General features: G+C 37.8%; 5 protein-coding genes across 6 annotated transcripts; 3 read left to right on the forward strand and 2 right to left on the reverse strand.

Annotated features, from left to right (window-relative positions):
* Positions 1–541: 541 nt before the first annotated feature.
* tmem38a (transmembrane protein 38A) lies at positions 542–9,486 on the reverse strand. The gene is made up of 6 exons (XM_053321837.1): positions 9,225–9,486; positions 4,836–4,992; positions 3,927–4,111; positions 2,858–2,945; positions 2,237–2,354; positions 542–1,187 (listed from the first exon to the last, which is right to left on the reverse strand). The coding sequence occupies exons 1-6, from the start codon at positions 9,346–9,348 to the stop codon at positions 984–986; spliced, it is 876 nt and encodes a 291-aa protein (XP_053177812.1). The 5' UTR covers positions 9,349–9,486; the 3' UTR covers positions 542–983.
* Positions 9,487–12,412: 2,926 nt separating this feature from the next.
* Positions 12,413–15,134, forward strand: smim7 (small integral membrane protein 7). The gene is made up of 5 exons (XM_053322095.1): positions 12,413–12,487; positions 12,693–12,734; positions 13,826–13,878; positions 13,964–14,054; positions 14,368–15,134. The coding sequence occupies exons 1-5, from the start codon at positions 12,462–12,464 to the stop codon at positions 14,381–14,383; spliced, it is 228 nt and encodes a 75-aa protein (XP_053178070.1). The 5' UTR covers positions 12,413–12,461; the 3' UTR covers positions 14,384–15,134.
* A 1,869-nt stretch (positions 15,135–17,003) lies between these two features.
* LOC128361670 (mediator of RNA polymerase II transcription subunit 26-like) lies at positions 17,004–23,943 on the forward strand. 2 transcript variants are annotated; one of them, XM_053322193.1, is made up of 3 exons: positions 17,004–17,318; positions 20,470–20,547; positions 20,626–23,943. In XM_053322193.1, exons 1-3 carry the CDS (start codon positions 17,247–17,249, stop codon positions 22,213–22,215), a joined length of 1,740 nt encoding a protein of 579 aa, XP_053178168.1. In that variant the 5' UTR covers positions 17,004–17,246; the 3' UTR covers positions 22,216–23,943. The 2 variants fall into 2 exon arrangements, with proteins under 2 accessions (XP_053178168.1, XP_053178169.1); XM_053322194.1 differs by having other exon boundaries at positions 20,473–20,547.
* Positions 23,944–24,902: 959 nt separating this feature from the next.
* slc35e1 (solute carrier family 35 member E1) lies at positions 24,903–33,952 on the forward strand. The gene is made up of 6 exons (XM_053322308.1): positions 24,903–25,255; positions 27,950–28,020; positions 31,080–31,217; positions 32,111–32,236; positions 32,351–32,596; positions 33,229–33,952. Exons 1-6 carry the CDS (start codon positions 24,928–24,930, stop codon positions 33,454–33,456), a joined length of 1,137 nt encoding a protein of 378 aa, XP_053178283.1. The 5' UTR covers positions 24,903–24,927; the 3' UTR covers positions 33,457–33,952.
* A 5,602-nt stretch (positions 33,953–39,554) lies between these two features.
* LOC128361384 (prostaglandin E2 receptor EP4 subtype-like) lies at positions 39,555–42,051 on the reverse strand. The gene is made up of 2 exons (XM_053321825.1): positions 41,174–42,051; positions 39,555–40,078 (listed from the first exon to the last, which is right to left on the reverse strand). Exons 1-2 carry the CDS (start codon positions 41,954–41,956, stop codon positions 39,752–39,754), a joined length of 1,110 nt encoding a protein of 369 aa, XP_053177800.1. The 5' UTR covers positions 41,957–42,051; the 3' UTR covers positions 39,555–39,751.
* Between the last annotated feature and the right edge of the window lie 28,571 nt (positions 42,052–70,622).

The raw sequence follows: 70,622 nt of genomic DNA on the forward strand, positions 1-70,622 counted from the left end.
AAAATGCTGCTCAGTGAGCTTTCTCATGACTATCATTATGTCATCTTATACTATTATAGTATCTTTTGAACACACGTTTTAAATCTCATACTGTTAGAGAGCACCAACCAGTTTTACAAACATAACCTGGAAACGCAGGCAACTGTCCTTTTACCTCTGTGATGTTCTCTGCTGCTGTGAGGAATGTTGAGGTCAAAGGTCGAGTGTAACAACCTCCTGCAAAGTTCATTAGTGATGCTTTATTGCCTGAGCTGCAAGAGTTTGTCAACTCACCAGGGAGCTTCCAACTTTCTCAGTATATGACCCCAAGTTGACCTCAGACCTATCCTGCCACCTCCCAGCAGCCTCAGCATTACATAACAGAGAGTTTATGAAGACATTCTCCTGACTGACCACTGATTCCTGGTTAAGTATCTATAAAGCTGTTTAGAGTAAAATTAAAGTCTTTCATGCATCAAAAATCTATAAGTTATGGAATACTCTTATACTGATCATCTTATGACTCATAATTAAAGGGAAATTAAAAACCACCGACACAAAATGTTTCTCTTGATTTTATTTAAAGACATGAATTTGTCCTTATCTCAATGTAAAAAGCAGAAATGTTCTTTCACATAGCGCTTCATTCACATTTGAATTTCGGGTTGAAATCGCTGCCACAACTACTGATGTGGAGCAGGAGGCCATCCTAGAACGACGTGGACCTCCTGAACGTGGATCACCACATAGTGTTGAGCACAGATGCAGGTAAATAAATAGCTTTCAAATGTCCAGGTTGGGTTGAAGAGTGAATCATTTGCCGTAATATTTACAGAGTCCCTGTGCTGTGTAAAACGCAGGAAGCACCATGTTGCTCTAATAGAAAGGGTCTCATTTGGTGAAACATCAAACTGCCCCTTTCCCTGGAAAAGGAATGGGAAGTGCCATCATGCGCAGGCCATGAGGGCAAGTCAGATGCAGTTTCAGTGGTTCAGCGCGGCGCCCTACTCGGCTTTCTTTGCCTTCCTTTTGCGAGTACCATCACTCAGCTCCTCCTTGGTTTTGAGTGGTGAGGATGGGGCGGCAGCAGGAGGATGGTGGTGGTGGTCGTCCTCAGAGCCCAGAGGGGAGCCGAACAGCAGATGGCAAATCCAGGACTCAATGAGAGCGAAAGGGGAGCCGTGAGAGTGTCGGGCAGTCATCCAAACCTGGGAGGACAGGAAGATGGTGACGGTTAAAAGAGATTAACCTGATTTTGTGATATTTAAAGGAGCAATAGACTTCAGTTTTTAACAGAAATCCTGTGATACAAACTGAATAGATGGATTTTGAAAAATGGTCGTTTACCAGACAGGGAGGGTCTAATGAAAGATTCTGTTGGATTATGGGAACTGTAGGATCAAACATTTCTAGAGCTCATATCATGAACAAAAAAAAAAATCTGTCTCTTCTGCATCAAGATATTTAGAATTTTTCTCTTCCAATTTATGAAAGTGCAATATTACAACGCTGTTGTCACTTATTAAAAGTACCCTGTGAAAATATCTTGAGAACAATTCCGACATGCTGAATATAATTCCTTCTTTATAAAATCTTTGCAAAAGTCAAATATTTGAATAATTGAAATCTGCATCATTTACATCACCCAGCTGTCTTATTTTGTACATTAGCTGTGGATCAGTGGAAGAACAAGAAACTTGGCAACACATTCTCATCTGCATACATGTGTGCTAGTGAAGCACATGATAAAGACAAAGAGCTGCTCATCCAAACATTGCTCCATAGTGCCAGAAGTGGTCAAAAAAGTCAACAAGTTGTGTTTAATTAAAGGAGCGCAAAAAATACACACAGCATGTCCCATGCACTAAAACAAACAAGAAACAGGGAGTGCTTGAAAACTTAAAACAACACAGTGTGAAAGTGGTGGTACGTGGTATAAAGATTCATCTCCAGCTGCAATGTTCAGAGTTAATTTACCAACCTTCATAAATCTTTTAGTGGGAGGAAGAATTTTGTTTTTTTACTTCATTGTACCAATATCAGACCAGTTATAAAAACCTCTACTTGTTTTTGTTCAAATATAACTCTGTATGTTTGAAACAAGAGGTGGAAATGCTGCTGTAGACACATAATAAATTTATAATGGAGGAATGCCACCTTCTTTTATTAAACAGAAGTTTATAAAACAGCATAAGTTTAAAATAAATCAGGACAGCAGAACTGCTACCGACACATCACAGAGCTGCACAGACCGTACCTTGCTTGTGGCCATGAAGAGGGTGAAGATGAGGATGAGGGTGCTCTTGGACACTGGCAGCCAGTGAGCCTCCTGCAGGGTGAAGAGGATGGCTCCGTACAGGCTGGCTTTGGTTGGGCTGCAGAGAAGAAAGACAAACTGTCAGTGAAATAGCTGCAGCAGAGATCACAATAACAATAAGATGGAGCAGAAGATAAAAGCACCTTAAAAACCTTCATTGACCAAAATGAACCTTTATGACATGAGGTTTGAGAAGCTGCAATTTTTATTCTCTTTTTATTTTCATTTCATTTTGATTCAATACTGAATCAAATTTTTTTGCTCTAGTAATAAGAAGTTTCATCTAACAGTGACATTGTTTAAGCAGCATGTATGACAGAGTGCCAAAATGCCTTTTTAGATATTACCACAAGGGGGCGCCATAATTACATTTTTTTTAGTACTGCACTGTCACTTTAACAAGACACTGTTTTGTGCATAACTTTATGTTTCTTTGAATCACAGATACCTTTAAGTCATAGTTTTGTGAGTGAAAGTTTTGGTTACACATAGTCTTGAGGAGGCAGTGATGAGTTTACGAGGAGGAAACACACACACACACACACACACACACACACTTACAATGACATGTTGAGGATCTCATTGGTCTCAGGCCTCCACACACCACGCAGCAGCTGCTCAAAATTGGAAATGAGAGCTACTCCAGACCCTGGGAAGATAAAAATAGACAGTGGAAAAAAATGAGGACAAAAAAGTCAGTTGTCTCGTGTCACTGCTCTTATCTGACTTTCTTCAACATGAATGCCTGCAGGACCTCGCTATTATATCACTGATGGTAGAGAGTACATAGCAGAGAGCAGGACAGCCCTTGCTTCGCATTTCTATAGCTCATTCTTCATAAACAAAATACTTAATTAGAAGTACGATTGTGCAGCTTAGATTAATTGATCTGCCTGAAATTTTTTCTCCTTCAAAAATTTAAACTTTAAACTTCACACTTTTAAAATAATTTGTTCGTGGAGAATTCATAGTAATTACTTTTATACTTTAAAAATTAAGTCAAACTAATTTTAACATACTTTATTTAAACTGCTGCCTATTTGGTAGTAGTAATTAGTCATTTTGAACACAGTGAATGGACAGATGAACCCCAATTTCCCTACATCTTTATAGACAGTGTATCATTTCTCTATGCTGTAACATGAATTGTATTAAGCCATTGGCCATTCAGCCTTGCATGTATGCACATGTGTAGCTCATTTATGTTTAAATCTGGCTGTTGCGCAGGTAACTGACGTTGTTGCTTGCTGTCACACATTGAATGCAGTTGTCAACCAACAGACTACAGATTGATCAAGTACCAGTAAAGACTTTGTTCAAGGAAAAGTGCTCATGTTTGTCACTTAACTTTAAAAAATAAAATAAAATCACAAGAAAATTTTATGTGTCCCCAAATTTACTTGTCCTAAAGTTGGTCACAAAGTCACAAAATCTGTCAACGCACATAAACCAACAACCTCCATGACTTTCCTTCAAGTTAGTTTATGTAGTTACAATAAATCTGTAATTTCTCATTCACTGATGAAGAAAAAGTAGATTTTTTTGCTAGCTGTCCCATCACAACACATTTACTGACTTCTAATAAAACAGTGAACTGATGCACACTTCTGTGAAATTATAACACACTAACCTTTGACGTATCCGATGATGACCATGATGAAGAAGCCGTGGTGGTAGGCGTGGTGGGCGTGGTGAACACCAGCGGCGATCTTACGGGCGCGGACGACCTCCTTCAGGGCGACCAACACCAGCTTGACGGGCAGGAAAGCCACACATTTATAGAAGAGGTTCAGCGGGCAGTAAAAGATGAGGTACCTGTGTTTGTGTTGACATAAAGAGAGAAAAAAAGAGAGTCAGATATTAGATAGAGGAAAGGGGGGAATAAAACCCATTTTTCTGCAGTTGGTCGTTCAGTGATGTTTATTCAGCTTTGATGGATAAAGTTTGTATCATGTATTAAAGGTTCAGTTCACTCAATTTACAAAAACAACCTATTTTCCCACTTATAATTAGTAGTATCAAGTCATGAAGGCTTTATTTGCCAATGTTTTGAGATTCCCGCTGCTGATATAGTACAAATGAGGTCAATCTCAATTATATATAGGCTAGAGAAAAATAGCTCCCAGATTATCCTGATTGGGTTGGGTCATTGTGTTTTTATTTTTTGGGGAATTTCATTTCCATATTAATATTTAAATTTGCAGCACAAAGATTGTGCACACTATCCTCATGGCTTGATAGCTCTGATATGAAGTGGAAAATGTTAGTGTGTGTGCTTTGAGTGAACTGACCCTTTAAACTTTTGTTCCTTTCCTGTGAAAGTTATTTTTAACCACTGAAAAAGACATTACATTAATTTGATTTGTTGATTTTTGATGCTTTTCTTTTTAAAGGAAATGACCAATATGTTCATCTAACACATAGAAATCTGATGGGAAAATATGACTCAAATAACCCAACAAATCCATAAGCCACGTGTGACCTAAAAGCACTATTTCTACCCATGTGAAGGGTAAAACTGTTCTGAGGACTTTCTCACCAGACAGCTGAGGCCAGCAGGATGTGGCTGTTGTGTTGGAAATAGTCGAGTGGGCTGCCTCCAAGCAAGATGTCTGCCACGATATAACTACCAAAGCAGTAGAGCATGGCACAGAGCCAGGAGGCCACAGGACTCCTGCGAGAGACCTCCACCGAGCCTGCAAAACAGAAAAAGAGCTGTTAGGAGCAGTCCGTCACACACATTGGAGTGTGAAAATAAAAATATCACAGCGATAAGGATTTGTTGAAGTGAACGTGTATAAGTTACTTTAGAACATGCGTGTGTGTGTGTGTGTGTGTGTGTGTGTGTGTGTGTGTGTGTGTGTGTTTATGCAGTCAGAGCCCTACTTATATATGGGTGTTTGTTTTTTTATTAAATATCAGATATCACATAGTCAGGGTTAGGAAAAAACCACAAGTTCAGTTTTTTTTTAAATGAATTAATAAATTGCTTTTTTTAGACAACACTGGAGCCCCCCAAGGTTGCGTGCTGACACACACATTGATGACCCATGCCATACGCCAGAGCAACCACATCATGTAAGTATGCTGACATCACATTGTGGGGCTTCATTATTTTTATATAGTCTATGTGTTATCCCCACGTGGTCCGAACATGCACAGAAAGTATTTATTCCAACCAGATAGAAACAATCGGATTAAGCATTTACATAATTATTAGGTGCTTATATTGTCCTATTGAACAGATTATCAAAGGTTTACACCTTTGAACACCATTCAAAATTTCCTCTGATCAGGCCTGTCTCTTCTGATTGAAGTGGATACTTGAGGCATTTCTATTCTGATTATTCTGATTAATAGTAGAATATTAGGGTCCATGTAAATGTAGCCACTGTCATTATGGAGAGTAAAAAAATAAAGGATCAAAACACAGCAGAATCAGAGATATCGTACCCACAACGCAACTCAATGTAGCTTTGAGCCGCTAGCCTCAACCAGAAATGAGGAGCCAGCTGTAGAGGTCTGATAACTTCACTTCTCTCCAACCCCTAACTTGTAGCCCTCGTTCCCAGCAAACGCTGATTCAATTATTTTAAACCTTTTTTTTTTTTTTTTTTTGCAAAAAGCTCTTTTACTTTCATCAAGTGTCTTATTATCAAATATAAAATTATTCCAAGCTCCTTAATGACGCTCATAAACTTGAATTCTTTGCTCTTATTTGGGAATCCCAAAGATTATATTCAAACTTTCTGTTAGTTCCTACAGCAGTGACGTTCATTATCAGTGGACGCCTTGTGTATCTATGTGCTGTATCTTTGTCCATGCCCAGTCAACAACTTCAGTGCACGCCCTGATAGCACGCCTCTTTATCATAACCTAATATTGACTCAGGACGTTTACAGTCATAGTAACACGGCAGTTTACTAACACAGCAAATGACTTTAAAGTATACATAACTGAGCAGAGATTAATAATAGTGATATAATAGATTGGTTCATACAGTATGCATGTACAGCTGATCTGTCACACACAAAACATTTATATTATATAATATGATATAATTACTCATTTAAATCAGCACCCCTGTTACCATAAATATTTCACTAGATAAGAGATAAATGGATAAAACTGATGCCAAATAAACTAAAAACAGATGACTGTTTGGGTGTTTTGTGTCCACAGCATGCAGATAATAACACTAGAAAGAAGTTTTCTGATTACTTACTTAAGTAAAAGCAACAATACCACACTACAAAAATACTCGATTACAAGAAAAAGTCCAGTATTTAAACTTTTATCTAAGTATAGTAGAAGTATTATCAGCAAAAAGCATCCAACATAACAAAGCTCATTATGCAGAATACCCACAATTAGTGTTGTATGATAATACTGGATAATTATTTTTGATGCATCAACATGTAAGCAGAACTTTAATGCAGCTGCTTATTGAGTTGGAGCCAAATTTAACTACCTTATGCTGTTTTATAAACTGCTTATAAGTTTTGTAACTATAACTGTGATGACAGCTGTGAAATAAATGTGGTGCAAGTACAATATTAGAGGTTTACAGTAGGATACTTATGTGAACTACAAGTACCTCCAAACTGTACTTAAGAACAGTACTTGAGTAAAACTGGAGTTGTATTCCAGTGCTGTTGTTTCATATATTACACACATAATAGGTGTCTTTATAAAACATGACCATAATCATGTACAACAACATGCACAAATCTGATTTTAAGACTGTATATTTGTTTCCATGTGGGCGAAGACTTGCCAACATTGTTACAGACACAGTAAGTCGAGATGTGAGCAGGGCGCGACTGTTTCGCCTCACAAATCTCCAACGACAGGTGGGTGAGGGTGTCATGGTGCGACTGGCGCTCAGTTTGAAGGCAATCTGATCCAGAGAAATGCCGCCCTATTAATACCCTCTGCTCAAGTGCTTCTCCTGCCTTGCATCTGTCAGGCCTGTCTTAACCTTTGACCCCCCCCCCAACACCACACTTGCCTTGTCTCTTCTACCCCACCCATGTTGACCCCTAAAACTCAGTCATGTGGTGAAACTCCGCTCTCAGACATGTGTAGTGAATGTTGAACATAAGATCTTGCAAATGTTGGCTGCACATTTACATTAAATTTGACTGTAAAATGTTCTCAGATGCGAAGCTGAAACACAATTGCAGTCATGAAGTCAGTTTTGGTGGCTGCATGCTACAGTACACCTGAGTCCTAATGAATCAAGACGAGCTTTCACTTCATGTTTTTGACTTTTTTTCATTTCATTTAACACAAAATACAACAAATGTGGTGAAATAAATGTCATCCTGAGAAAAGTGAGCACCAATAGTGTCACAACTGCTCTTTTCATAACTTTATGTGTTTATGTGCTACTTCATGTGCTGTGTGCTTTATGTGCTAAAATTAGCAAACTGCATCAGTTGTAACTGTTGTAAAAGAGATCAGGTTCATGGATTAGATAATTCAGAATAGAAAAGTCATTCACTTCTTACTCAGTTTAATATGCGACACCATGAGTTCCTCCACATTTTACATTATTTATATGTTTATACTTAAACTGTTTCTTTTCAGATGTTTTAATTTGTGTACTCTGCTTACTTTTACATTTATTTCAGTTTTTTATATGCATTTGTTGTGTTACACCACTTCAAAGGCTATAACACAAGATTCACAGTGTAACCAAAGCGTGTAATACACATTTGCTTTCTCTTAGAGTTTGTATTTTTTCTTCCAAGATTTATGAAGCCAAATGATTAAAGTAGGGGTGTAAAAGTTTATTCACCTGACAACTAGCTCCTATATTTTCCTTGCAGCAAGCAGGAGCATCGTTGTCGAGGAATACATGGTATCCGTTGAGTTTACTATCAAACTTTTGTACACACAGTGCGAAGGGTTTGACACATGGATTATGCTGTACAAGCTGTTTGGACGGGATTTGCTGGATGTAATAGGCTCATTTAAAGGTTTAAAGTTGCAGCTGTAAACTTTTCTAATTTGACATGTGGCTGAGATGCTTTTCCACTGCTCCTAGCATCTTCAGTGAAGTCTTAGCTGACATGAAAGCAAGCAAACTGACTGAATTTTCACCTCAGAGTGACCTTATCCTTTAAAAGTTTGGCAACTGAATTATGTTAGAGACCAAGCAATGCTCGACTTTTTCCTCTGCAGCTTATTTCAACTTTAGCAGTCAGTGTAAATAGCCTGGAAGTGCAGCAGAGGGGCTTCGGAGACCCACTGACATCTATTTCAGGATCTTCTATTTATTGCCTAAGTTGCTGGTATGCACAGGCCTTCTCTCATGTTTCATCCTCCTCGGGCTCAGTTGCTCAAAGGAGTTAAATCTTGGAAAATATCATGCATAGCCGGGTGGTTTAATCTACTTCAGTGATTTCCCCACTTTGAATGAGGTCAGGCTGCTGCAGTACAAGATTTTCCCTCACACCAAGCAAGCAGAGCTGTGGTGCTCCTGCTTTAGTTTATGTAACAGGTCATGCTTTACACGGATAGGGTAATATTCAGATAACAGCAACAGAAAGTCCTTGTAAGGATATCAGAACAATGTGCAGCTACAGAGCAGAAAATGCAGTAAAATTAACTTTATAATAGGCTTCTTAATGCACATTCAGTTACACATACACATATTATAGTTTTTCATTCATTACTTATAAATTCTTAATGGTATAAATGTTGAATTTCCTAAGTTGGAAATATGTTATTCTAGATATATGTTTACTATGTCTTGTTATAAATAGATACATACGCATTTACGCACAGATGAATGGTGCATGCACCTGCCAAATAGCGCATAGCTCATAGAAAAATACACTTGTGAAATAATGAAGGACATCCTCAATGTGGAAAAACAACGCGCACTTGAAGCCAAGAGAAAAGTGAGAAACACACTCACCTGGCTCATACTTGAGGTAGAGGATGGACACGATGTAATAAGCGAGATCAAACACAGGAAACAATCCCACTTTAGTGAAAGCTTGGGCAAAATCGCCCAAATTAAGAACTGCCAGCATTTCCATGTTGCCCGTCTCAACCCGAACCAGTGAATCTCTGTGTTGTGTTTTTTATTCCAACTGCGCACTCAGGATCGGAAGCCCCCCTCAAAACCCGGTCCGCCGGCTCTCCACCAAGCCCCCCGATATCGACAGTGAAAAGCCTGTGACACTCAAGCTCTCCTATTAATACCTCATCTCCATAGCCTCAGCATCATCATCATTACTATCATCATCATCATCATCTGCGCTCAGTGCCAGCTGCTTCGCTTTTTAAGCGACAGGAGGTTTGCGTGACAGCTGCTTGAGAATTACACCATGAGACAAAAGGTTGATTCTCCTGTCTTCACCATCGTCATTTAAGACGCAGTTGGAGGTTTGTCCACATCCCGGAGACACACTGAAGCCTGAGACAAGTGTCCACGCTTTAATGCGGACTAAGATTGATTCACCCCTCTCATAAAAACATCCTTCAACCCGAATCAGATCCTGCACCGAGTGTCAGCGGATCTCATCAGGAACAGCTCAGAAATATTTGGTGATATCATCAAAATGTTTGGACTGAAGGCGCAGAAATGATGAAGACAAATAAATAACAGCAACAACATTTTTAATACACATTTTATTAATTGAATTTCTTTATTTTTCAATTTCTTCCTTTTATGTCTAATGGCCAATAATAATAATCAGAGCAATACCCTCTGTCGCCACCAGAGGGCTCCAAAATTACAACCGGATGTTGTCAGATGAAAACCTTGTATCTCCAAAATTTCAACTTTTCAAGAACTATGAGGAATAAAGACATCTTTGTTTGAGAGTGATTATCATTATCATTCATTCATCTATTCCACCCTTTGAACCCGTTACGTTTACATTCAGGAAGGTGGTAGAGTGATATTAAAGCAAATGTAATTAGAATATTTTATACAAAGCCTATTTTCTCTTTTCTTTACCTACACTCTGCAGCCCCATTTGAATCATTTTCATAACTGAATCTATTTGTTGTCAAGTCATGCTGTTTTTCTCAATCATTTTCTTACTCTCCTCAATTTATTGGCTTTTTAAAACTGTTGTGAAAATGCAAAGACGTTGATTTAACTGATGTACAAACTAAACAACTAACTGACTGACTGAATATTTTTTGACATAATTATGGTTCGAAATGAGCTGATACACACCAACCAATACAAAAAAGCAGTCAGGCTTGACCAAGACTGTGTGTTTTTATCATACAGTCTATGGTTTTTATGTATTAATTTAGTTATCTTTGCCACGACAGGACTCCTCATGTGATTTGTTGATAGTGTCTCAACATATGAATGATTTATGGTACAATGTTATGTGTGGAAATATAATTGAAACTTGATACATTCACTGCTGGAATGTAAAGAGATGTTGCCTTAAGTGTATATATTTTTAATACATACATGTACTTATTATTTCATTTTTATGTATGTATGTATACTTATACTGTCAATGTTGTTGTTATTTAGAATCTGCTTATAGTTTTTGTAAATTAACTTTTTTTTGAGGAATGCGTGATCAACATTCCTACAAGAAAATGTGTTATTTTTTGTAAAAGAAAAAGTTTTAAAATATATCCATCTCCTTTGAGGGACCAGAACAGTGACTTTAGGTTTTGGCATTGAGAACAAAACATATATTAATTAAACAAAACTGACACTTGAAAAAAGTTGTATGGGCACTGAAATTTAAATAAATAAATAAGTAAATCAAGCTTTTAATAAAATGAATGTAAAAGCTTTTTCATTTTTGACCACACACTTAATATCTTATTGTATTCCCTTATGATAGGCCTATACAGTATTTGTTTAAATTCTGATGTTGTTTTTGATGACAATTGTCACTGTTTAAGTGTTTTTTCAGTGACAGTGGTTTTCAGTTTCAACTTTGTGTCACTTCCCCTCAACCGACCTTTAATCTAAGAATACATTTATTAGAAAACATCATAACAGTTTGCTCAATGAAGACTATAGATACATTATAAGATGATGAAGACTATGGATGTATTATAAGATGATGAAGACTATGGATGTATTATAAAAAGTTGAAGGTTATGGATGTGTTATAAAAGATGAAGACTATGAATGTGTTATAAAAGATGAAGACTATGGATGTGTTATAAAAGATGAAGACTATGAATGTGTTATAAAAGATGAAGACTATGGATGTGTTATACGAAGATGAAGATGGATGCATTATAAAAGATGAATACTATGGATGTGTTATCAAAGATGAAGATTATGGATGTGTTATAGGAAGATGAAGACTATGAATGTGTTATAAAAGATGAAGACTGTGAATGTGGTATAAGAAGATGAAGACAATGATTGTGTTATATGACGATGAAGACTATGGTTGTGTTATCAAAGATGAAGACTATGAATGTGTTATAGGAAGAAAAAGACTATGAATGTGTTATAAAAGATGAAGACTATGGATGTGTTATACGAAGATGAAGATGGATGCATTATAAAAGATGAATACTATGGATGTGTTATCAAAGATGAAGATTATGGATGTGTTATAGGAAGATGAAGACTATGAATGTGTTATAAAAGATGAAGACTGTGAATGTGGTATAAGAAGATGAAGACAATGATTGTGTTATATGACGATGAAGACTATGGTTGTGTTATCAAAGATGAAGACTATGAATGTGTTATAGGAAGAAAAAGACTATGAATGTGTTATAAAAGATGAAGACTAGGCATGTGTTATCAAAGATGAAGACTATGGTTGTGTTATAAAAGATGAAGACTATGTATGTATTATAAGATGATGAAGACTATGGATGTATTATAAAAAGTTGAAGGTTATGGATGTGTTATAAAAGATGAAGACTATGAATGTGTTATAAAAGATGAAGACTATGAATGTGTTATAAAAGATGAAGAATACGCATGTGTTATCAAAGATGAAGACTATGGTAGTGTTATAAAAGATGAAGACTATGGATGTGTTATAAAGATGAAGGTGAGCAGCCTGGCAAACTAAACTCGGGGCTCTAAAAACCTTCATCTGACGCGCCTCCGGTTGCTCGATTCCTATTGGTCACATTCCTGGTTGCGTTTGCGAACACGGAAGTTAGGCGTTTTCTGTGATGTGATGTGGACAAGATGATCGGAGATCTGTTGATATTCGGGTAATTTGTCTGATTTTATTGACATATTACACTCGTGGGCACATTTTTACTTTAACTGAGACGTTTTCTGTATGTGTTATTGAGCACTATGTCGTGGTTTTGACAGCGGACTATGAAGCTAACTAGCTCTATGCTAACGCCAGCTCACCAGGTAAATAACACATTAAAAGTTTCACCTGTCAACAACATGTTTGTGTCTCTTCAGGACCTTACTGGTGAATGCGGGAGCTGTGCTGAATTTCAAGCTGTGAGTATTCACGTTCATCGTATACAGTTTCAGTTTTAGTTGACATTGTCAGAAAGGCGATAATTCTACTTTATGTTTATTATTGAGGTCGTAGTGGGTGATGGTGATGTACGAGGGTGCATTACATTGAATGGTGTTCTTAATATTTTGACCACTCCATTAACATATATGAGGGGGCCTAGTAAAAGTAAAATTAATGGAAGAGCTGTTGTATTGGACTGAATTACATTACACATATGTACTTAATGAAGTGGCCAGTGACTGTACATGTATTTCAGCAATACATTACACTGGCGTGTGAGCACACTTTAAAATCTAAGACAGACAAGACAAATATACATTATATAATATTAAATGAACACAATACCGCCATCATTTTATGAATTGATAATCAACTAGCAAAATTATTATCATAATCCAGAACAGCCCTTAATCAATCAATCAATCAATCAATCAATCAAACTTAATTTTCTTTACATATAGCACCTTTAAAATAAATATAATGCAATTCAGAGTGCTTTACAAGTGACTAAAACATGCTATAGGATGTTAAAAATGGATTTAGAGACTAATGAACTCTTAAAAATTGTTTAAAGTTTAAGACATGTATTTAAATAAGACAACATTAAACAAAGGGTAATTAAGAAAGTAAGAGGTAAATAATAGAAGCAATGAAAGTATGATTAAAAATGAAAATATTCTTTCAGATCCTCTTGAAGGCTGTTGAGGAGCACAGAGCGTAACGGTTGAAAGTAGCATGTGCAAATGTTTTTGTTCTGCTTTGTGGAGCAGCTGAAAAGAAGATTTGTTTTTTGTTCTTGTTACACATTTCAATGATTTAAAATAATTTACAAATCAATCCTAAACAAAGTAAACTAGTGTTTGGGGTCTTTCCACTTTGATGTATGAATATGGCGTCTGCCCTTCATTATAATGAGATTAACCAAATCAGATATATTAGATGACAGATTGTCCAAAAAGAATGTGATGTGAGAAAACTCAAACACTGGGCCACTATCGACCTTCAAAAATAACCCAACATGGATGTCATTTTAACAACAGGTTAGAGGTTAACTGTGGATATTTTGCAGGAAAAGAAAGGAGTCCCAGGGATTTGGAGATGAGTCCAGGGGACCAACAACAGGTGTGTGGGAGAGAGACTGAAAAATAAAAAATAAAAGAAGAAGTGTTCCAGGTGTCTGTGGTCCTTATCAGAGTATGTCTTTTAGGTGACAACATCAGAGAGTTTCTGCTCAGCCTGCGATACTTTCGGATCTTCATCGCGCTGTGGAACATCTTCATCATGTTCTGCATGATACTGTGAGTAACACTCTGTTAGATAAATGACAGGTTCACAGTTTTTTAAGTCTGTCTTAAAACAATCAGCTTCCCAAATGAACATTGAAGTAGATTTTTCTTGCTATAATCACTCCTCCTGAAACAATCCACAGTTCTGCTTTTGTGCAAAAATGCTTTTAAAAGTTTAACTGAAGCTAATGTGAAGCTTCAGTTGGCCAAATTAGTCAAATTGAGTAGATATTTTTTAACTTACAGACTGTAAATGTGGCAGATATCTACTTGATATATGAACTCAAACTGCTGAAGCCTGGCTAAATATCTCCAATCCTTGCAGATTATTTGGCTCGTGATCGAAGTTGGCTGTGACTGGACTCCCACTGGAAAGGTTACTTATCAAGATGGATTCTCTTTACTTCTCCTCGATAGGACTTTCCTGTTATTTTGGCCCCTTTAACTGTAATCGTGCTCCGTTTTCTTTCCCACCCTCTTCTGGCTGTACAGGAATTCATGAACCGCTGTATTTATTTTGTCTTACATGTTTGTAAGATCAACACTTTGAAGTTTTTATGTTTTATCTTTTTGTTTTTTGGTTGTAATTATGCCATCACTTGTGCTGTCAGTGCCCTCATGTTTCATTACAGAACATCTACCATGTTAATTTGGTAATTAAAGAAATAGCAGGGTTGAAAATGATGGTCGTCACTTAAATGTTGCCCATCTGTCATCATTTAACAGTCCTACTCTGTCCTAAAACCTCTCATACTGCTACAGTAATCAAATTTGGTGGTAAACCTTCTAATTTATCAAAATCTTGCTGTTAGTTTTTTTGACAGGCTGAAACATCTTTTTACTCTTTTTTTTTTACCTGCACAGTCATCAGAGTTCAGCTGGATTTAAGTTGGTTAAATGGATCAAACATCTCTAAATTTAGCTGTTATGCTCTCATGTGTGTCAGTAAAGAGTATTTTAATGCAGCCTTTCAATTAAAACAAAAGCCATTTTCCTTTATTCTGGGGCACATGTGCTGTAAGTAAATGTATATGCACTATTGTGTAAATGTGTCCTTATTCTTAACATTCAATAAAAAATACATTTTTCTTATCCCGTGTCTCCTGTGTCCCAGTTCCACTACATATTAGTTATAAAGTTTGTGACCTACTGCTTTTTACAGAAGATATTAACATTTCACTCTTCTAGTCAGCTAATTAGTAAATAACAACACTATCTTAACCTTGTATAGGATACATACAGCTGTGTTGCTGCATCATGTTCATGGGTTTATAGATAGAAAACAATGTAATATTTTTAAAATTGGGATTTTTTGCAATACCTTTTACTGTGATGCCTTTCAAATTTTGATCTGTATGTCCAAAAAAAAAAAACTACTTCAAATAACATCTCACATATTGTTTTTGAATCTCTGAAGGAATGTCTTAAAACAGTCAGGTGTCCATATAACCACTGATTGCGGTCTTCCCCACTGTAATCATTTCTCCTGGTCATACTGGCTGTTAAAACTTGATTGGCGGTTTGATTCCCGGCTCCTCCAGTCCACATATCGATGTGCCCTTGGGCAAGACACATAACCCCTGAATTGCTCCCAATGGCTGCACCAACAATGGAAGAATGTGTGTGAATGGTTGGCTCCCTCCGGATGCACACGTTGGCACCATGTGTGGTAGCCTCTGTCATCAGTGTATGAATGTGTGTGAACGGGTGAATGTGACTTGTAGTGTTTTGAGTGGTCGAAAAGAATAGAAAAGTGGTATATAAGTACACTCCATTTACCATCTTAAAAGATCTCCTTCTGACGCACTTTCAGCGTAATTGATGGGTGTTTCCACGCAGTCATTTTATACCAAAATACATTTAAAAGTTGAAGTTATATGAGGCTTCAACAGCCTGAGATAGTCATATCAAGTGGACATCTGCCATATTTACAGTCTTTTTAGAATCAAATTCCCTGTTTGTGTTTCCTTGGACGTTGAGCTGTGGTGGATGTATGATAAAAAAAGAGGAACTTGAGCACTAAAAACACATTAACACTGAAAGATATCTAATTGATTTAACTCATTTGGATGGCAGGGAAGGAATAAAGGGGAAAAAAATAAAACATTAAAAAGGACAGGTTCAAAATCTTTCAAGTTCTGTTTAAACAACAGTGAAATACTGAAAGAAATTCTCCTTGCTGTAATCATTCCTCCTGTTCATACTGACTATAAGAAGATCCCTGTGTAAATGCACTTACAATGTGAGTGATGGGGGACAAAACCCACAGAGTATTCACACAGTCATTTGTGCAAAATTGCATTTATCTGAAGCTGATCTGAAGCTTACATGAGGTTTCAGCAGTTTGAGTTAGTCATATCAAGTGGGTATCTGCCGCATTTACAGTCTTTTTTTGTATCATATTCTTTCTTTTTATTTCCTATTGAGCTGTGATGGAAGTATAGTAACAAAAAAAGGGACGACACTAAAAAAGACTAACCTTGAAAGATATCTAGGCTATTTGTTTTAACTCATTTGGATGGCTGATGCTTCATATTAGCTTAAGATAAATGTTTAAATACATTTTTGCACAGAAAGAAGGCTGTGGATTTTGGTCGCCATATCTATCATTGTAAATGCATTACAAAGGGATCTTCTAATGATCTGTATAAGAACAGGAGTTTCAGTGTTCATTTGGGCACCTGATTGTTGTTTTAAGAAAGCCAACAGAAAGAAAAGGGAAAAATCTAAACCCTTTCTTTTATAAAATACATATAACCTTTGTTATGAAGTCCATACTATTGTCTAATGTATATCTTGCATGTAACAATCATAGACTGTGGTAACAATACAGCACAGGAGGCGACAGGAAGAACACAGCGTGGTGATGTTGACGCTTGCCTACGTAACACTCTCCCATCATGCCTTTCACGACAAAAAGCCCGATGAGGAGGAGGAGGGAGGAGGAGGCTACCAGCCGAGGAGGGGTGGTCGCTTCCAGGAGAGGGGGTTTTCTGTTGTCTCTCGTCGCCTGAATTGTCAAATAATACGTGACGGCGGCGAGCAGAAAAACACAAAGATTAAAAAAATAAAGCATCAGGAGACATGATGCTCGCTCCCGCAGACCAGCTCCCGTCGGGCCTGTGAGTGTCGGCAGGTTTCTCACCGCCGTCTCTCTCTCCGGGAGGCTTTCTGCTGTCCGAGTCCGAGACACACCGCCAGGCGATGACAGCGGCCACAGCCACTCCGCAGGTGATGAGAGACCGGCTGCTGCAGGCCATCGACGGCCAGAGCAATGTGAGTGAAAAGAGAGAAGCTAGTTTTCCCAAAAAGAGAGAAGCGAAGAAGAGGGGGTTAGACAATGAGGCCGAGCCGGCTGCAGGTCTGCACGGAGGGCTGACAGAGTAATGGCAGGCAGTGTTACCAAGCTAAATGTTGTTTGCTCGCTAATATCACTAGTTGGCGAGAGTCACTGATGCCAGACACTACGGTGTTACAGAGTATTTGGTGACCCATCAGATATGTGACCTGCACTGTGGGAAAGAAGTACTACTCTGATACTTTACTTCAGTAGCACAGTGTAAATATAGCTACTTCATCACAAGTGAAAATCCTGCATCTAAAATCATACTTAGGCAAAATTATAGAAGTATTGCTAGCTAAATTTACTTAAAGTACTTCATTATAAGTAAAAGCCTGCCTCTAAAATCATACCTGAGTAAAAGTATAGAAGTATGACCACCTAAATGCACTTTAAGTATTTCATTATATGTAAATATCCTGCAATTAAAATCATACTCAAATACAAGCATAGAAGTATAATCCAGCTAAAATTAGTTATAGTACTTCACTAAAAGTAAAAATCCTGCATCTAAAATCATTCTTAAGTAAAAGTATAGAAGTATGACCCACAAATTAACTTTAAGTACCTTTTTATTATAGCTAAAATCTCGCCTCTAAAATCATACTCAAGTAAAAGTATAGAAGTATGACCACCTAAATCCAGCATTTAAAATACTACTTAATTTACAGTATGGAAGTATTACCAGCTATACTTACTGTAAGTACTATAATACTTCATTACAGGTAACTGCATTTACCATTGTACTTAAGCTAAAGTATATTAAGCTAAATTTATGTAGCTGGTTATAAGGTACTCTAGCAAAAGTACTAATTTTTCAGGAAATCTGTCTCTAAGCAGTAATTAGTACTTTTACTTCAGTATTTTAAATGCAGGATTTGTTACTTGTAATGAAATATTTTTTACAGTGTGATATTGACACTTAAATAAAGGATTTGAGTACTTCTTCCAACCCTGCAGGTCACAAAACCTGATGTGTCACCACATACGATAGATAGATAGATAGATAGATAGATAGATAGATAGATAGATAGATAGAGAGATTGATTCATTGATTCATACTTTATTAATCCCATTGGAGAAATTGAGATATCTCACAGCTCACAGTCTATACATACACATATTCATAAATACACATAGATACATACACAGTAATACACAACAAAAGACAAACAGATAATAACCAACCACTGACTAACACATTAGCCCAGCGAGCAGGCTGCTGGAGGCCACTGATGATGTTGCATCGTTGAGTTATTTATGTCCACTGAACAATTTAAATAACCAGTGATTCCTTACTGGAGACAAGCGACACTGAGCTGACAGCTATGAAGTGGTAGTCTGGGGAAAAGTGGACTTAAAGATCCTCTCTAGAGATGTTGTATGGATAAGTAAAAGATCATCTAAAATGTATAATAATTTCAGTCTAATATGCTCTTTCTTTCTATAGAAAACTATTCCATTTCCAGTTAGAAAACCTTAAAATGACATCAACTCTCCCTCATTAAAAATCCAAAATCTATGAAAATGCAATTATGTTTAATTTCAGAAGTTTAACAGCTGGATACAAGCTGTCTCACTCTTCATTGTGAAGTTTACTCTCAGTGTTTGGGTAGTTTCCACATCACACTGGTGAATATTGGACCATGACTGTCTTCAAAGATGTTTGTAATTTCAAAACTCCAGCTCGAACTGGCAGCAGATGAATGTGAAAAAAGCCTTTTAGTATCAAACTCTACACGTTCATTGTGCATAGTGAAGCTCAAACATTTAATTGTAGAAAACAAGAAAAAGAAAAATGTTGTTTTTGAGTAGAGATGGACTTTAGGTGACAGACATGTTGAGTTAACAAAGCTGGTGAGATTTGCTTGGATCATTATTTCAGTTTTCAATGAATGACAATAATTATGTTACAACCAAATTTGGTATTGTCCCCAAAGATTTGATAATATCAAGTCAAACTTCTGCAGGATGCTGGGCAGTTTGGCTGTATTGTGAGTATTTCCATCGACTGAAAACTGCTGTGACAATCTGATAAGCTTTGTTAACTTGCATTACGTTTGTCATAGTAACTTTGAGAATAGAACAAAATTAAATTTGCATTATATTATATGCTATTGTGTTCAAAGCGTTTAGCTCACAATTTACCAAGCTGATGTTTCTTCTAGATATCTTCTAACTCCTAGCAGGCATTGCAATTAATCTTTTAATTGATACAACTGATACACATCACGATATCATAAAGTTCTTAGAAAGTCAATTTTAAAGCAGTTAGATAAATAAAGTAATGACACAGATATTTCAGTTTTGGGCTAATCCAGTGACAAATCATTAATAATCTCTTTAATTATGTAGCTGTAGCACTTAACAAAATTACAAAGTGCGTCACATGAAATCGCAGATATAAACACAAAACAATTAAAGAATAAACGACCGAAAGGAACAATGTAAAATCGTCACTCTGACAAGAAATAAAAATAGTAAGATGTGTAAAACCAGGGAAGTCTGAATAAAAGTGTGTTTTGGGCTTAGATTTAAAAGAGGTCACTGACTCAGCTTGCCTTATTTCCTTGTTATGAGTAACCTTACCAAAGAAGTCCACATTGTGGCCATAAAACAGTCTGCATTATGTTACCTGCAATGGTCCAGTACAACCAGTGCTGTTGACAAGTTTCATATCATTTTGCAGTATGTATTGTCATCTCTCACAACCACAGATAAGAAGTGTTTACAGGCCCATATTAAAATTAATGCTCAACTTTGGACAGCATTTATCTCATGTCTTACTTGAAGATCTCACTTGGTGGTCTTGTGAGATAAAATATCATATTTGCATGCACTCTCAGTTTGTCATATTGTTACTGAAACCAGTATGAATATGCCGTTTCCTTGTGTGCAGGTGCTCATTTGAAAGTCTATTCAAATTATGTCTTGACCTTCTTTGTTTGCCCCTCTTCATCTGTATAATGGGATTTGCGATTCTGAATGTAATGGGGCTAATAAGCGCACAACATCTACATACAAGCACCTGGACTGACAGCACTGTGACGTCTCTGGATTATAATGTATATATCTGTATCTTTTCAGCAGATATGCAACATGGTGATGGTTATGGAGGTGATCTCTTATTTAGAGAAATATCCTATCACCAAAGAGGCACTGGAGGTAAGAAATGAACAAAATAAAAATGCAGTTGAATCGGAATTGGAGAGGTTAAAACACACCCATCTTATCTTCTTACAGGAAACTCGTCTTGGCAAACTCATCAACGATGTCCGTAAGAAAACCAAGAATGAGGATCTTGCAAAAAGGGCCAAGAAGCTTCTGCGAAACTGGCAGAAGTTAATTGAGCCGGGGAAGAGTGAGGTGTTGTCCAGAGGACACACCGGTCCGGCATCATGGTCTTCCAACGGTGGTGCTCATCCCTGCATCTCTGTTCCAGCTGCCACGACACCATCAGGTAAAACAGGTCCAGAGTTGAAGAACAGAAATGACTTCAACAACTGTTACTCCCCTAAGGTGGAGAAGCAGAGCAACAGGAAACGTAAGGGCGATCAGAAGGAGGGACAGCTCTTACCAGCCAAGATAACCAAAACAACTCTTAATGATAAAATACAGAATTCCAAACAGCTGCCAACCAATGGAATTGGCGGCAGCTCTGACATTTTTACAGATAGTCGTGTGCATCAGCCTTTAGAAAAGGAGATTTCTGAGCCTGTGGACAATGACAGGCTGAATAAAATCCCTGTCAACGCTGTAAAACCTCATCCAAGTGCCCCGGGAAACAGCAAGCCATCTAGCACTTCTTCATTGATAAAAACATCAGTTCTGCAGCAGCAAGCCAGACCGGAGCAAGCTGCCTCTGGGGGGCAGTGTCGATCCAGAAGCCCTCGAGGTTCCATGCACAGTCCTCAAACTCCAAAACAGGAAGCTGTTGTCAAACAAAATGCACCACAAGCACAGAGTATTTCTAGCCCCACTGTGAGGCCTGGGTCTGTGGACACCTCCGGGCTGGGGCCTTCTTCTCAGCCTTTAAATGTTTGTGTTCAGGGTTTGCACACTGACAGTTCGTGGTCTACAGATTTGGACTCTCAAAGCAGGCCTCTTAGTGCGCCTCTTCATAACTCGAATGCCTCCTCCTGCAGTGATGGGGTCAGTTTGGAAGATGATGGTGTGTTTAACAGTACAGAGAAAAGGAAAAGACAGAAATACAGGCCGAAGGACTATGTGGTAAATTTAGACAGACAGACTGTAGATGATGGTACTAAACCTGTCAGGTTAAAAGACAGGAGATTGACATTTAACCCTGTAACAGGGCAGATCAAATCCTCCTTCCATAAGGAGTCTTCCCAGGAGGAGGAGGTCAGGGTGGACCACAGACCTGAACCTCAGTGGTCAGAACAGCTGAAGCAGAATCCGCAGATTCCGATTCCTCCCAGTCCCTTCCAGCAGACCGACTGGAAAGAGCTGTCGAGGAGCGAGATCATCCAGTCGTACCTTAGCCAGCAAAGCAACGTGCTGACATCATCAGGGGCCAACACTCCTGGTGCACACTTTTTCATGACAGAGTACATGAAAAAAGATGAACACCGAAGTAAAGATGACAAGAAAACAGTCGTACTGGCATCAGAGCTCCCAGCCAGGGTTTTACCAGGGGTTGAAAGAGAGGTCAACAAGGAAGACCTGAACAGATTACACACACAGCACTGGTCTGGGGTTAACGGTTGCCGTGACACGAAGGGTAATTGGTACGACTGGACACAGTGCATCTCCTTAGACCCACATGGAGACGAGAGCAGGTTGAACATATTGCCATATGTCTGTTTGGATTGAAACTGAGGTCTAGTCTAGTGTCTGAATGGGAAGGTGTAAGTTGCCTTCAGCGTGCAGCGGAGCAGCTCTGAGTGTATGAAAACACTTCATCAGAGTGTGAACTACTGTTTTGCACTGTTGTTGAAAATGGAATTAATGTGTTGGTGTGTGTGGAGGGCAGAGGCCAAAATCAGTGTTTTTTTATCAGTTTTTGAACCTTGTGTGAGGACAGTGTGAAGGAGAAAGGCTATGCATTTATCTGCCTGATAAGTTATTTATGCTCAGTAAGTGAACAATTGAGTTTTCCAGGCAGACAAAAGACCAGCTCTAACACCTGCCATCCTTTTGTATGGGAGAGAAAATCACACCATACTGCACAGCCACATGTTTAATCTTATGTTAAATTGCTTATCAATAAGCACATGCCTCGTGGGAATGTGACTTAATTGACTTTTCCCACATTAATCAAAAGTTATGACTCTATTAACCTGTATCATCTTTAAATAGAGTAGTAAGATACATAATCACAATGAGGTTGTGTATCAACATGCTGAAATCCAGAAAAAGGTCATAGAAGCAGCTGAAATTAAGCAGCTATCCTCATCACTATTTCCATTGACGAACAATTCTATTAAAGGGTAGGTTCACAGTTTTTTCCAAGTGTATCTTAATACAATACTCACATGTCTCAATGTAGCTGTAATTGTTCCTTCTGTCCATACTGGCCACCAAGAAATCCTCCTAATCACAATTACAGAGAAGAGATAAGCGACAAAATGCAGTTCTCATTCAGTGCAGAAATACATTAGTAATGTTCAGCTGATTTCCTAAATTCCCTGTTTGTGTCTTTGTGAATGGTGTTCAGCTGCTGAGGTGTGGTGGAGGGATTGAAACACATTTTGTACTAAAAAGTCTAACTTAGCACACTCACTTCACTGGTCTCTTCATTGGAAACATGTTAGGAAGGTGTCTTGTCACTGCCAGTATGTACACTATAAAAATGGTTTCAGGCATGTGAGAATTGTTTTAAAACAGACATGAACCTATCTTTTAACTGTGAAAAACTATCTGTCGCTCCCTGTTTTAGAGCCGCTGTTCCAATATTGCACGACTGCCTCACATGTGACTTTTAGCAGAAATAATAAAAGACAAATCAGTTATAAATGGTAGATTTTTTTTTCTTGTGTTATGAGGTTTCATTTCTGTTAAATGAAGTGACATGAAACTGCCAGATGTGACTGTGCAGTTTGAGGTGAGTGAAAGAGAAGCTTGTGTAGGGCTACGAGAAGGGTGGCTGTCATGTATATTTATTCACATTTACACATTCATTTTAAGAGTCACATACATGTTCTGACGACACTAAATCATTTTTTCTCCGTTCAGAATCAATCAGTTATGCAGTGGCGACATTCCAAACTTTCCCTGCTGATACACCAACCTACCTTACACAGGAAAACTCTCCAAAATTACACATTTTGATAATGTGAACTAGTTTTATTTTATACTTGCCTTTTCTTTTTACTGTGTATTTAGGTTGTAAAATATAAATTTAAGATGGCTGAGCAGACTATGCTACTAGGTTGCATCTTTATACTGTCAGGAAGAACTGAAATATAAATTGACATGCTGGATAAAGTACTTAATATCATTCCTTTAGATATTGTTTGCCTTACGGAAACCTGTGTTTTCCCTAAAGACAGAGCCTTAGTGAATGTACAGAAATTAGCCTTTTGTGTTCAGTTGAATGCAGAAGAGAACATATTTGCTACTTAGTCCTTTTAAGTGGACATGTTGATATGTGTTAATAAAAAAAACTGCAGGAATTATGAATCTTTGTCTTCTTTTAGTGTGTATGAAGGAAAAAGAATGTCCATATTCTCAGATTTGACCTTCCCAACTTGATATAATAGGTAGTTGAAGCCCAACTGGCACGTTGCAATTTATTTATTAATCTAACTCACAAATGAATCTGCTGTCTCTACGTGAATAAAACGTTCAGAATTTTTTAGGAAACAACCTTCTTATGCTAATGAGAGAATTACACCATTCTGGATGCACTACTCAATGCATTTATCCTCTGTAAATGTAATTAGAGCTGAAAGGACATATCAAGTGATTGCATTTTACAATTACTTTCACATTTTGTCATTTGGCAGATGTTATTAATCCAAAGCAACTTCAAAGTGATATGTTTATCAAGTGTTTAGTTTAACAGAAAAAACTTAATTCCCATAAATGTAACCCAACCCCAGGAATGAAAGCTTTTCTATATGCAGAGTTCCAGTGTTATTTGGAATGTGTGTAAATGGCCTTTAACAGTATAATGTCAGCTTTTCCAAGGAGAGGGAGCTTGAAAAATCTAATTGGGTAACAGTTGGTGCTTCAGTTTTGCTTTAAACACTATCTGGAGAAATTATGTTTATGTATGACAAAATGCTGAACAAATGAACTATAGACAATGTAATTATTAATTCATTCATTATATATATTTTTTGTTTCACTTTTATATAAGGTAAAATGGAGATTATATATTATTCTTATTAATAACAACAACAACATTATTATTAATGGTAGTAGTAATTGACGTAGTAGTGTTTTTACTATTATTATCATTAATCGCAGGTAGGCTGTCTTATTTTGAAGGCCGGAAGTTGTGTGCTGCACTGCCGCTGCTTAACGGCAGTCTCTCCGGTGCAGCAGCTCCGCCGGTGACTCGTCACTCCGCGCTGGAAGATGGCTGCGGTGGAGCGGACCCATGTCAGGGAAGGGTTCCGGATAGCTACACTGTGCGCGTTCTGGTACACGGTCAGCTCGGGGGGAAACGTGGTTAACAAAATCATCCTGAATGGCTTCCCGTACCCAGTCACCGTCTCTCTGTTCCACATCGTCTCCATCGTCGTCTTCCTCCCGCCGCTGCTGCGGGCATGGGGAGTCCCCAAAACAGAGCTGCCGAGCAGGTACTACCGATGGTACATCCTGCCTCTAGCTTTCGGGAAGTACTTTGCGTCGGTGTCGGCTCACTTCAGCATATGGAAAGTGCCCGTGTCGTACGCGCACACCGGTGAGTACTGCTGGCGTCATGTTGATGTTACCGGGCACCTGGAGCGGCCGGTAAACGTGATGATGTGTCTGTGTGTATCAGCTGATGTTAGCATGGCTCGGCTAACACTGAGGTGGTTTAACCAGCACAAGGGCCTCAGATAATAGTTAGCTGTAGGTGGAGAACAGGCAGGCTTTCATGAGGCTAATCAACTTAGCATGTGGCTGCTAACTTTAAATTGAATCGCTTTTTTTGGACTTCACCTAAAGAAGAAGTAGCTGCTGTTAGCTAGCAAGTCAACTTAATTAACATGTTGTACGTCAGGGGGGAGGGTCCAATCCTGAACCTGCTAAAGGACGTGTTCACTGTTTTTTTTTTTTTGTTTTTTTTTTTTTTTTTTAAAGGCTGTAAACAACAAATTAAAACAATCATCAGCTGCCCAAATGAACCCTGAAGTAGGTTTATTCTTGTTTTAATCACTCCTCCTTTTCATACTTTCCAAATGTGTCAAATCAAGTAGATATCTTTCAATGTTTAAGTCTTTTTAGTACCAAGGTTCCTCTTTTTGTTACTCTTCTTGCACTGCAGCCCAATAGGGGAACACAGAGGGGGAACTTTATGCTTAAAGGACTGAAAATGTGGCAGATGTTCACTTGATATGACTGTAAGTGTATCACAAATGGATCTTCTAATGGTCAATATGAACAGGAGGAACAATTACAGCGAGGAGAACTGCTTCAGTTTCAAAAATTATGTTTCATGTTATTTTTCATTTATTTTGGACATGCAGATCAAAATTTAGAAAGACATAATGAAAGAATAACTTAAAGTTCATCATAATGTTTTCTATCTAAAGAAAAATATAAATGCTACTTTCTTTCCTTATGATTTGAAATAATATAAGGAATGATGACAGTGGGGAAAGCCTGTTTCAGTGCTCATGTGGGCACCTGACTGATGTTTTAAGAGAGACCTGGAACAATTGTGAACTTACCCTTAAATGCAGTGTTTTTTTAAGAAAACTTTGAATTTCGAATTAGAATTCGATTTTAGAATTTAGATTTTTTCCCTCCTACGAAACCTCACGTGAAATATAATATCAAGTTACCTACTAATTCAATTTAACACAAATTGGCTTCATGTCTCTACACGAGATCTGCTGCTACTAAGGTACATCATACACCTAGTTTAAACTAATGTCACTATATGTAGTCCTTTAATAAAAACCACTGGTCCCCAAATTAAGTCCAAAGACTACAAGGGGTCTCTCTGACGTGACTTACAGGAAGTCCAAACATTGAAAATATGTTTTCCTGCTTCTGTAATTAAGTGACAAAACTAGAATCAGTGCTGATGAAAACTCATCCGTCCACTCAGAAAGAAACTACATACTAAATTAAACATGGCAGCTGTGGCTCTTTACTGTCCGATCCAAAGACCTGCAGAGTTTAGATCATGTCTTAAAGAGTGAGGAATTGTTTAATTTCAGTTTGACTGACCTTTTAATCGACATTAAACAGACTGAGATGTTGATATGACTGTTTCTTTACATGCACAGAGGTTAAACTAACGGAGTATTAACAACAGCCCTGCAATTAGACACCTTCATGAATCATGAGGCTTGTAGTTACAGAGACTAGTTACTAGTGATAGAAATCATCTATACATTGTTATGCATGGGATGGGAAAAAACACCTGCAACACAATTCAAAAAAGCCTCCGTTAAAGTCAGGTTGGATTAGTTAGCAGGACTGTTTTAGCCTAAATTAGTGTAACATAAAACTCAATAAAACAGTCAAACTAACATCTTGAAATCTGTCTTAACTTCATATTTATGGATCCATAGCTGCCATGTCAATACCTAAAGCTTGTTCAGGTCCATCAGTACTCGTTTAGCCACTTACTGCGAGTTAGTTTGGACATTATGAAAAACTGTACACTTAGTTTGCAGCTAAGAAACGAACCTCCTTTAATGTTATAATGTTCCGTTCCGAGTGTGGACTGTATCATGCATTATAATAAGAGGGTATTTCTCATTGAATTTACCCTCGTTTGATTTAAGTGTGGTGGTCAAAATAATAAAAACTCCCCTCATTATAATAGTTGAGCGGAAAACCCACTACAGCCTCTAAAAAACAACCTTGATACTTACCGCATCAGTTTTAATGATGTGCATCCAATAAATTTAAACTTCAAATGAAAACCTCCCCCTAAACTATTTAAAAGACCTTTCAGACCCCATTTGGGAGACACAACTGTTATGTCATTCAGTAAAATCTTTTTTTAGTCTGGAAGTCTTGTTCAAACTTCCGAGCTGGATCCAATTTAGTCACTTAATGTTTTTTTTTTTTTGTCTTTTTTTAAACCACTAAGTAAATAAGTGTTGATCATTTAAATGACTTCTTTCATAGGGTGGAGCAGCGGCTATTGACAGATAAACTGCACCACGTCAATCAGAGTTTAAATGACGCAACACAATTGAGTCATGTGACCTCAGTTGACTGTTTGACAGAGGCGTGTACCTGTTTCTGATGCACCAATGTTAAAACTACAACATGGGCCTCATTTTACAGCTTAAAAACACACAGTCTCCTGTTCTCCACCTGCTATTGAAGCATGTAATTAAATGTTTATAAATGAAATAAATAAATGTGTATACTCTCCAAACTGACGCTTGCTATTTTTTGTTTTTTCTTCTTCTCCTTCTTCCCACAGTCAAAGCCACAATGCCAATATGGGTCGTGTTGTTATCGAGAATCATCATGAAGGAGAAGCAAACCACGAAGGTGAGTAGGTTCAACACAGCAAACAAGGCACAAGGCCTGCTCTGTCTCTCAGGAGTGGTGATGTGGCACACTCTGTGACTGTACTGCATCATGTTACGGCCATCTGCAGGGGCTTTTGTCCACAGTTCATCAGACGCTCAGTGGGAGGGTGGGAGGGTGGGAGGGTGGAGGTCAAGGAGGCTAACTAACTAGCTTTTGTATTCCCCACATTCATCTGGTAAATCCCCAAATTGACTCACTACTTTTGGGTACTATAAGATGTATAATTTAATATGTGAGTGTGTGCAGGTGGTGCTATAGTTGGTGTGGAGTTATAGGAGAAATAGAGGAAGATGAGTTGGCCTTAAGAGGACAAATCACCAGTTCACGCGTGATTATAAACCCATGATCAGCAGAGAAACACTGTAGGAGGAAGTCACACTAGACGGACTGGTAAATCAACTTGAATCGATTTAAGTCATTTAGCGTATCCTGGTGTGAAACTCGCTGTCAGGTTTGGCTGCATTACATGAGAAAGAACGTCTGCATGTACTAAATGAAACTGGAGAACGTTTCCTTCATGCTCTGCTACTTTGTTTAATCGTATTGAATTTTCTGATAATGTAACCTAATATCTGTGTCTGGTCTAGTTGGTGTTAATGAATCAGGACACAATTGGAGAGACTTGAAGGGGCATCCCAAGTAGTAACGAGAAGTTCTCAACTAAATTTTCTTTTGACATTTATAGGAAGAGTTCACAGGCGAGGCGGCTTGTAAGGGGACGTCAGAGTCTTAACATCAGGTTGTCATGTTTACTTTTCAGCTGCCAAGTTCAGTGTCCAGACAGGGAAGGTAGGTGTCGATGACGTGTTAGTGTGTGTGTGTGTGCAGGTCTTGTTTGAGGAGGAGCAGGCTGCACTGGACTCTACAGAGGAATTTTAAGTTGTACGAAACACATTGGAGCATCTAATATTACGCATAAGTACTTTAGAGCTCAGATTTGTATGTTGTAAATCTAGACAAACATGATCTAAGTGATGCCCTCCTCTCCTCCACGTTTCTTTTTTTTCTTTTTCTTTTTTTGAGTGCAGGAAGTTTTGAGTGCAGGACTTTTAGGATGAATTCTCTAAATAAGTAAGGACACTTGAAATGGGACAGAAATCTAGGCCTGTGCCAAAATAGACGAGGCCAAACAGCCACTTCCCAGTAGCACACTTGTGTTATAATAAGTAAACTGGTCTTGGTGTGTAGACAGATGATAATTTTGTTAACTTTTCAACACCATTATGTTAGATTATGGTGTGACGCAACGCTACTCTGCTTCCACGTAGTACATCCTGTTCAGACTGTTTAATCATCAATCAAAATAAGAGCTAAGCATCGAAAAAAGACTGCTCGTTTAAAGGTCCAGTCCACGATTTTAGTGCTTGGCTCCATTATTATTATTATTATTATTATTATTATTATTATTATTAGTATTATTACCTTTTAAATCTCTTGCCCACATGACTTTTTGACAGGTGTGTTGGTTGAGTAAACGCCTACTAAAAAGGAAAAAGAGAAACATTGGCATATCCTGAGTTTGGATGCTGAGTTGAACCCCCATAACCCCCTTTTTTCATTTAGATGGCGGGGGACATTAGAGACTATTTGGTTCATACCATTTTCTAAATTTTTGATAGTTTTGACATTTTACAGATAATATCATTGACTGTCTCAGATAACTTTTGAGCTGATAAATGTGATTTTTAATACTTTAATTACATACTATAATAATAATTACTATATTGATGTGAATCTGAGTCCAAGTGAGGAGGAGGTGGAGGAGTTCACTCTAAGCCACACAGTGTAGCCTGTTGCCTCCAAACAAAATGCTTTCCATTTGTCAGCATATATCTGAAGAGGGTCAGTGACTGAAATGTTGTTTTTGTTTAAAAAGTATCTTATATTGAGCAATTTTTTTGGCTAAATAACCTCCCAGACTGTTTATACTGGTCTTTTACTCCTCTGGCTTTTTGCTAGTGGGAGATGAGTTCCTTGGAAAATGAAGCTGTGGGCGGTTTGATTGTTTGATGGCAGTAACTTAGCAGCTAATAAGTGCTCAGCGTTGGGTTTTTCTCAGCTTCATGCAGAGTTGTTGGATGAGAGGAGTGGGAGAGTCAGTGAACAAGTGGGGTTTCATAACTACTGCAAATCTTTTATCGTTCCTCATGAAGCAATATTTGCAACAGGCACATAAATCTCTCTGTAGCTGTTACAACGTTTCAATGTGTGGTCCAACAAGTTGGCTCCACTAACACAAGGCTGGAAGTTTTCATTGGAGGTGAAAATGCTGTTTCATCTCAACCGTGTCTGATAGATTAATAGTCTTCCTGCAGCACTCTCTTTCAGTTAACCGCATATCTTTTACAGAACTGTGTCTTTTAAGCCAAAATGTGGCGATACTTCCCGAGGAGTGTTTTGAAATGTCACCTTTCAAAATGTGACATTTCAATCTGAACTAACACCCACTTTACTACACTGTTACCAGGCCAAAATCACTGTGATAATGACTTTTTTTTAATAATTGGTGCTCAGATATCATCACACAAATATTAGATGGCAACAGGCCACACATATTATTTTATATTTTAGTTGGGCGGCATCTAACAATTGTTTGCATTCTCAATTAACCGGCCAGTTATTGATTCATGTGTTTGGTCCATAAAATGTTAGAAAGTAATGAAAAATACCCTTAAATTGCAACAATTTACTGTCACAACAATGGAGAAAAGCAGCAAATCTCCACAAATGAGAAGCTAAAAGTAGGAAATGTTTGGCAGCTTTGTTTGAGAATGGCTTAAATGAATCAATTATCAAAATTCTACAAACTCAACTCTAATCATTGCAGCTCTACATTTTAATATAAAGACTTTCTCTGGAGCCTGCTAAGTGGGTCCCGAACTCCAGATTGGGAAACTGCCTGAAACTTCAAATTACATTTTAGTACTTCTTGGACTGGCCTGGATTATAAACCCCTAAAGTGTTGTTTGTTTGTTTGTTCTGACTCTGCGTCTATCTCTGTGTGGTCTATGTTGCAGGTGTACATATCGCTTATTCCCATCATTGGCGGAGTGCTGCTGGCCACCGCCACTGAGCTCTCCTTTGATGTTTCTGGGCTGATCAGCGCTCTGGCCGCCACACTCTGCTTCTCTTTGCAGAACATCTTCTCCAAAAAGGTAAATCATCCTCATGCTGGGGGGGGGGGGGGGGTGAAATGTCTGAATAACTTCTGACTTATTTTTACTACAATTACATTAATTTTAACGTTTTTTTATAAGATTTACAGAATATATCTTAATTGCATTAATGTTACATAAAATGTCTTGTATAACATTATAAGCAAGTTTTATGCAAATTTAAGATGCATTTAAACCTTTCCAACATGTTGCTGCTGTGCACAGTATTAGTGGCTATTTTTGAATGCAGGTCACTGCTATACTGTTTCTTGCCACAAGATGGTGGTTACATTACACTGAGTGAGACTTTTCACAAATGATCCTTTAGACAATTTAAACTGTTCAGAAAATTGCAAAAACTTTGAAGTATTTTAATCTTCAACTGCTTCTTTAATGAAAATGATGCACATAGCTTCACTCAGATTTGTACACTTTTCTGACCTCTCAGGCAGATTTTATTAATATGTACTGTACTTATTATAAATACGTAGCCTTGAAGGCACAACCAGTTTGACCAGCACTGCCAGTTTTTCACTAATAGCATCATCACTTTTAGTCTTTGCAACTCAAATGTTTGTTTTGTCTTTGCACTGCTTTATTGCTTGTTGTTGATCTGTTTGGTAGCACAGTGCTGCTAAGACACATACATGTTCCTCAGGATAAATGAATCATGTGTTTGTTCTACCTTGTTAATTGGTTCAAGCCTGACTTTTAGCAGCCATTGCAACTCTTCAAAAGAGAAGTTGAGGTTTTAAACACATTGTTTTTTCATTTTAAAAAATTTGTACAAACTTGCCAAAATAATTAGTTTATTCTTTTCATCATTTCTCATTTTCACTTGTCCACCCACTCGTTCACGGACTCTTCTAATAAATGTTCTTTTTCTTTGAAAGGTGTTGCGTGACACACGGATCCACCACCTGAGGCTACTCAACATCCTGGGCTTCAATGCTGTGTTTTTCATGCTGCCCACCTGGGTTCTGGTGGACCTCTCTGTGTTTCTTGTGAATGGAGACCTGGTGAGTAGCAGCAACAGCTCTTCAGTATCTTCTGACATTCGTAGCAACAGTTCAGCAGCATGCGGTTGATTTTACGACCATGAACGTTATCTGACTTTACTGTGATCCTCACAGTCCAGCATTTCGGAATGGAGCGGCACCTTTTTCCTCCTGCTCATCAGCGGCTTCTGCAACTTCGCCCAGAACGTCATCGCCTTTAGTGTGCTCAACCTCGTCAGCCCACTCAGCTACGCCGTTGCCAACGCCACCAAGAGGATCATGGTCATCAGCATCTCGTTGCTAATGCTGCGCAACCCGGTCAGCCCCACAAATGTGCTGGGTATGATGACAGCGATAGTCGGGGTTTTCCTCTACAACAAGGTGAGTTGGCCTGACTGCTGGATGTTGGTAGATCAGGCAGGCATAGAAGAGGGAAGGAGGAGAAAGTAAGGGCAAATGAAGCAAGGGACAGAAAATAAAACTGAAATGAAGGATTGTCCTTCAGTTAACCCTGAAGTGTAAAAGTTTTTAGATTTTCTGCCTGCAAATATTCAACACCAATCTAAATATGACGAGCTAATATCAGCAGATAATATCGTTTTTTTATGGGTCAAGTCATCCTGCAGTTGTTATTTATAAAGTGCTACTATCAATACACAAAAAACACTTACAGTACATTTAAAGTCTTTATATTCTCTACCAGCCTTTTACTCCATCTACACTCCAGTGGTTATTTTTCCTCCTGAACTGTAAGCAACTCTGTGTTCTGTCTAAAAGCATCTTTTCATTTCAGTCTCTCTCCTTCCAAATTGTGGCTGTTTTCCTTTGACTTAAATGTAAATATTAAAGTTAAGTTGGACTTTATTTATCCTCTTATGGAAAAATCCTCCTCTGCACTTGACCTACTCAGACTATTTAGGATCCGTTTGCAGCCGCAGTACAGTACCAGGGGACCAGTTAGAAGAAGACACTCACTCATTTAAAACCTTTTTGCCTCTCCCCTCTGCCAACAGGCCAAGTATGATGCTAACAAGGAGAAGAAGCTGCTGCCGAGCTCCAAGCAGGACCTGATGACCTTTGACAACCCGGCGCTGGAGAAGGTCCAGGCCAATGGGTCAGTGCCTTTCTCCCACGGCTCAGAGCAGCAGCACAGCTGGAACAACGTGCTGACTGACCACTTTCAGTACAGCAGACAGGCCTACACGTCAAACTACAGCAACAACCACCAATATGTGGTCTAAAGGAGGAGTGTCCTCGCTCTGGGTAGCTGTCATAGACATTACTGTGTGTAGCCGCCCTCCCAACAGCTGTTCTTCAAAGCTGCACTTCAAAAATGAGACCGAAGGCAAGTGCTGTTAGTTCTGGATAGGAATAATGAGACGAGTCTATCATGAAAGGGCCAGTGACACAACCTCTCCCACGCTCCTCCATGTCTAAACTTCACTTTCTGACCGCTTTGCTCTCTATTGTTATTTATTACTTTGGTACTGACTGTGGGGGACAACAAAACAAAATCATATCAGTCATTTTCAGATGTTTTGGTTATCGATTGATATATGTTAACCAAACGTGTCGCCACAGAGTGGAGATGTGACAGTCGTTGAGTGGAATAATTTTCACCTCACTGTCTGGAAATGTTTGAGTTTTGTTTTCACAACCTGCCATAAATCGTTTTGGGTTATTTTATTCACGTGCAGAGGAAAACATGTCAGCTGTAATTATTTACTGTGAACTCTAACTTGCACCGAAAGTCTGTCATGTTACATTTAATAATGGACAAAGTTTAGAGGAAGGCCTTAACATTTTGGTTTTAGGCAGTTCATGTTGGATGAACTTGGAGGATTGTCTTTTTTTATCATCAGGCACCTGTCATGATGTGAGGAGAAACAAAATGTTTAAAGCCACCGATAACTTTTATGAAATGGCTCAAAAATACGAGTGCCAGATGAAGAAAAATCTCCAAATTAAAGAATCTAATCATTGTTGAACTGATGCTCATAATCTTTGTTGCACACACAGTCAAACTTTACCAGCAAGTGTTTTTTACCGCCGCTGTTGAAAACATGCTTTTCGAACTTCCATTTAAACTAAAAGCGAGACGAGTACTACGAGTCGATGATCTACCTACAGATCTGCCCTTTTCCCCACAAGGTAAAAAATATGTTTGTTTGTTTTCCTGAAGTTTAAATGTTAAAAAAAAAGTTAATTTAAAATTAGAAGTACCAAAACAAAGCATCCTTGTAAAATGCACGACGACAGCTTGCAAACTTTATGGATGCTGTTTGTTGAATCTTTTCTTAGAGAGTCTAACCATGTAAAATGTGATAGAGATGTTAAAATGTATTATTTTCTTGTCATAGTTTGGATTTGAAGCATCGATTTAAAACAATGCATAATTTTTTTTTTTTTTAAATTGATTCTTGGTATTTATTGATCTATGAAGCTTCTCAGGCAGGAGTGAGATGATCTCTCACCTATCAGGCGACGTGAGCCTGAACCAAAGGTGCTCTCTTGTTGATGGGGTTTTTTTGTTGTTTTTTTTTTTGAGGTTTTTTTTAAACAGAGGCCCTTATTGAGTTTGAACATCATTAAACAACTACAGGTGTGATGCAGATTGTGACTTTATAGTCGTGATGATTTTGTAACAATGGTGTCAGACGATCACCAAACAGACTTGATTGAAAATGAGACGTGCATGAAATCAGAGGTTTGGTTTGTGCAATTAAAAGATTAAACTGTAATTTCAGACGGACTACAGGCTTGATTATCATTATTGATTGCTGCATTAGATAAATTGGTAAATGATGATTATTTATGGATTTAAAAGCCTTTTTTTACTACTTAAAGAGCTTTTCAACTGCAGCAATATAAAATATGGTTCAAGTTTCTGTTTCTGTATCTGAAATCAATTTATGTCTGCTCTGCTCGGTTGTGTTGTGGGGAGAGAGTCTTTTTTTTTTTTTTTTTTGGTCAGCCTGTTAGCTTTTTTGTTGTTGTTTTTTTTCAGCTGATAAATGTGCTCAAGGAGATAGAGCAGTTATACTCTAAATATACGGATTTATTGTAACATTTATGTTTTGCCTTCTCTGAATTACAAAAAAAAGGCTGTCTCAGTATTTAGTCTACAGGAAAGAAATCCCCAAATGATCCTGGGGAGGTACCCAGTGGGATCAGTGCACAGTAATGGTCTCATAATTACACTCATCTGCTACTTGTTTCCCCGCTCTGAATTTCTGGAGAAAATACGATATGATCTGACATAGTTTGTAGGATTCTGGGAACCAACAGGGAGGAAAATGCTTTGATAGTTAACGAAACACGAAATTGTCTTTTCGTTTCTGGGAACCAACAGGAAGGAACGTGGTTTGATAGTTAATGAAAACACGAAATTGTGTTTTTGGGAAAGATTTACACACAGAGTGACCAGGAAAGTAGAAACGTGTAACAACAACTACTAACTTACTTTACTTTTTTTTGTTAAGAATGTTTTTGCAGCTCTGTTGTACAGTTTGAGGCTGTGCTTTGTGGTGGTGACTGCGTTAAGCTGAAAGGTGTTTCTGCTTTTACTTCCCTTTATTTACTCATATGGAGGAGCGTAAATATCAGTAACACCTTTTAAAATGTAATACAGTTCAATCCAATACAACCTCCATAAACTACAGTCTCAAAATGCAAGGGCTGAATCAAAACCTGTCACAAAATTTTTTTTAGAAATAATTAAAAAATTATGTGTATCAGAAAAGTAGAAAACATTTTTTTTTTTTTACCTGTCATGAAACTTCCAAACTGTGTTAATGTCTTTCAAATGAATGAAATCACTCTGTAATAATTCATAGTGTTGAAATCACTGAAGAATTATCACTCAACTTTTTGTTGTCTCCTTTTTAACTTTTTAGTTTTACTGTATATTTCATTTTTGGACAGTTTGCCAGAAACATTTCTCTGCATTAACCCTTTACTTTCTACTGCTGTTAAATGAATATGAAGATGCAGAAGTATAAAAAAACACTTACTTTATATGAGTCCTGATTTATATTAAACATCAAGTAGCTGCAATCAGGCTCAAACATTTACAAGTCAGAACATTTTCAAACAGCTAGATTTTTGCTTTGTTTTTCTACAAATCGTTAAAAAACGTTAGAAATGCTGTTTATTGCACTGTTGCCTTCATATCAATCATCATCACTAATGCTTTTACAGACAGTCAACTTCTAATTAAAATGAGTAATTAACATATTTCAATGTAAAACACTTTATCTGTGTTTATCTGGCTGTGAGTTCATCTTAAAATTAAAAACATTGTTAACAGCCTATCAGAACCAACAAAGATGACACTACTCTGTCATGTTTTAGGAATGTATCATTTGCTTTGCAGGATGTACTCTGCATTTCAGAGGTTGTGTTCATTTCACTAAAATCTAATATTTCCAAACAGCAGGTGAAGCTGGTGGTAAAAGTTATCTTCATGTTTCTTTATGGTTTGGATTGCCAGAGAGCGTCCACCTATTTTTTCATATCTGTTTTTTGTTAGTTTTTTTCCTTCCTCATGTTGCCAAAAGCAAAGCATGTAACTGTTTTGTTGCCGATGCACCACAGGTACGGAGGATTTGTGGTTGCAGTCGATGAATTTCGTTCAGATTTTCTTTTTCGGTGTCCTGCTGGCTGATTGTTTTTGGGAGAACTGGATCTGGACGTCGGCTCTCTGCTGTAAAGCTCTCTAATGGGATGTAAATGTTTCATGACTGGAGAAAGGGGAGGTTACTTTGTAAAACTTGTACAATTATTATTTTTGTGTGTCTTTAATGGATCTTGAACAGAATTTTTACTTAACCGATGTTTATAGGTTTTTATTTATGGTGTCATGGTACAAAACTGTTGTACAGAGATGCAGCTATGCACAGTCATGTCCGCTTATGTTTAGTAAATGCTATTTTTAAATGTTGGGGGAAAAAATAAATGCATTAAGGAATACTGAACTGAACATGTTTTTTTTCTTGTGGTAGTTAAGTGCTTATTTGTTTATACTGCAGGAAGCCTTTGGAGGCAAAGAGATTGAACATTTTTTAAACCTTTTATCATCCTATGTTGTAGATAAATGTGAGCTCTGTATGTTTCATTAAACCAAACAAGAGCTCTTTTTTCCCACAAGTTGAAACAGCTGTAACCGAACTGCAATGAAGAATCGACAGAAGATTCATTTTAATCTATTTTTTCTAGTTTTTTTAACAGATCATCTTAGTTTCTTTTAAGCAAAAATGACAAAATTGAATGTCTTTAATTTGTCAAATGTGATGATTTGGTGCTTTACTTCGTCATATATGATAGTAAACTGGATATCTTGGACTGTTCATTGGACAAATAAGACAGATGAAGATAATGGTAATTTTTCACTAATTTCTGATTTATAGACCAAACAATCAATCATAGTTCATCAATAATGAAAATAATCATCAATTGCAACCCTGCACTGTGACAATTGGCAGAGTTGGGCTGATTTTGAGGCAGGCCATCTTTACCAAAAGTATAACTAAAATGAATGAATACAGTGGTTTTAGAACAGGTATTTTTCTCAGGAGTCAAAAGTGGCCAAAACAGCTTAAACTCCATTGAATGATTTACTTCCATTCTACAGGCAGCCAGAGATGAACAACAGCATGATTATGTCCTTTATGTCAGCTGGATGTGTAATAGTCTTGTTTTTGAGGTCTTCTGTCCCCTAGTGGCCAAAAATCAGCATTTAAAATTGTTACCAAAATTCATCTGTCCACAGGACTTCCTCCCAGAAGTATTTTGGCACAATCACTGTTTGTTTCCAGTGTATAATCAGAGTTATCACTAACCAGCAAACCCCCCTCCACCTCCGCATGGTTCAATCCTCCTGTGGGAAGCTAACTTTTTCCAGTGCATGACCATGTAGAGGAAAGGCCACAAGTGCTGTTACTGTCTACCAGGAAAATGTTAGAAAGTCAAATCTCTTATCATACAGGGTTGCCAATTAGCAGTAATAGCTCTGATGACGTTAAACACGAGATACAGATATTATAGATAGTTCTATATCTTTGATGATGTATGCCAGAGGATTTTAAAGTAGAAGATGGGCTTCCCCAGCGGGCCCCAAACAGTTTGAAGGGAGGTTCAATAAATGGAAGTAAAACGATATTCATTAGTTTTTACATTTGTTATCAAAAGGAGATCACATAGCCTGAGTGTGGGTGATTTGCTTAAAGAGATAGCTCAGAGATACAGCAGTTGTTTTTTTTTCTATTTTCCCCACCTTTATCAGAGTCAGAAACTAAAAAATGCCTTCAGACAGACCTTTTTTTATGTATTTGGTGTACTTTGAAGTATATCAAACAGCAAAATCAGGCTATCTAAGATCAATTTTTGAGTGTCTTTGGAATCAAATAACATAATCATCATCCCACAGGTGTCCAGGAATTGAGTGAATCTAATCAGGTAAACTAAGGTGTGCATTTTGGGGCTGTGAGGGGGCATCTTCCAAGCTTTGTCTGAGGGGACGCCCACAGTCTCTGGCTTTGAATACCTCTAATCTATACATCATTTTACTTGAAATAATCAGTTCCAGCACATTTTGGCTTCATGTTCAAAAATACTTTCTGTGAATTAGAAACAGAAAAATCTGTAAAGACCAAGAAGGTGCGTGTAGAGCAACACTGTAATAAAAAAAGGGTTTATCATTACTGTTGCCAGGACCACTTTGAGGGAGCCATTTATCATTATAATAAAATCATTCATTAAAGGTAAAATAAAGTAAAACTGGAGTCGGGTTCGGACTAACTGAGACCACAATATCAGTTCTGTCCGTACAAGACTAGACGACAAAAAACAATTAGTCTCATGTTCATTGCAAACAAGAATCTTTATTCTGAACAAATGTTGTGCTTCATCAAGCTCATATAAGTGTTTCAGATGCCTCTTCAGCCACAAAAATAACTCCGGAAGAGATTTCTTAGAACAGAGCCGTAACTGAGGACAGCGCACATAAAAAAACTGTTGTGATAATTTTCAGTTATCCAAAATATGCTGACAATGTCCCATGTGCTATAATTTCTGCTGGATGAAAATATGATTTTCAACAACAGACTCCCCAGGAGTCACTGGTCAGTTTGAGCACTACCTCTGGATGAACTGAAGTGTAGCTTTATCTGCTGTGTCTGTGTGTATCTACTGTTCCTAACATCCAACTGATTAATTAACATACAGAGGAGTGAGTTTAGATTAGCTGAGCAGAGTCTTATTGTTTCTCTTAAATAAAAACATCAGAGTCAAGTAACTTCGTGTTCTTCATTAGCCCTCCGTCCCCGCTCGAGCCCTCGTCATAGATCCAATCAGAGCAGCCCTCCACTTTCATTTAATAAATAATCCCTTTGGAGTTTTTAAGGGTCCTGTCCAACTGTAGGACCAGATACATTGTCAGCTCTTTAACAGAGTCTGTTGCCCTGCATCAAGCTACTTGCAGCGAAACAAAGCAGCAAACACTCACAGCTGTCATTAACATCTTCAGTCTGCAGTGTTTTAAGTCTGATGGAGGCTCTCTGCATCCTGCCGTGTGAACTTGACGGTGTCAGGCAGCTGAGTGAGGATGTTGGTATTACGCATGAGCTGAGTAAACACATGGCTGTCCTTCATGATTTCAGGATAAAACAGATGTGCTTGTGTTGATACGGGGGAACTGCTGCGAGTGCTGCTACCTCGCCTCGACAGACTGAGCAACCGGCGAAACAGTGACCTCCTGAGGAGGATGTAGATCCAGGGGTCCAGGATGGGATTAACGGAGGCTATCCGGATGGCAGCCAGGTCAGCTTCAGAGTTTTTCATGAACTGGTTGGCAAACACTCGGACCTTAATAAAGACAAAAACAAGATACAGATCAGATCTTCGCACTGGAAATAAGAGACTTAAAATGCTGCAACTTGTGTAGGGCATATGTCATAGATTTGTCTTTTTTATTTGACATTTTTAGTTTTCCTATATTTCTTATGACCAATGAATAAAAAGTACAGTATGTCAACTAAAAATGTCTCAACAAACTATCATAACATTGAAAAAAGCATATGAGATTTAAACACAGCTTGGTCGCTCTAAACTGGTGCTCTGGGGAAAATGTAATAAAAACACTGCAATAAGACATTCAACAGAAGACACTTCACTCATTAGATTACTTAAGTTTCATGACAACATCATTTTTATTACATTTTCTACTCTGTTCTTCCTACTTTGAACTAGTCTACTCTCTACGCTATTAGATTTTGTGATGGATTGAGTTAAAAATGGTTAAAAATTGATCCCACTCTTAATTTCTGATTTGCTGAGTTTATTTCAAATCGTTTTTTTTCTATTTCTCAAACCTCCTACAGCCTATCGTGATAATACAGTATGTTGGCTACAGGTAGGTTCATGTAAAAGTAATTATCACTGATGGAAAGTAATTAGGTAAATTCACTCAACTGTTTTGAGGTACTTGTACTTTGTTTAAAGTAAAGTATTAAAGTGTTTCCTTCTTTAGTTATGTTATATTTCTCCTCCAATGGCAAATATACAATTTAATCCACTACATTTGACAACTGTAGCTGGTTACAGACTCAGATTTTACGAACATGGAATGATGATGAATTATTATCGACAAAAAAAGCAAAAAATATTTTCAACTAACCAACTGCTTATACATTGTCTCAAGATAATCCAAATGTCACGTTTTGTATTTTTGTATTTCATACCGTTTAGACACCTGCACAACATCAGGTGTCTCATAACATAACATGCACGTGTAGGTTGTTTTTTTTAGCCACTCGAAGGAAAAACAGACACTTCTTGAGGTTGATGTGTTGCTGCTGCATCCATGTGTGCATGGAAAAGAAATGGCACTGAAAGTAACAATATTAACGACCACTGTATGCCAAGTAAACTGTTTTTATTAAACTACTTCACTTGACTCACCACTAGTGGGGCTGAGCAGGCCAGAACCACCGCGGAGGTCATCATCAGCACCGTCATCATTTGGGTCTCTGCGGCGGAGGACAATGCCCTCCATCGCTCCCGGACGCTGGTTCTGGTGACTGGCCGCTGCACGGTCCTCTGGCGCATCAGCAGCAGCGCGCCGCACACCGCCAAGTTCAGCACGATGGTTCCCAGGATGAGCAGCACGCTGACCACGCCGTACAGGATAGAGTAAGTTGCGGCAACTGGCTCCTGCGCACTCCAGTCGATGAAGCACCAGGTGCAAGACGGCTGCAGCTGGCTCTTGGATATGCCCATCATCGGGAGGCAGCAGAAGAGGATGTTACTGATATAAATGCCGAGAAGAAACTTTTGAGCAAAGCGTCGGTCCACCCCCCACCGCTGATAGGTGTAGGGGCAGCATATAGCCAGGTACCTCTCGGCAGCCATGGCGCATATGATGCTGAGTCCGGTTACACCAAAAAACAGCAACAAAAAGGAGTCAAACTCGCAGAGGTGGTCGTTCGTCAGCACATGCCGGTCCAGGTAGTTGGCAATGGTGAACGGGCTAGCCAGACATGTGCCCAGCAGGTCCGTCACTGCCAGACCGCACACCAGAGTGTAGAAAGCTGAAGATTTCCTCTCCTGTCTTGATACTGAAAGAACGATTATCGCAACTATATTCCCAATAGCACCTCCAGCAAACATAAAGATGGGTAAAGCTATTCCCCGGTGCGTCTCGTTTGTGCACACGGATCCGTGCGTAAAATTTATGCCGCCCATCGTCAAATCCACACACAGGCTGGCGTTTGTTAACGGTATTTTCTTTGGTCCGTTGTGGACTTCGGAGTATATGTCCTGTTGAACCTCTTGGAGAATAATATAAAGACTGGGCTGGGGTATTCGTTCTGGAAGTATCATCCTCTCTGTCTTCCTAGGAATCCAGATGTAGAGGACCACTGAGGTCGATACGCATATCTGAGCTGTGAGGCGGGCTGTCTCTATATACCGCAGTGAACCTCCCAGCAGGCTGACAGGATGGATGCTCTGAGCGATAGACATACAGGAAAATAGACTCTCTGTTTGTCTTTTCTTAGTGGCTTTCTTTCTGTTTTTTTTTACATTTCCGTTCCATGTCTCATCTGTTGGTGTTGGCGTCATTACACTGCTGCGTAATGTTTGTGGCAGCCTGTCAAGAGGTCAGCTTGACTGGCTGGTGAGTAAAGATAGAAGACACACACAGACAGAAGAGGCATCAGCAGACTTCTCACCCAGTTATTAGGAAGTTTGTGCCAAATGAAATACTTATAGCAACTCAGCTCACTAGACTTTAGAGCTTTGTTGGACATAAAAATATGTCCTTCTGGAGAATGACTGCAGAGGATATGGACCAAAATCCATTTACTGCAAAGCAAAAGTTGTTCCTAATGGCTTATAAGCAATGCAACTAGTACCCAGTAATTTACTGTGAATGTACAGTCAAATATTCTACAGTGTAACACATTAATACATTGTTTATTAGCCATCAAATGAAGCTATTAGTTGCTATAAAGGATGCCTTTTTTAGAAAGTGGTAACTCAAATAACAACAATGAATAAAGTGAAGTGTATACATTATTATTTATTACAATATCCACATCATGCAAAAACAAGGTTTATTACTTTATCTTTCTACAAGTAAGTCGGTTTAGGAAATAAAAGTATTATATTAATCATCAGTGTTGCTCTTCACTTTGCAATGTGCTCTGCTGTTGATGTGTGTGAGTCTTGCAACACTTTGGTTTGACTTGGGGGTGGGGGTCTGGGGTCTGCAAAGAAACTTCATTGATGTGGATTCTTTCTGCCATAGTCCCAGAAGTAGATATTTATTTACAGTACATGCCCACATCTCCTCCTCTTCCTCCAGTTCATGCAGATTTGAATGAGTTCTTAAGTCTGTGACCAATTAGTCTTCACAGTGACGCACACAATTCAGCGGAAGTTGTGCAATAAGTAATTAAATGGTCAATCATATTATTCATAAACCAATAGCACTGACCTAACAGGACTGTCATTTTGGTATATTTTCATAAACTGGTTCAGGAATGTTAGAAGGAGGAAGTCCACGTAAGATCATTTATTAAAACTAAAGCTAATACAAAACAAACAATAAGGTGAAAAAACACATGCTAGTGCTGCTTGGGTGTAAAAAGGTATCCCTCAAGTGCTCTTCAATTTGGGAATCCTGCTAGTTTATAATTATTAAAGAGACATGAGGTACCCCAGAGGGTAATACATTTAAAAATCCTTGAATACTTTATGGCTACTTCATTGGGATAAGTACAGGGCAGCGACTTGCCTTGATGAAGTCCTCAATGGCTCAAACACATGAACCCAGGAAGGCATTTTTTAACCATGACTAAGTGGCCATGAAGTAATGAAGGCTTTTTAAATTTATTGCCCTCTTGAGTGTCTCAGATTTTTTCAATTACTTCAGTTACTTCAATTACTTTACTTATTTAGAACAAGGTGGAAAACCAAACAGAGTAAGATGCAGGCTGGATGTTGACAGGCCCAGGTGAACTAAATCATCTGACAAACCTCCACTGTCAGCTAAATGCCAGGGTGGCCTCCTAGTGAGTGGGAGGGGTATAACAATACATATTTAAAAATAGACTTTTGACATGCTAACTGTTAAGATACATGCATCAAATTGAGCAGGTGTGTTTGAATTGGATAAAGTAAATCAAATCAAGAACTCTAATAGGTTTGTGTTTTCTTTTGGGCTTCTCTGATAACTACAAACCTTCATGTCATCTTTGGCAGTTACCAGTGCAGTAGTGCAGTTTAAAGGACTAGTGTGTTGAATTAAGTGGCATCTAGTGATGAGGTTTCAGATTATAACTAACTGAAGCATGTAGGAGAACGTATGGTCGCTAAAGGCCTTCTCTAGATCCAGTGTTTCTTTGTTCTCTTCTGAGCTACTGTAAAACAATGGTGGTGCAACATGGTGGGCTCTCTGGAAGAGGACCTGCTCCCTATGTAGATATACAGGGGTCATTGTAAGGTAACAAAAACACAATGATCCTTCATTTCAGGTTGTCATACAGTAATTAAAACCTACTTATGCCAAGTCTTTTCTTCTAGATGCCACTGAGTTCTACACACTGGACCTTTGATTCAGTCCAGTGTCTGTGAGAGTGGAAACTGGGATTCTGTCAGCAACGTTGGCACACAAAACTGGAAAGAAACCAGTGCTGACTGCAGCTAATAAACAGCAGTAAAGATTCAAATCCAAAATAAATGAACATGTGCGTTTGTTCAGAAACTTTTGTCTTTTTATTTGAGTCTCCCTGTTTAGCATTTATAAGCGGTGAACAAACATTTAAAACAACCAACTACCTAATGTAGTTATAAACAAATAAAAAGGACATTTGAAAGTGTTTATTCATGTACAGTATTTGTCTGCAATTATAGCTTCTCTCATGAGATATTATATTTCATATTATTAGAGCTGTGTTTTATTATATTTTCATTCATTATTTGTTTATACAGCAGTTTGTATTCTGCTTATAAATGTTGAATACCTAAGTTTACTGTTTGAGAAAAATGCATATGAACAATTGTTGGAACATAACACAGCAGTCATTGTGTGTAAGTGTGTTGTGGTTGATATTTCCAAGTGACAAACCTCTGTATCCAAATTGTAGCACACAGCTTTGTCCCAAACAGAGATGACTGTAAATGGTTGTGAGGAACAACAGAGATCTGATGGACAGCGAGAACACACGGAACGTCAGTGCACTTAGCCTGCTCCGACTCTCCAGCCATCACACATTCATTACAGCGTGACTTATGTTTACAGTGAGGAGCTGCAGTGAGGGGTCTCTGTCTGCTGCCGACCTTAAAAGACAAAACACAACACCTCTCCAAGAGGTAAACCGCTGCTCGTCTCTGCTGGCGGGAGCTGGCAGACTCTAAAAAAAACAAACCACTTACGTGATGCCAAGGCTCGGAAAGTCCAATGCCGACTGGAATGTCTTCAAGTTCACAGTGAATCACGGGATGTACAAGCCATCTCTGCATGTTTTATAGTTTTCTTTCATGTCGTAAAGGTAATTCATTCACTGCAGATGCACTTAAAAAGCATTATCTCAGTCTGAGGTCTCTGTGGTGGGCTGGAGCTATAAAAGTGTACATACATTTTACTGTATGACTAAGCTACAAAACAGAATGTCCAATTATACCTCTAAAAAGGTCATTATAAAGGTATTTGTCTATCTATAAAGCTATCTCTTTTATTTTGACACAAGAGCCAACTCTTCTAAAAAAAAACGAAAACATTTGATATAACAGTCGTATTTACTTCCAGTAAAATACTAAATCTTTAGTGATTACTTCACTTACTGCTCCCACTTTGGTGACGTCAAACAAAAATGCATTCCATTTTTTTCCCCAAGACACTCTGTAACCTGAGTAGGGCTGCAGGTGGAGATACTGTTCATGATTTATTAGTTGTTTAGATTGGGGACTATCCATCACAATTTCCCACAGTCCACGGTGACTTCAAATGGTTTGTTTTATCCAATCAACAATCCAAGATCCAAACAGCTTGAAAGGCCACCTGCAGTCAATTCAACAACTATTGGCTTGTTTTGTTCTCCCATCCAGGATTCAGTTTCACCACATTTTTTTTGTTGTTGTTGTTTTTTGGGTGGGGGTTGCCAAATTGCAACATGTGATTATTTTCTCTCACACTAATTTGAACATATTTAACAAAACAAACGAAACACCATACTTGTGAGTCACACACACGGGCATGTGAGAGGATTGTAGGACTCGTAATTTATCTGCAATCTGCAGTTTTTCACGAAACAGGACAAGGACAGTGGCACTATTTGTGATGTGTGTGTAAGCAGTGCTCTGCAGTTCTTTAATGAAACAGGCCCCTGAATGTTACATGACTGCATTTACTCACTCTGCTCCTTTTAGTTGAAACGTCTCAAAATTCATATAAAGGATTTGAAATTTAAAAAAGCTTGAGCCAATAATGGTTGTTAATATTTAATGACTCTAATTGTTGTCCGTTTATTGTAATCTACTAATCACGTAAAGAAGTCGTCCAGGAGTCACATGATAGCACCTGAGACAGGGAGGCTAACACAAGCACTCCTGCCTAGGAAAGAACCGCCCCCCCCCTCAGGTGAAACCACTACATGCTGCATCCTCCAACTTTATTTGTCACTTTTGACTACAGCCATGTGTTGTGTGCATCATGTGAGTGAGATATATGTATTATTTGTTTTAATTCAGCTGTCAATATTTCTCCTTTGTAGTTTTGGTTCTGTTATCAGTGCTTACCTGTTGTACATAATACCTTTTATTCTCTTGTAGAGCTTAAACCACAACACAGACACGCACTGAGAAGAAGTCTACAAAACAATAAAAAAAATAAAACAGCTCTGCATTCTCTAAACTTGGATCCCTGCCACATCTATGAGTCCCTCTCATATCACAAATCAATACATCGACTAATTGTCTCAGCATGTTTTTTATCAAGAGGCTACTTCCCTCCCATCTCACTGTTTCCTAACAAACAGCAGTGGTGGAGACTATTTCAGTACAATTTTAAGGAACTTTACTTGAGTATCTCCATTTGATGCTATTTCTTACTTCCACTCCACTACATTTCACATGGAAATATTGTACATTCTACTCCACTACATTTATTTGACAATTTTAGTTACTTTTCAGATGAAGATTTGACACAATGTAATTATAATAATATTACAAGCTTTTAAAATCCAACACATTGTTAAAGATGAAACCAGTGGTTTACAACCTCTGGCTTTTGATGTCTTATAAGAAGCAACGTGTAGTTAATCACATTTCAGATGTCTGAGTTGTTAACAGCTCCACAAAATATTGACTTTTACCTCTAAACCTCTCACATGGTTTCATTTCAAAAATCAAAGATTAGAGGGAAAAGTCCAAAAGCTGAAACAGGTTTGCGTATTAGAACTTTGTTCACAGATGGAGACAAGGTGTGTGTTAGATTTTTACAATCCAGCAATCAAAAAAACTTTAAATTGCTGCAGATTAACACAAATACAACTAAACCCCTATGGCTACACAAAATCACTTGATTAAAAATGTATAAAATATTACAATGTAATTATAATAAGCTCCCTGGGAAAATCCCCCGGTATTTCAAAACACTCAAAGGGAAAACAAAACTTGACCACATTAGCATGAGTGTAAATTCTTCCATGACCACAATGTCCATCTATCTAACACTAATGACTGTGTTGCCCAACAAATAGTTCATCATTTGCATATGTCAAACAGCTCCGAAAATTAGAAGAAGAAAAAGCAGAAAGCAGTTTTCTTAATTCTCCTGTAAGTCACTTGTGAGGGGCTGAGCTTAAAGGCCGTGTAAAGTGAATTCAGACATTTTCTTCTAAACACATTAAATAAGTCAAATGTATTTCTTAAAAATGTGTAAAAAGTATTGCAACCATTCAGATTTGAATAGTGGAGCTAGACTTTCACAAACTGTGTTTCAAAATTTCTGTGTTCAAGATTTAGTGGGCGGACCTAACAGAGTGGTTATTAGCATAAACCCACCCCTGCTGTTGTAGCTGTATAAATACATTCAGTACACACTACTACTACTACCGTCTACATTTAGCCAGTTAGCTGCGTTAGCCGGCGAGTTAGCCGCTGAGCTAGTAGCCGAGCTAGCAGCCGAGTTAGCAGCAGAAATCTCTCAGACGTAGCGTCCATGTTTCGGGTAGAGGTGGTGACTTTGATTGAAGCCTAATTTCATATATTTGATTAATATATTTTTTTAATCATTCAAATTTGGCAGGGTGGTTAACAACACACTTTTCTGTGGTATGTCAAACTCAGAACACATATTTATTCTTACTTTACATGGACTTTAACTTCTTCAAACATCCTGTTATGCTGAAGAGTACTGTTGTTTCAGAGGAACCTGTGCTGGTGTTTACCCACATCTGTGATCTCAGCTCTCTGTATATTACTCAGTGATTTACACAGCATAACCTATAACCTATGCTTCAATGGAAAATAACCACGTCTTCTGTCTTATGTGGTGTAAGAGGTAGTTTCTAATGTGTTTTTTGTTTCGTTTTAAACCAAGTCAAATCTGGGTCAAAACTCTGAGTAGTTTTTTCATGATCCCACAGATGTCAACTGTCTGCTCTGAATGTTTACTCAGGGCTAAATGGATGTTTACAGCAACCACCTGAGATGAATTACAGATTAATGTAAGAAGTGTTGAGGTCAGAAATGAGGCTAGTTATCACAGTGTTTTCACAGAGCATTCAGGTTCACCTTTTTTAAAAAAGTCCTGCTCCTTTGGCATTATCAGTGCAATCAATGCAGCAGAATCAGAGATACAGTGTTTATGTTTTTTAGTTATTAGGTTCATTCCAAACCTCACACAATTTCCTCTGGAGCCACAAAATACTTTATACCACAGTTTTCATGTATGCATTAAACCGTTTAATGGAGCCTATTCTAAACTGCAGCTCCGCTGAGTTATAGCCATCTGCTTAGTGACACAGCAGCCATTAACCTGTAGAACAATGCACTGCAACATTTCTATTATATTTTAGAGCATTAAAAATATGATATGCCTTATTCTTGATGAGTAGTGTTGGACAAAAGGATTGGAAGTTATCAGCTGACAATTTGGGGTGGACCAACAACTTTACTTATGGTAAAGATAATGATTTTTATTCTGGGAGCAAGTACTGGCCAGTTCATAAGGAGTTCAAGTTTAACTTTTAGCTAACTTGAGGAAAAACAGACTGACTTCAGCCCAGATTTAATTTAATTGATTCAATTAGATAAAGCTATTATTCTGAGCAGATCCAGCTAAATATATATATGAAGTCCAGGAAACAGCCCCTGCAGGTATATGGATTACCAGAAAGGAGACAAGGAGGAAGACACTTGAATATCTTCTCTTCCTGCAAGTGCAGGAATGTGACATACAGGAATAACGTTGAACAGGAAATTTAAACTTGACGTTAGGAGATTTAGCCTTTGCGTTTAGCCTTACCTCATCCTCTTATCCGTCACATACGAGAGTCATTTGTAATTCCTCCTTTATTATGAATACCGTCATGTGGCCACACTCTGGTCATAACATGTAAAGATAACTTAAGAGGTTGCTTTACAAAGATCTCTTTCATCAAACAAACCAACATATCTGTGGCTCATAAAAAAGATGAAGGAAATATGAGCTGCGTGGAAGTTAGAATGTAACTTTATTTATTTATTTTTTTCCAACAGTGTCAGATTAGGGGGAAATGACAAAAGATTCAGTTGAATCAATGGCAGGCTTCCCACCTTTTTTAAAAACAGTTCCATGTCATAGTTTGTTTTGGGGCTCCATGCATGTACACAAGTTTCCTGAGAATCTTTGACAGCGTCAGTCTAACCACATAATCATTTTAAGACTGCGTGAGGCAAAAACAGTAACAAGGGAGCTATTTTCTTAAGAACAGGCCTGTCCCAAAACATATTTGAGGTTGTATGATTTTTAAAAAAAACTCTTAAATCTTAATTATCTTTCATTTTAGTTTAGTTTAGTTTATTTGGATCCCCATTAGCTGTTACCCAGGCAACAGCTACTCTTCCTGGGAAGAGCTAGTTTTGTTTTTGTCGCCTCGTAAATGTTATTTTGATTCATGCATGGACGTCTGTGATTATGTTTAAGTTTCTTTGTGGTCTATCAAGCTTGTAACTCCTCCTTGATATAATTTTATTTAATTCCACTAAAAAATTGATCACAAAAAAAGAGTTAAATACTGTCAGTAAAAAAAGTAGCTACATGTTTGTGAACTGTTTAATCATTAAATAATGGCCCCATCAATAAAGTCAACTGCATGTGAAGTTTTGTGACAGATCATCACATGAAAGTCTGTAACTGATCATTGAAGTTTTGTCATAAGTTTACATACATACATACATACATATGTCACCAATGTTAAATTTCAAGTCTTATTGTAAGTCGTTCATTTTGATGTTGTGTGTACCATTTCAGCTGTGAACTCAAATAAAAATTGGCATCTAAACTGATTAAATAAATAACAATAAATAAATATATCTTGTTGCAATATCAGATTCAAGTCTGTTTGCTAAATACACTATATTGCCAAAGGTATTCACTCACCCATCCAAATGATTGAAATCAAGTGTTCCAATCACTTCCATGGCCACAGGTGTATAAAATCAAGCACCAAGGCATGCAGACTGTTTCTACAAACATTTGTGAAAGAATGGGTCACTCTCAGGAGCTCAGTGAATTCCAGCGTGGTACTGTGATAGGATGCCACCTGTGCATAGAACACCTTTAGGATGAATTAGAGCGTAGACTGAGAGCCAGGCCTTCTTGTCCAACATCAGTGTGTGACCTCACAAATGCGCTTCTGGAAGAATGGTCAAAAATTCCCATAAACACACTCCTAAACTTTGTGAAAAGCCTTCCCGGAAGAGTTGAAGCTGTTACAGCTGCAAAGGGTGGACCGACGTCATATTAAACCCTATGGATTAAGAATGGGATGTCACTTAAGTTCATATAAGAGTCAAGGTAGGTGAGCCAATACTTTTGGCAATATAGTGTATAAATGGATATCCAAAGAATTACACTGCAATTCCTCTCAGGATACTCGTGCACATGCATGGAGTGCAAAAATAAATAATGATGATGTAGCCCCCAGAGCTCTTTTTTTCATCAACATCATCATAATCATCATCCTTTAATCATTTCATAGCAATCTTATGCCATAAACAATAACACTCTTGAGAAATGTTGTTACCCCACCTTTTCCGAGACCCTCCTCGTCTACATTACTGTCTAATCTCACACAAAAAAAACTTCCAACTTATCTATAAACTACAGATATTTGTTTTTAAGAGCAAAGGCTTCCTTTGGGGTGGTCTGCCTGCACTCTCTCAAGATCTCTTGTCAAACACTGTGATTAAATTTTTGTTTTTGCTCCGATTTTTTAAGTTCTAACGATGCAGTTTAATTGCTGGGAAACAAGCAAAGTCATTTCCTTTCTCAGCTGGTTAGAGAAAGTGCAGAATGACAGTTTGGGAGAAAGGATTATTTATTTATTTGTTGTTGTTGTTTTTATTTTATTTTAGTCTATATTAATGAGGACCATGAAAACATACAGCACCATTACATAATCTTGTATACACTGAATGTTAATTAAGATTTGACCCTCATAACAGAGACTCTTCAGTCTCCCAAATATTTTTCTGAATATTGAAAATTAAATGAATAAGGAAGTGAAAACAAAAAGGTAATTCAGTTTGATTATCAGGCAATATACCGCCAACGTGACAGAGACTGAGTTTGACATCTCGTTTTGACTGATTGTATTCCTGTTTGTATAACTGTATATTCTACTTGTTTTCAATTTCAAATATTGTATTTTAATCATTTTCATAAAGAGGTGTATCATTTTCAACTTAGAAGGATGTTTTTGTCCCCCCTGCTTTCTCACCACAGTGTGCAAGTCAGTTTCATCTGATGACTTTTGGATAATTTTGTATGCAAACAGGATAGTTCATTCACCACATGTGGTGAATGAACTATGTTACCACTGATGTTACCACTGATAAAACTTGACCTTTTCTGCATGCTCACCATGTTTTGTCCTTCCTTTGAGGAAAAATAGCCCCCCAAAAAATAATAAAGGGCTTATCTGCACCGGCAGGAAGTACACACTGACCATTTAAGGAATCTTTATCTTTGTATTTCTTCCTGCATTATATTATTTTAAATTTAAACAAGACTTCATTTAGTCTCAGGAGGAGACGGCAGCATTGACTGAACTCTGACTTTGCTGCCTTTAAAACTTTAAATGGCATGCATGTTACTCTTGTTAAAAATCAAATGAGGATTCTTTAATGAAAGGTTCCAACTGTAAAACTATTGTACAGTCAACCTTCATGTCTGAACTTGACGATGGAGATATCCTGTACCGTCATACTTCTTATAATGGCAAATTTCATACTCATTATTATGTACTCACTTGTAATGACTGTTCTCTGTATCACTTAAATCTAGTAACTACAGTACACCATGCAGTAACCACTTAAAGGATAAAATACGATCATTTACTCACCCAGACAACTTTGGTGTCATTTGGAGTCCTTCGGACAGAATTAGCTCCAGTGGAGCGCCACTGCTCATCTGAATCAATGATAAACCGGGCTGTGGTAGAGACTTGAAATGACATCATCCAGATCAGAGGTTAGTAGGTCAACCTACAGACCCCTGATGTTGATAACATGCCACCACGGGCTCGGAGGAGAATAGCACTAACGTATCATAACAAAATATTGGTGAAATGAACTAGTTTCGTGGCAGATAATGCGTTATATAGAGGCTGTGCTTCGGTGCCCCGTGTACTCGCATTATACGGACATACGCAGCGCTCCACTGGAGCTAATTTCGTCCGAACGACTCCAAATGACACCAAAGTTGTCTGGGTGAGTAAATGATCGTATTTTATGCTAGAAATAAGGTCCAGGTTGTAAAAAACGGTAGTTATCCTTTAATATTAGATATCCCTCATGTTTGTACTAATGTTAGCAGAGCTGGTTTCAGTTATGATCCACCTTTTGAATTGATTAAAGTGCAAACTTCAAACTGCAAGAACCTGTTGTTTCTCAGTTTATTGTAAAGTTGTGTTGTTTCTGTCAGCTGATTGTGTTCTTGTCTTATGAATGTTTCAGGTCTTTCTTGAAACAAAGATCTTAATGTCAATGACACTGCCTGATCATATAAAGATAAGTAAATAGAAAAATAAAAAAATCCCTAACCCTACCGCCATGCAAGCTACTCTATGAGGATATGCTTAGCCTATGTAGTGCTTTGAGCAAAATGCTAAAGAATGCCAACATCTGGTAATTAGTACAAGCTGTGTCCCAATTCAGAGCGAACCAAGCTTTGCCAAATGAGATGGTCTGGTCTTTCTGGTCTACCCCTGCATCATGAAGCTGCTCTTGTCGCCTACTAGCAACCTTTACACTTGCACAGCTAGTAGAAATGGAGCCAGAAATTTTTATTTTATTTATTTATATATAACAATTTATTAGAGGAAATTAAGATGCTCCAGCATGTAATGTATCTCAGGTTGAAAGAGGACCATGGTCAGATAAATTAAGACTGTGGTCAAGTTGTGTACTTTTATCCAACAGCAATATTAACATTAGCTAGCTGACAACAGTTAGTTAGTTTATATGTCATTCAATTAATTTTGACAATATAATTTCATATTTAAAATAACCCTAACCTTACTTTAATATCAAATCATTGCCATTGTCATCTTGTCATTAATCAGTTAAAACAGGATAGATAGATAGATAGATAGATAGATAGATAGATGGATGGATAGATAGATAGATAGATAGATAGATAGATAGATAGATAGATAGATAGATAGATAGATAGATAGATAGACAGACAGACAGACAGACAGACAGACAGATAGATAGATAGATAGATAGATAGATAGATATCTTTCCCTAAACCAGCTCACATCCCTGTACAGCAGAACAAAACTGAGTTTTCCTGTGCTATTTAAAGTATTTTGTTGACCAGCAGGACACATGTACTGATTTTCAGCTGAACTGGGAGGTCCTGGTAGTGCTGCTGTACTTTCTCAACCAGGAGAGATATGGATGATCTGCCACAAATGAGACCCTGCTGTTTCTCTTCTGTCTTCTGTCTTGCAAGTGGGGCGTCATACAGGGTGGCTGAGTCTAGTGCCTCAACGGGAATAATTCCAGGGCATGCTTTTGATGGAGACCAGGTTCAGACCAAGGCCATCATTCTGCAAGTGCTGGGAGTGTGCTATACCTTTCACATTAATAGTCACTCGACAGCATTTTTAGGATACTGAAAAAGAGTAAATCAAACAGGATTCATTACTTTTTCAAGAGGTTTTGTTTCTTTCTTCTTTTTTAACCCATTTTACCATTTCAGGTCATAACAGCACCTGACTTGGGACTGCTGACATCTTTGACTAGAAGGGTTGAACCTGGGGGGGAGATGGCAGATGATAAGAGGGAGAATGGGTTGCTCCCTGGCATCACCAACTGTCCAAGTGTCTGCCATGAAATAAGTAAAGTAAAAGAATTGTAAAGCACAGCTACAGAGCACCGTTGAGGCTGCAGTATCATCTGTTTTTAAGGCATTCAGTCATAGACCAACATATTGATGAGTAATGGATTTAAAAGTCAGGGGATCTCCAATATTACAATTGATTTGATTCATTTTTTATTATTGTGTCATGCACTTACTCATGCGCAGCCTGAATGGATTTCCAAGACATCATTACAACACCAAAGATCCTGCATTCCATATGATTTTTATGTTGCACATTAGATTATTTCAATAGATGTATTGTAGCTTCCTTCATAACAGTAATGATCTCTGTTGTCCATGGAGAATTGTGCAATTTACTCCAAAGACAATTCTTTTCAGATTTTAGTTATAATATCTTTAGTATCTTGTCATCGGTCACATCAACCAAATGATTCCACAGTCTTATTATTTTAGATTTTTGTTTCACTGATTCAGTGGCCCAACCCATATCTCCTTGAACAGCAAAGAGAGGAGCACACCGATAGAGTATCTTATGGCTTTTTAATAATGGGACATAAATATAACACATTTCATGGCAGTCCATCTGATAGTTGTTGAGATATTTCACTTAAAACCAAAACTGTCACCCTCATGGTCATGCTAGAGGAAGGGTCAGGGGATCATCAAAGCTGGTATGATTGTTCCTCTGAGGATCTTGAATGTCTGTACAAAATTGAAAGAAAACCCATCCAATAGTTTTTGAAATATTTAATTCTTTACTAAATGGACTAATCTATACTGTCCATTACTTTCCATAGAGTCACACAGGTAGCATGACAAAAAATGAAAAACATTTACTAATTTTAATGTTCTGTATGCAGATATTTTTGATCACATCATCACTCTGCTGCTCTGTGTGAGCAACATACACCTTTGTTGTCCATCTACATCAGATGCAGTGTGGTGGTGTGTGTTTTCATCCACAGAAAAGAAATAACTCTGACAGTGGAGGCTCCGGTATTATTTTAAACATAATCAAAAGTTTATTACTTAAGAAGACATGGTGTTCATGAAACAATACAGAGTCCGGTTGGCTTTGTATGTGTTTACAATTGTAATGTGAATATAAACTGTACTCCTGTCATCAGGTCACAAAAATGTCAGTCGTATAAAAAATAGTTAATGGTTCTTTGTTCTTCTTCTTTCACTGTTGCATAGAACACAACAAACAACTTGATGCAATTACTTTCTACTTATTAACCACATCATTTGTGCAGACTAATATTTTGTTTGAAAATGTGACAGCAAACCAAAAGTAAGATAAACCTCATGTAAACCAGTCTCTTATGTTCTATAATATCTAGTTGTTATAGTTTGGTCAGGCAACTGACTGACTAAAAATGAATAGATGACTCTTAAGATAATCGATTCATCATTTAAGAAAAAAAAAACCCAAACTTCTAAAACGTTGAAAATCTTCTGCTTTTCTGAATATTATATAATAAAATATATTAATTTATATAATTTTGACTGTTTAATTTACAAATTGGGAGGTTTGCGACTGTTGGTCAGACAAAACAAGCAATTTGTGGACTGACCTTGTGCTCAACATGGGAAATTATAATAGCCATTTATTATTTTTTTTATACACTATAGATTATAGATAATAGACTATATTATAGACAATTGATTATTGACAATGAAAAAAATGTATCAGCTGCATCTCTGAAACTATCATTTATAAGGGATGAATATACAAATGTTTCTTTTCTAGAGTAAAACATTACAATAAGGTATTTGACTGGTGCCAATGATAAAAACTCACTCTCTGTCTCCTACTCTGATTTGAAACAAAACTACATTGAAGTTTCTCCACTGTTAATAGCTGTGAGATAAATTATTATTTTACTAAAATCTGAGGAAACTTGTTAGCTTGATCACGTCGACCTTCATCCTACACACTGCTCTATACAGTATGACATTTCCCCATATATGGCTTTGTTTATGATTGTGTGAGGACACACAGCAGTTTGGCACTCAGCCAGTCCGTTGCGCTACAGGCCATCTTGTTCCACTGTGGTATTTTTACACATGAAAATGGAAATAATTCAGAGTCTGTTTGTTGTTTGTTCATGTCATGTACCTGCAACCATAACCAGACACTTAAATATCTTCCTATTAAATCACATTCAGGGTGACTCTCTCAATAAACGCCTGTGTTGAATTAGCACAGGGACATGTAAAGCAGCACATACTGTACATGAATATAACAGCAACAGCAAAAGCCATTTCCAATTACATTTTTCTTTCCAATAAAACTGTCTAATTTAGAAAGCTAGCCTTCTTGTTTACCTTTATTACATTTTTTTTGTGTTAAACTATTACATCTGCTCAAAAGGTCATGGAGTTTCCACAGGACACAGAGGAACATGTAATCCTTCAGTTTAAATTTGAGCATGAAACACACCACAGCACCAGATTTGCTGTCCTACTTCATAGGATACTGAATGTGGGAAACACTTGACCACACTTAGCAGAGTAAGCTCAGTGAGACTCAGTCGGCTCAAAATACTGGCAATCAGCGGAAGCATTTGATGTCATCGTTGACGTGCTTAGGAAGAAGTAGGAAGTGTTGAAAATGTGGGTGGGATAATCTAAGAGAGCGTCTGGGGGTCCTTTCCATGAAATCTTTAACAGATTAGATTTCATTTCCTGTATTCTGGTGCCTTTTAACAGGTGGTTTGATATTTTTATCTGGCTATACTAGCATGGGAAAAATTATGGATACATTTTTTTTATTTCATCCAGAGGAGTTGGTTGGCCCTAGATAACATATTTGAAGATATTAAAAAGCTAAAAGTGAAGCAGTTTTTAATAATAACCACTCATTGTTTATTTAGACTTGAGGATCTCTTTATGCATGCCTACAATTGCAATTTCTGTTTAATGAGTTTGTTTCATGTAATCAAATCAGTGAGTAGGTGGAGAAGACAACTGTAGTCAAAGTGCCCCTATGCATTCCCTAATAAACTACATTAATCTTCATTCATTCATTTCTGTCAGTATGGAGAATGACCACAACCTGTGTCCCATGTCTCAAAACTAGATTATGTTGTTAGGGTTAGGGTTAGGGCTTTGTTCACACACACATTTTTATACATGCATAACATTGCTCCTGAGAAGCACTATAAATATATAGTGCAACATTTCATGACAAAAGGCATCAGTATAACAACCATCTGCCACCTTTCATCAAAAGCAACAGTCTTGAATTGATAATTGGCATAGGCTTTGTGGCTAAGACCCCTGATATATTATTCTGTGGCTAAAAATATGTGTTTGCTAACATTTCTAACAGTGAGTAACTTCAAATCCAACACACTGAACCAAATAATCTCATGAAATATTGACTGATTGATATGATTAATCACTGTTTAGTATGTATGTGTGTGGAAAATGTATGAAACATCATTGCACAATGGATTTGATGAAGCAATAACAGCGATCAAAAAAGTGCTGAGTGGGTGGACCGATGCACAGCTTTTCAACAACAACAAAAGTGTTGAGGGGGGCAGGCGGGTCTAATCTTATCATTTTAAAAAAGTAGCTGCAACCTCCATGTGTGTTTTTTATGTGATCATGTTTAGTTCACAGCCCCTTCATTGGTAAATAATGCTCCTGAATTTACTATACTGTATGCACTGTATTACATTGCTGACTTTGAGCTGATGTCCCACAGTAACTGATGCAGGAAAAATCAGTTGATGTGTGTAAAAACAAAATAGAGAATTGAGAAAATTGCACACAAAAAAACAGAGTACAGTAACTGTCTCTGTTTGTGCACTGACGACAAAGTGTGAGTCCGTACATGACTATTAGATTTGAAGAGCTGAAGTTGTTGGTTCTGCATTGCTTTGCCATATATCAGATGTCTAGGTAACACATTAGTTACTCAGTAAAGTTTTGGGAAAGATTAATAGAAAGAACAAGAGCAATGACAAAAAGAGGAATAAAAGAAGTTAAAGTAAAAGGAGATTAGGTTCTAAATGTTTCTAAAAAAGTGTAGCTATGTGCTTTTTGCTTTGAGGAAATTTTAGAATTAAGTTTGTTAAAATCTTTGAGGAATATGCACTCACTGAGCACTTTATTAGGAAAATTGCCATAAATTCTACTTTTATATACCTTATACACTTTCAGTTTCTGTTGAAATTGTCAGAAAAGTGATAGTTCTACATTATGTTTATTTTTGAGGTTGTAGTAGGTGGTGGTGTTGTAACGTCTGGAGTGCATAATATTGAAAAGTGTTCTTAATATTTTGCCCTTGCCATATATGTTAAGGGAGTGGACAAAATATAACATGAGTGTAGATAGATAGAATAAGGGAAAACATGAAACTTGAAAGAAAATCTATTAACAATGAACTCAAATTGTTGCGTTTTAAAACAAGTTATAATATATTTAACAGACATATTATATAAGTTATGTTTTATGTTGGAGATTAAATAACTTAAATCTGACCAAAATTTGTCTGTAAGGCTACAATTTATAAACGATTGAGTGAGTGACTCATTTTCTTAGGAAAAGTTGAAATAATAGTGACATCAGCAAAACATGAAACATGTAGATTATTGTGTATACCTAGTCTTAATGTGAGTACAGAATTTATATGGTAATGATCGGTCAATTATTCAATTGTTATATCATTGTTTATCATTTTTAAAAGTCCTTGCTTATGTACAGAAGTGAAATGGTGATTACTGCCACCACAATACCCAGAGCTGGATTTAGTACCTGAAGTGTACCAAAATGTAGCTCCAGACATTTGTCTCCAAAGCAGGCAGAGGACAGTGGAAACAAAAGCAGAACCTGTGACAATGGGTAGCAGTTCAGGTAAGCTCCTGTAGACTCTGTTAGACTCAATACGTTTAAGTTTGATATATTTTAGACCGACAGAGTCTCCAAAATTTCTCCCCCACAATGATATTCCAGGCAGCATTAAGAGCACCATTTAAACCTTCATGTTGTGAATCAATAAAATATGAGAAATCTAGGTAATTGAAAAAAAGATACAATTCTGGGGTGGGACATACTCTGTCTGTCTTCCTCTTATTTAAGCAGTTTTTGGTCTGTCAGCAACTCATTAATCATAGCATTAGTGGTTCAATCCTTGGCTCCTAGTGTCTACAAAATACTAAATTCCAAATGAGTGCTGGGAAAAATGATATTTATTATTTTTGAACAAAATGTTATTGACTGCTTCCAATGAACTGGGCTAGTTAGGGAGGAAACTAATGCCAACACGTAATCAACACGTGTGTGTGTGTGTGTGTGTGTGTGTGTGTGTGTGTGTGTGAGAGAGAGAGAGAGAGAGAGAGAGAGTCACTGTCACTGTTGGGAAATGTGGCTAACTGTTATCCCACACTTCTTGTTCTCGTTAAAAAGGAAGCATGACACCCCCTCCATGCAGTGATGACAGCAATCTGCATGCCCTCTTCCTGTCTGCAGTGGTTTCTGCAGATTGTTTGGTAAAGTAGAGTGAATCTGGTGTGACATATCCTCAGGCTACTAAAGTCTCTGCCTGTCTGCCAACCGACCTAAATATTCTGGGTTTGCATATTATTTTAATTCTAAAAGAATCCTTCTCATTTAGAGGAGATTTTGTGGAAAGCTGGGACTAATCTGGCGTAAATCTCTTCCTGTTTCAGGAGGGTTTGAGCAAATTAGCTTGGTTTCCTGAGAAAATGTGTGTACATGCAGAAAAACAACAAACAATCTGGTACCTACGGTGGCCGAGACCCGCCATAGCTGCAAATAAAAGTAACGCTGCAAACAAAAACAAACGCTGCTGCAAATAAAAAGAAACGCTGCTGCATATAAAAGAAACGCTGCAAATAAAAAGACACACCGCAGCAAACAAAACAAACGCCGCTGCAAATAAAAGAAACACCGCAGCAAACAAAAAAAAACAAAACACTGCAGCATATAATAAAAAAAACGATGCAAATAAAAAAAGCCACAACGGAAGTGGATTACTGGGGACTGTTTTTGCCGAAACACCGGAAGAAGAAACAACAACAACAACAGGACTACGAATTGGAAAACGAACTTGATGTATTGTTAGCTTCGGCTAACACGGGGAGACCACTAACGAGAGTGGAAACAACTGACGGCTACATAGTTCCGGCAGCTTATTACTGTCGTTGTTGTTGTTGCTTGTACGTGTAGGTCAGGAAAAGACGTAAAAGGGACCGTATATGGTTTGTTATTTGTGTTATTACGTTACGTGTTGGACTAAATACATGGACATATTGAGGAAAGTATTTCGATGTTATGGAAACGGATTTCATATTTCACAAGAATGGATACTTGGCGAGCTGTACAGAAAGTCCTGAGTCATAAGATGATCGTTGTGGATAAAGGGAAGACTTTGAAGGTATGTAGAGATTATAGCTGTTTTTACTTTAGCTGAGTGGCTAGCCGAGCCAATCGCTAATACTATTACGGCTGTGAGCAACCAATATAATTCGTGAGTGGTCTTGAATGAATCAGGGCAACCTATGCTTTTCTAACAATGTACGGCATGAATATGTATGTTTAAGGGTTGGTGTTTAAAACATTCAGAACGACTTGTGGCTACCTCCCAACCTCCGACCCGTACCGTAGGTGGAACAGCGTGTTTTAAGTGTCTGCAGGTCCGATCCTCATCCCCATGTTGGCTGAAACAGACAAGTCACCCTCAAACATGCTGAAAACCGTATTGATGTTTGGTTTGCAGTTAGTCATCCCTAATGTTTTGTGGCTTTGAGGATGTTCCTCACGTTGCCGGTGACAAACTGTGAGGACACAGCTTAAACTTCACATTAATCCAAATAATTATTGTTACCCACGCCTTAGATTATTGTTATCATGATTATTAATGATACAAACAACAACAACAACGACAGTAATAAACTGCCGGAACTATGTAGCCGTCAGTTGTTTCCACTCTCGTTAGTGGTCTCCCCGTGTTAGCCGAAGCTAACAATACACCGGCATTCTCCAGTTCAACTTCAAACCTGGGGCTACATCGCCTGACCAAATAACACATTAAAAAGTACATGTAGCGACATTAAACACTACCATTTTCACTTACTTTCTAGTTCGTTTTCCAATTCGTTGTCCTGTTGTTGTTGTTTCTTCTTCCGGTGTTTCGGCAAAAACAGTCCCCGGTAATCCACTTCCGTTGTGGCTTTTTTTTATTTGCATCGTTTTTTTTTATTATATGCTGCTGTGTTTCTTTTATTTGCAGCAGCGTTTGTTTTTATTTGCAGCGTTTCTTTTATATGCAGCAGCGTTTCTTTTTATTTGCAGAAGCGTTTGTTTTTGTTTGCAGCGTTACTTTTATTTGCAGCTATGGCGGGTCTCGGCCACCGTAGGGTACCTAACCATTTATTCAAGTGCACCCCTTACACTTTGAGCTCCCTCACCAAATGACTGAAACTACTCAGGGTTTCTTAATAAAACTGCAACTTTCAGAGTGTTCTCCAACACTTTTCAGCTTTCTGGGTAACCTTTCTAACTAAATTTCAAAAGTAAACTAGTGGTGGAAGAAGTTTTCAGACTATTTAGGCAGATTAAAAAAGAAATACCACAAAATAAAATGACTAATATTGCATTATTGGATTATTGTAATCAATGCATTAATGTGTGAGCAACTTTAAATACTGTTGGATAATTAAATGTATGACAACTCATTATGATGATCCTATAAATCATCAGAATCTAACTTTACATGGCAAATAAATGAAGGGGAGTAGGAATGTAAAGTTTTATAAAATCTAAATACTTTACTAGAATAAAGTTACCTTAAAATTGTGAGTAGGACACTAAGTATTGTAGATGATTGAATGTGGACCACTGAGTAAAGGTTTGATTGTGAAGAATTGTCTCTGCTAAATCTGTACTAGGGAGTAAAAGTCATTTGGCCTTTAGTCAACAAGTGCACGATCAGGAAACAGGAAACAGAGGGGTGTGATTTGTAACAACGGTCTGTGGCTAGAATCGAACCACAAACTTATTAGGCTACTGGGGCAACCACAATCTGTTGAGTGACAGAATGGGTTCACAGTTTTTCAAGTCAACAGTCAGGTGCCCAAATGACCACTGAACTAGGTTTTCCTTGTCATAATCATTCCTCCTGTTCATACTGATCATTTAAAGATCCCTTCATAATGTGAAGTGAGGGGGGCCAAAATCAACAAGTCTTTGTCTGTGCTGAAATGTATTTAAAAGTTTATCTGAAGCTAATATGAAGCTTCAGATAAACTTTTTAATAATCCAATCCGTCCAAATGAGTCAAATCAAGTAGCTATCTTTCAATGTTACAGACTTTTTAGTGCCAAAGTCTATGAAACACAAAGAGAGAATTTAATGTTGAGAATTTAATGTTAAAACGATTTTAAATGTGGCAGACATCCATTTGATATGACTAACTCAGACTGCTTGAAACCTCTTTTTTTGACATTTTGCCTTTATTTGAGAGTCAGTGTTGCAATTCAAGGGGGGAGAGAGAAGGGTTGACTTGCAACAAGGATCCCCGGCAAGGAATCAAGCTATGGACATTGCTGTTATATGGTATACATCTTAACCATTAAGCCACCAGGGTGCCCCTTAAATGCATTTTTTGACGTGATAGAGAACAGCATCATAACATCATAAGTGCAATCATTTCGAGAGCTGATGATCCTTTTCTCTCTGATCAGCTTGTAAACATTATGCATCAAAATTCTGTTAGTGTTACCTAAAACTTAAATAGTTTTAAATAGAAAACGCTACTTTCTGCATTCATTCTGGTTTGTCCTACAAAGATTTTTGGCAAGCTTGACATTTTTCTGGCAGGGTGACATTATTAGTTCAGCTTTTAAGAAAATACCACAGAAAGCATGTCCTAGAGGGGGCCGCATTAGGTCTCCTAGGAGGGACAGCATGTGCTGGCTGTCTTTCCAATTAGTGTCTCCAGTCTAGCTGAGTTCCCATGTATTGCATTTGCATTTGAGCCTCCCAGCGGATGTTAATATATCACCAGTGAGTCTGTAGTGAGTCATGACCTTTGACTCTGTCAAGTTACGACTGCAAGCTGAGCCAACCGGGTTAGGGTTAGAGCAGAGAGACACTTCCAGCAGGTGAGACAGATGAAACTTTTTTTCTTTTGTGCTTTTCAGAAAGCAAGATTACAAATTGAATTCATCTTAACATTTAAACTTTGAGGTGTTTTTAGCACTTTGACAGATAAAAATGTCTGACATGCTTTGATTTTCTCTTTTTCTCAAATGTGACAGCCACATTGTTTTCACATCAACCTGCACACCCCCTGGTTGAATTTCCAAACAGACGTTATCAAGATGGAGACGGAGCAAGCGGATGAGTGTTGTCCTCCTCCAGACCAAGCTGATGTTGGGACCTGGTTGTCCTCTGTCGCCAAAGGTACCAGTGCTCATCTGTTGTTAGGGTTCACTCTCAGTCACTCTCTTGTGAGTGAGGCTTTGATCTTTTACCTATGGAAATTTCAATCAAAACCTACTAAATGCAGCAGAAGTCTGTCTAAAACGTTTCCTCTGATAGGGTTGGGCCAAACACTTCTCCCATTAAAAAACCAAGCAGTAACCAGCAGTATAATTGAAAGGACTTTCTTAAGCATTGCCATATCTAACGTATAAATGCACACAATACTTCTCAGATAAAACTATACAACATTGTGAGTACTTGGGGTATTTGGTGGACAGATTAATCATTCTTGGAGTTTACTGAAGCATATTTGTCAGTGATATATCTTATCTTCACTTCAAACTCTTCATCAAGCTGTTTAAATCTCCTAAAAGGATATTATGATGATCACATCACGGTTCAGTTCATTAATGTCTCGTTGTATTTCACCCTGAGCAAATATTCTCATCTTCCTCTCACATTTGTTTAATTTCCTCATTCTTGGTGATCTAGTGACACACTGACGGCACACCCTAATTCATATTTAATTTTTAATTAATACAATTACGTAATTAATCTGTTAGTGTTTTTAATAATAGACAACCCACCATTTAGTGAAGTAAGTGTATAGAATACCCAAACTGCTTTACAGTGGACTGCCATTTGTTGTAGTTTTGTGACGACACTTATAGGTGACATATAAAACACAGTGTGTCCCCATGGTCTGATCTGAGACAGGGAGTTCTGATCTGAGTTTAGATCTGATGGGAAATAGGTGTGTTTTAGGTCAGACTCTTTGTTTTGTTCCTCTTCCCCGTTTGTCTTGCACCACTGGAGGGTGTCCAGTGGCTCCAGCTGTGTCCAGAAACACATTATTGATGTCAGATATTGAGTTATACAGTAGCGTCTTACTGGAATTTGTCTTACTGGAACACATTTCCAGCCTTGTGAAGTGTTTGAGTGGATAAATGTGTGTTTATCTGGTCTAAGCTACAGCGCATGTGATGCCAAAATTACTATCTTCGCATGTTTTGCAAAAACCGCTGTGTTGTCAACAGAGTGAAGAGGCCTTGAAGATGTAATCCGGCTATAATCCTTTTTACACGCTCCTTAGATAAGTTAATCATTAACCATCATGAACAATGATGGTTTTATGAGAGTATGATCACTTTGAGACTATATTCCACTTCTGTGTCAATAAAATCAACAGGGCACTGGTAGTCATCACTTCATTCATAATAAAATACTGAAGCAAGGACTGTAAAAGCTAATAAACCCTCCCATAATCTGATACTGTGTTCTCACCTTACTTTGGTTAGTTTTTGCTTTTAGAACAATATTAGATCATTGATAAAAACACAGGAAGAAAAGTAAGTCCAGTAGGAGTCGAGTCTCCACAGATATGATCTGCTTTAGTTTTTAAACTTGTAGGGGGGTCTCATCAATGAACCCTGATGACTGGGTATTCAGAGTCCTAAAAGGGATCACAATGTTCTTGAACTGGATTCTGTATTTAATACAGTGCGAGAGTGAATCAATCAAGAGAGGCATCACATGAGATCTTTCGAAAGACTTAGTGAAAAGATGTTCAGACACAGTCTTTACAACTTGGCAGAGATCCAGCAATGTCTCACTGAGCCAAATGAACTCATGACTGCCACTCAATTACTTTCAACTATTTTCTCATATGTATCAGTGTATTAGTTTAGGGGACTTTTTGGTTTGGTTTATTGACAGAGTTTAGAATTTTTATAAAATGCAAAAAATCAGACTTTTATGTCTATGATTAAACAATAAAGTCCTGAATTTACTTGTGTTGTTTTCTTTGGCGTTTTTACAGAAATACCAACATCTATCAAGATGGAGAACATTTCCGGTCTGACTGAAGAAATAAGGAAAAGTAAATACTCAAAACTCAAAACCATAAAAGCAAAAAAATAAATACAACTTTAATCCTCCTGTAGTCAATCCTCAGGTCAATTTTGACCTATAAGGACAACTCAAAAATGAGGTATAATTTTGTTTAAATGAGGCATTTTGACCATCATTTACAAAAAAATGTGTAAAACATGTGGTAATAAGTTGGAATGAAGTTGACTAAAAAGGTCTAACTGAATTGGGTGTTAATTTATACCTGACAACAGGGGGGTTAAAACCAGACAGCAGGGGGGACAAATAACATAGACTCAAACATATATCATAAGAGACTAGGTTTATATAATTTTAGGATATTTAAGGTGCCAGCATTAGTGAATTAAAGTAGCAAACTTAAAATGATGCATTGAGATATCCATGTTCTGTTTAGGACTGCTATCTAAAAGACATTGTTTGAATTGAATTATATCATGTGTTCTCCAGGAATTTTGATGAAGTTGAATATTGTCAGCAAATGAAAGCCAGCAAACTGTTACATAAGGCATGTGAAGCTGTTAAAGAGCTAACCTTTGATACAACCCATGCTGACTTTTCCATGATCACAGAATTACTGTTTTCATTCCAGGAAATTAGATGAAACATTGACTAAGGATCAGTCAAATGCTTGCTTAGCAATTTGCTTACACACGCACAAAAAAACACTTTCAGAACATATAAACAGCCGCATATTTGTACTGTTTATCCGCATATATACAAATACAAAACAAAAATGCATTTGCTACACTCACAGATGTGGGAATATGTCAAGTCAGGTCAAGTTTACTGTATTTATAAAGCACATTTAAAAACAACCTCAGTTGAACCAAAGTGCTGTACAGATATTAAAATACAATATAATCATAAATAAAAACAATAAAGAATATGTGCAACATAGAAACAAGAAAATACAGTTGGACACACAAACACAGGCATTACGCTAAAAGACTAAAAGGAACAAACACATTACAAACAGAAATAAGCGTCTACTTCCACTAAAAGATTCCAAACATAGTTCATTTATTAAAGATAATTAACACAAATACACATTGTCTTGCTCTCACACAGACTAATCTACATGGTTTGACCCTTTTCTCTTCTATTTTACCTCTTCATGTTTCCCAGAAGCCACCAGAACACTCAGTGATGTCGCCTCTCGTTTCACTGGTGACGGCATTCGCTATAAAGCCAAACTGATTGGTGTGGACCCGGTGCCCTATGCCCATGGAGATAAGATGTGCTGGGACTCCATGATGAAACTAAAGGTATTCTCCTCCAACTAAAATAAACGTATATCAAGTTTTCTCTTCATTAAATCAAGTTAATTCATGATGAGATGATCCTCTTGTCCTCTACAAGTCATACGCAGTCAATTCATCTGGGAGAAAATTAAAAATAAACAGCAGATGTCTGATATCATATGACCAGTGAGATTCAAATCATTGAGTCATTTTCAGAGGCATATATTACAGGAAACCAGACAAGTGTCATCTTCTGTCTCACAGCAGATGTGTTATTGAAGACCATATTGGGCCAATTACATCCAAATACAATGCCTATAAAAAGTATTGAGTCCCCTTGGATGTTTTTATGTTTGATTTTTTTACAAAACTGAAACAAAGAAGATTTAAGATAGCTTTTATGATACTGATTCACAGAAAAACATCCTTTAATGACAACGTGAAAACAGCATTAAAGGACAGGATTTCAAGTCTGTCTTAAAAAAAACAGTCAGGTGCTCATATGAACACTATAAGAGGTTTTCCTTGCTGTAATCATTTCTCCTGGTAATACTGGCCATTAAAAGATCTCCTTCAAATGCACTTTAAATATAAGTGATGGGGGCCAAAATCCACAGTGTGTCTGAGTTAATTGTACCAAGTGGATAGCTGACACATTTACAGTCTTTTTAGCATCATATTCCCTCTTTGTGTTTCCTGAGACAGTGTTTCCCTGTTGAGCTGTGGAGGAAGTACAGGACAAAGACAGACTTCGGCACTAAAACAACTGTAACTTTGAAAGATATCTACAGTACTTGCTTTGTCTCCTTTGGGTGGCTGAGCTTCATATTAGCTTCAGATACACATTTAAATACATTTCTGCACAGAAGGAGGCTTATGGATTTTGTCCCCCATCACTTATTGTACATTGTAAGTTCACTATGAAGGGATCTTCTAATGACCAGTATGAGCAGGAGGAATGATTATGGCAAGGGAAATCTATTTCAATGTTCATTTGCATGGAAGGAGTGAAAATGTATGTATGCAAGTATTTTGTATTGACAATTTATAATTAATTTAGATAACTTTTTGCACATATTGTTCTTGACTAATTGTAAAGTCCCTCCTCAGTCATAGGTACTTTACTGCACTAGGGTCGTCAGATGGAAAAGCAGTTGTGGGAAAGTTCCTGCAGTTAATAAGGGGCTTCATATGTGACATCTCGCTGACCCTGATATGTCAATGACTTCAGGTCTTCATATCTCGCAGGACATTGTATGACCCAATGGGAGTTTAAATCAAGTCATGTTCTACATTATCTTCCAAAGAATCGCTGAAAAAATAAGAAAAACAAAGACAACTCTTAAAACAGACATGGGTCACAGGGGTTGAAGACTGTGTAGTTAGTTATTCAGCCATAAAATAATAGTCACATGTACAGGGGTGGAACAGCGATTTTACAAGTGTGGGGGTTCTAGTGGTGGGACATGAGCACTGCAACCTCTCACCTTCTGCCTCCATCCCAGTTTCCACAAATCAAAATGAATGCCATGTGTTTCTACATTTTTTTTCGACTACACAGCCAGTTGTAAGTGAAGCACCGTGTCTGACCGCACTCACGAAACTTTACGTTAAACTTTATGTTATTTCAACTGTTTACTCTTCCTCCGGTGGGTTGATCAAATGGCTGTGATTGGGTGGATCGCTGTCCAATTAATCTAACTTGGTCAGTGGGTTTTCATATATGGGTTTTTTTTCTGTAAAGAGAGGACTCAACAACAAAGAGAGAGATCTTTTTAGTTTGTTCAAATACGTCTGCAGGCGGGCAAAGTCTACACAGAGTTGTCTTTTATACACACAGGCAAAAACATCAACATACAAAACATCCCATACACCTGTGATGCATAAGTCACAACCTACTGACAAGTCACCTTACATGGCTCTCAGCCAAGTTGAGAGTGGACAGAAACAGACCTCAAGGTCTCCTGCCTGTCTTGAATAGAACTTTATGACTCTAGACAACTGAACAAACAATGGATGTATTTTTCCTAATACATATCACTATAACTAAACTCTGTATACAGAACCAGCTTTCACATAAAACACACACAATGGATGTGAGAGGCTTTTTCTGTCTTTCAACAAACTACTAATGTAGTTAGTTCAATATGGGCTATCTCTTGGCTTTAAATAGTAAGATAAACCAGACATGCCTCAAATAGAGTATTTAATCTATTCCTTACAAATTCACTCTTGTGTTTTTGGTTTTAGAAAGGCTAAAAAAGGGGCTACCACCCTGCCAACTCTTTAAATATTCTACAGAGCATCTCTGCTACTAGAGCGCCATGTTCACTGTGTCAGTATGTGGGGAAATCCAAAGTTTGACAGGCCTGCTGTGCCTATTTACATTTGCTAAGCTGTGACTGCACATTGGTATTTGGGAAAGGAGTTCAGTGACAGTTAGTTGTCAGTTACATAAAAGTCTCACATCATGAATTTACATAAATTATAAACACAAGTTTCTCTGTTTTAAACTGCGTGTCAGTGCCACAGCTTTGGCACTGACACGCAGGATTTAAATATACATTAAATCAATATCGATTCGTTTCAGTCTCATTAGAACCTGTATTTCATATTCACATTTACCTGATATTTTCATCAACTGTGTGTGTGTGTGTGTGTGTGTGTGTGTGTGTGTGTGTGTGTGTGTGTGTGTGTGTGTGTTGAAGGGCATTGAGGCAGCAGGGAGGAAACAGGGGAAACACAAGCAGAGAGTTTGGTTGAAAATTTCATCCGGTGGCCTTAAAATCATCGATGAGAGGACCGGGGTGAGTCACATCAGCTGAACTCTCCCTCTCTCTCTCTCGCTCTCTCTCTTTCTCTCTCTCTTTCTCTCTCTCTCTGTCTGTCTCTCTCTCTCTCGCTCTCAATTTTCAATTTCATTCAATTGAATTGGCTTTATTGGCATGACATTGTGGATCAAACATGTTGCCATTAGACAATAATAATAATAATAAAGAACAAAACAAAAGAAAGTATAAAGTCAGTTACATTGAACTACGTCTTGCTTTGTGACGTGCAGTAACATATTCTATTGTGGTGCTGTTTTGTCCCAGCAAGTTTTGAATCTTTCTGTCTTTTGGAGGGTGAGAAAGTGATAGTCAGGGCTTTTCTGGTTAAATTTGAGGAAGAAATCTTCTCTTACTACTTACTACAATGGGTATAAATTCTCTTTGTTCTTTCTAGCCACTGTTTCCTATTGGTGACCAGTTTATGGTCAGTAAGTCTGTCTCTCTCTCTCTCTCTCTCTCTCTCCCTCTCTCTCTCTCTCTCTCTCTCTCTCTCTCTCTCTCTCTCTCTCTCTCTCTCTCTCTCTCTACTCGTTGTTGTAGCGCCTCCCTCAGGTTGATGGTTAATCTTCAAACTGTTCTGTCAAGTATGTGCGACCACAACACAGACTGTGGATTACTTTCCCCTTAAAACTAAACAATTCTCAGGATTATTCATTATTCATTATTCAGCCTGTCATGGATCATAAAATTACTCTCAATTACTTTGTTTTCTAGTTGTTTTACAAAAGAAAAAAGCCAGTGAGCCACTCTACTGTAAATGATTCCACCTGAGGCTCAGTTAGAAGTAAAAGTTTCTGTTTTCATTTCCTGAAAAGCATCACGTTCGGCATACTGTGCTGTGTTTTCTTCCAATAGTTAGCAGTTAAACATTAAGCGCTATTAAA

The sequence above is a fragment of the Scomber japonicus genome, chromosome 7, assembly GCF_027409825.1.
Source record: "Scomber japonicus isolate fScoJap1 chromosome 7, fScoJap1.pri, whole genome shotgun sequence".
Taxonomy (NCBI): Eukaryota; Metazoa; Chordata; class Actinopteri; order Scombriformes; family Scombridae; genus Scomber; species Scomber japonicus.

Bases quoted from the DNA above. Each gene is read 5' to 3' on its own strand.
- LOC128361384 (XM_053321825.1), bottom strand. From the start codon at position 41,956: ATGGGCGGCATAAATTTTACGCACGGATCCGTGTGCACAAACGAGACG. The intron at 40,079-41,173 runs GTGAGTCAAGTG...GTCTTTATTAAG, and splicing joins CCTGCTCAGCCCCACTAGTG to GTCCGAGTGTTTGCCAACCA.
- tmem38a (XM_053321837.1), bottom strand. From the start codon at position 9,348: ATGGAAATGCTGGCAGTTCTTAATTTGGGCGATTTTGCCCAAGCTTTC. The intron at 4,993-9,224 runs GTGAGTGTGTTT...TCTGTTTTGCAG, and splicing joins CTACCTCAAGTATGAGCCAG to GCTCGGTGGAGGTCTCTCGC. The intron at 1,188-2,236 runs GTACGGTCTGTG...CTGTCCTCCCAG, and splicing joins TCTTCATGGCCACAAGCAAG to GTTTGGATGACTGCCCGACA.
- LOC128361670 (XM_053322193.1), top strand. From the start codon at position 17,247: ATGACAGCGGCCACAGCCACTCCGCAGGTGATGAGAGACCGGCTGCTG. The intron at 17,319-20,469 runs GTGAGTGAAAAG...GTATCTTTTCAG, and splicing joins CCATCGACGGCCAGAGCAAT to CAGATATGCAACATGGTGAT. The intron at 20,548-20,625 runs GTAAGAAATGAA...ATCTTCTTACAG, and splicing joins TCACCAAAGAGGCACTGGAG to GAAACTCGTCTTGGCAAACT.
- slc35e1 (XM_053322308.1), top strand. From the start codon at position 24,928: ATGGCTGCGGTGGAGCGGACCCATGTCAGGGAAGGGTTCCGGATAGCT. The intron at 28,021-31,079 runs GTGAGTAGGTTC...TCTATGTTGCAG, and splicing joins AGGAGAAGCAAACCACGAAG to GTGTACATATCGCTTATTCC. The intron at 32,597-33,228 runs GTGAGTTGGCCT...CTCTGCCAACAG, and splicing joins GGGTTTTCCTCTACAACAAG to GCCAAGTATGATGCTAACAA.
- smim7 (XM_053322095.1), top strand. From the start codon at position 12,462: ATGATCGGAGATCTGTTGATATTCGG. The intron at 12,488-12,692 runs GTAATTTGTCTG...GTGTCTCTTCAG, and splicing joins GGAGATCTGTTGATATTCGG to GACCTTACTGGTGAATGCGG. The intron at 13,879-13,963 runs GTGTGTGGGAGA...TATGTCTTTTAG, and splicing joins GTCCAGGGGACCAACAACAG to GTGACAACATCAGAGAGTTT.